General features: G+C 46.8%; 1 protein-coding gene across 7 annotated transcripts; it reads right to left on the bottom strand.

Moving 5' to 3' along the window:
- Positions 1-18,018: 18,018 nt before the first annotated feature.
- CDC25A (cell division cycle 25A) lies at positions 18,019-45,051 on the bottom strand. 7 transcript variants are annotated; one of them, XM_028124554.2, is made up of 15 exons: positions 44,423-45,042; positions 43,355-43,428; positions 42,018-42,060; positions 41,289-41,325; positions 40,724-40,825; positions 38,819-38,938; positions 35,967-36,101; positions 35,367-35,441; positions 29,943-30,116; positions 24,332-24,430; positions 22,824-22,886; positions 22,631-22,729; positions 21,452-21,582; positions 19,354-19,465; positions 18,019-19,118 (listed from the first exon to the last, which is right to left on the bottom strand). In XM_028124554.2, the coding sequence occupies exons 1-15, from the start codon at positions 44,590-44,592 to the stop codon at positions 18,978-18,980; spliced, it is 1,575 nt and encodes a 524-aa protein (XP_027980355.1). In that variant the 5' UTR covers positions 44,593-45,042; the 3' UTR covers positions 18,019-18,977. The 7 variants fall into 7 exon arrangements, with proteins under 7 accessions (XP_027980355.1, XP_027980358.1, XP_027980359.1 ...); XM_028124552.1 differs by having other exon boundaries at positions 19,026-19,465; positions 44,423-44,858; positions 44,970-45,051; XM_028124557.2 differs by lacking the exon at positions 38,819-38,938.
- Between the last annotated feature and the right edge of the window lie 26,116 nt (positions 45,052-71,167).

Genomic DNA, 71,167 nt, shown 5'->3' with positions numbered 1-71,167 from the left:
CCTGAGCATCCCTAGGTCTGTGATGTCCCCAGGGATGAGGCACGCTCTGGTCCAAAAGTAGCGTCCTGTGTGCACAGTGGTCAGAACAAACTGAGGCCCCAAACACTGGTCTTCTACCCCAGAGCCCCCCGATTCTTTGTGGCTATCCAGCTCCCCTGACTCGGCAGACTTCATGTCTACAGCACTTAGACTCTGTTCCTTGTCTCAGGGACATCAGCCGCTGAACAGGAAAGCATTTCTCCTGCTCCACTTCCAAGCTCCTTCATCTACCCCTCAGTGCCACACAGCACCAAAGCTATTACCTGCGCACATACACTGTCCCTCGCGAGGGCCCCAGGAGGGATCAATAGAGCAAAGGCTGTTGAGCAGCCTTTGCCCTGAGCCATTTCCAGTAAACCTCTCCTGTGTCCAGACAGTTTTTGGGCTCAAATCCTAGGCCAAGCCATTCGGTAGAGAGGGCTCTGAACACTGAGTCCAAAGATCTGGGTTTGCGTTCCTATGCAGACTTGTGACAGCAGTGACTTCGGGCCCTTTACCGACGGCGGGGGTGATGCTTTGCATCCTGCCTGTCTCTAGGGACAGCTGAGGTAACAGGAAGAGATTGGTGGGTGGTACCTGCTGGGAAACTCATAGGGGCTAGAGACCCCTGGTCTGAGGGATTCAGAGAGCAGGAAAGACTTCGCTCCCAGCACCAGTGAGGGTGGAAACAAGGACCCTTCCGGGGAGATAGCCTTTCAGAAATTGCCATCCTTGACTGGCTCCCCAGGTCCGCCAACTCAAACAGCAGCCCTGCGCCAGGAGTTAAAGAGATGCATCGAAGCAATGGACAAAGTTATGTTTTTATGTAGTAGTGAAAGGTTGAGGTACTTAGGCCAAACTGTTGGGAAGTGCCTGGGCATTTCCTATATTGTGGAAAAGATTATAGCAAGTGGGATAAGAATAAAGGCCCAGAGTGTGAATCCCAGCCTTGCCACCTACTAGCTGTGTGACCTTAGGCAAGTTACTTAACATCTCTGGGCCTCAGTTTCTTTTTTTTTTTTTTTAAAGATTTTTATTTATTGAGAGAGAGAGAGAGAGAGAGAGCATGAGAGGGAAGAAGGTCAGAGGGAGAAGCAGACTCCCCGCCGAGCAGGGAGCCCGATGCGGGACTCGATCCCGGGACTCCAGGATCATGACCTGAGCCGAAGGCAGTCGCTTAACCAACTGAGCCACCCAGGCGCCCTGGGCCTCAGTTTCTTCATCTATAAAATGGAAGTAGTCATCTCCCAAGGTTACTGTGAAAAATTTTTTTTAAAGATTTTATTTATTTATTTATTCATGAGAGACAGGGGGGGCGGGCAGAGGGAGAAGCAGGCTCCCAAGGCGCAGGGAGCCCAATGCGGGACCTGATCCCAGGACTCTGGGATCATGACCTGAGCCGAAGGCAGACACTTAACCATCTGAGCCACCCAGGCGCCCCAAGTTACTGTGAAAATTAAGTGAAAGAATGTATGTGAAGTTCTCAGCTCATTCGCTGATAATATCTGTGCCAAAAGTGGCATTTTTCTTCAAGTTTTATTTATTTTTATTTTTTTAAGATTTTATTTATTTATTTGGGAGAGAGAGAATGTGCACAAGAGAGGGCATGAGCAGAGAGGGGAAGGGCAGAGGCAGAGGGAGAAGCAGACTTCCCACTGAGCATGGAGCCTGACACAAGACTCGATCCCAGGACCCTGAGATCACGACCTGAACTGAAGGCAGATACTTAACCGACTGAGCCACCCAGACACCCCACGTTTTATTTATTATTATTATTATTTTAAAGATTTTATTTATTTATTTGACAGAGAGAGAGACAGCGAGAGAGGGAACACAAGCAAGGGGAGTGGGAGAGGGAGAAGCAGACTCCCTGCTGAGCAGAGAGCCCGATGTGGGGCTCGATCCCGGGACTCCAGCATCATGACCTGAGCCGAAGGCAGACGCTTAACGACTGAGCAACCCAGGCGCCCCCTCCATGTTATTTTTTAAATTTTTTAAGATTTTATTTATTTATTTGAGAGAGAGAATGAGAGAGAGAGAGAGAGAGCATGAGAGGGGGGAGGGTCAGAAGGAGAAGCAGACTCCCTGCTGAGCAGGGAGCCCGATGTGGGACTCGATCCCGGGACTCCAGGATCATGACCTGAGCCAAAGGCAGTAGTTCAACCAACTGAGCCACCCGGGCGCCCCCCATGTGTTTTTGTTTTTGTTTTTTAAAGATTTTATCCATTTATTTGACAGAGAGAGACACAGTGAGAGGGAACACAAGCAGGGGGAGTGGGAGAGGGAGAAGCAGGCTCCCCATGGAGCAGGGACCTGATGCGGGGCTCATGACCTGAGCTAAAGACAGATGCTTAACCGACTGAGCTACCCAGGCACCTCCCATGTTTTATTTTTAATAAAGCATTTCCTGAGTGCCTACTATCCATTTGATCATCTATTTGTTTGTTCATTTGTCCCTTCAGTAGAAACTTTCAAGTGCCAACAGTGTGCCAAAATCTATGAAAAAAGAAAGTGGGGCGCCTGGGTGGCTCAGTCAGTTAAGCATCTGCCTTCGGCTCAGATCATGATCCCAGGGTCCTGGGATAGAGCCCCACATTGGGCTCCCTGCTCAGCAGGGAGTCTGCTTCTCCCTCTCCTTCTGCCCCTCCCCCTGCTCGCTCTCTGTCTTTCTCTCTCTCTCTCTCAAATAAATAAATAAAAAATTTAAAAAATATATTATAAAAAAGAAAGAAAGAAAGTGAAGGGGCACCTGGGTGGCTCAGTCGGTTGAGCATCCAGCTCTTGGTTTCGGCTCAGGTCGTTCTGAGATAGAGCCCTGTGACGGACTCCATGCTGAGTGTGGAGCTGGCTTAAGAGTCCCTCTCTGCCCCTCCCCCTCCCTCTCTCAAAAAAAAAAAAGAGCTTGAAAAGGACGAAGTGACAATTAAAAAAATAAGTGAAGATTTATACAGCACTAGACCACTTCCAGAGCTCTTTTACACACATTGCCTGGTTTTACCTTCCCACATCTTTCAAGGTGAGGATAAGAAAACAGAGGCTCTGTGGATGTGGCAATTTGTCCAAGATACCAACTAAAACGTGCCACAACAGACTTAAACTCAGGTCTTCAGATATTAAATCCAGTTGACTTTACAGGACACCTCACTGCCAGAAAGACAGGGCAATTAATATATGAGTAAGATGGGACCCCTCCCTGCAAGTCTCCACCACTGATGCTCCCAGAACCCTGGACACCTCCCCTCATTGTAGTCTTTTCTGGGGTGCCCTATTATATTTACCTGCTGTGACTCATCTCCATATTCTAGGAGCCTCCCCAGAACGAGGTATTTCATCCAGTGGACAACGCCTGTGTCCGTCGCGGTTCTTAGTTGCCAACAAGGGATCAGGGCCCAGGTCGTGGCGGTGCCCCAGCTGCCAAGAGGCTGAGAAAGTGAAGGCCTAGCTTCTGTCTGGAAAGGTGGGATTCAGAGCAGGAGAGTGTTCGACTCTGGAAGCCAAACAGAATGCCAGATATTCTGTGTCCTGGCCTGAATCTGAATCTGGGTGGGTGAGGAGACTATATATATTTAGCCCTAATTAAAGAGCAGAGAATCCTTCCAGCAGAACCTCAGAGTGCCCTATGGGGGCTCAGAGCCAGGATCCCAGCCTTCTGATGACCAAAGGGGTTCAGGTGGATTCCCGGCCAAGGAGGCCTCACTCTGCACAGGCAGAGACGCAAGCCTCTGGCCTTGCCCTGTCCAGGTGCATCGGCAGGATTCACTGGGATTCAGTCACCCACAGAGCAGTGGGAGCCTCAGTACTTAGAGGCAGGGTATGGTTCCTGCCGGGACACCAGCTTTGCAGGGAGTCCTCAGGTCTGACCTTGAGCATTCCAACCAACAGGGCCCCACCCAAGCTGTGGGTTCCAGGGAACAATCCAGATTCCCACGGTCTGATACCCTAAAAAGTACACAAGCCCTCGGGTGCCTGGGTGGCTCAGTTGGTTAAGCAACTGCCTTCAGCTCAGGTCATGATCCTAGAGTCCCGGGATCGAGTCCCGCATCGGGCTCCCTGCTCAGCAGGGAGCCTGCTTCTCCCTCTGACCTTCTTCCCTCTCATGCTCTCTCTACCATTCTCTCTCTCTCTCTCAATAAATAAATAAAAATCTAAAAAAAAAAAAAATACACAAGCCCTCTCCCCACCTCGGTTTCTCTAAGGTAAACTACTGAGACTAGGGAAGAGCCAGAGAAACAGGAAAAGAATGAGAGAAATGGCAATTAGGATAAATGCAAAATAATCGCATGCACAAGCCCCTGAGAGAGAGAGAGAGAGAGAGCAGAGGAGAGGTAATTGATGTTGCCCAGCAGAGTCCGAGAAAACTCGGGGAGGAGAGCTGAACCCGGTGAAGAGAACCGGCAGGAGTTTGCCGTGCAAAGCAGGGGAAGGAAAGGTGTTTCCCACGAGGGAACAGCATGTTCAAGGACAAAAAGCTTCGAGCAGGCAAGCTGCTGAGGAACGCTGACAAGTTGGCTGGCTGGACAGGAGGCAGGAAGCAGGCAAGAAAGGCCAGCGGGGCGAAATGGAACAGGGGACCCGGCTCTGACCTTCAGACAGAGACCAAACTCCTTGGGACGCTGAGCAGTTTTGCATTTGAAAGGGAATTGGCATTCGTGCTGAGAAATAAAGCTGCATACGTGGAGGCCCAGCTCTGTGCCCAGTGGCTTCACGAGAGCATTTTTTCCCTATCACACTATGTGCTCATTTTATGGGGACAGGACACAGCGCGGCTTTTTCTACAGTAGTCGCCCCGTGTGAGCAGAGAACAGGACAGAAAGGGACCTTGGCAGAGCCAAACCACCCCCTTGAGGGTGAGGACCCCCTCACATGGAGGGAAGCAAGTTGGAGTTTATTAAAGACTTCTCTTTGGGGGCACCTGGCTGACTCAGAGGAGCATGCAACTCTTGATCTCAGGGTTGTGAGTTTGAGCCCCACGTTGAGTGTAGAGATTATATAAAAATAAGATCTTAAAGGGCGCCCGGGTGGCTCAGTTGGTTAAGCGACTGCCTTCGGCTTGGGTCATGATCCTGGAGTCCCGGGATCGAGTCCCGCATCGGGCTCCCTGCTCAGCGGGGAGTCTGCTTCTCCCTCTGACCCTACCCCCTCTTATGTGCTCTCTCTCTCTCATTCTCTCTCTCAAATAAATAAATAAAATCTTTAAAAAAAATAAGATCTTAAAAAAAAATTCTCTCTTTTGATCTTAAGATCTGAAATCTAGGTGCTCTCTCTGGGTCACCGGAGAGGTCAGCCCAGGTCACTACACTCAACATAGCACCAGCCCAGGTCACTACACTCAACCCCTTACATAAGCCTCCTGGTAAGGAACCCCCAGACTGAGGCTCTTTGGTGGTGGGGCCCACGTGCCTGATGCTTGGCAGATGCTTGGTGATAGCTGTTGGATGAAGCATTCTGTAAATAATGTTTTTGGTGGTCTCCTAGCTTTGGCCAACACCTTCAGGAAGTAACTTCCAGTCTCTCTGGTTCACCAAAGTCATGCAGAAAGGAAAGGGACACCATGCGCTTCCATAACGCTGCCCAGGGCCAGAGTGCTCCCTCCCCAGTCAGGAGAGTCAGGGAGGGAAGGCTTCCTGGAGTAAGAGAGGCCCAGGTGACCTCCGGGGAGAACGGGGCATGGGCTCGGGAGTGAGGACAGAGGCTGGTGGAGGCCACGTGGGGAAAGAATGTCAGCTTCTCACCTGCGGGGCCGTGTTTCCCCATCTGTGAAAGGCAAATTCTCAAACCTGCCTCAGCAAGCTTCTCCGAGGTGGTGGATGTCTGGAGAGGGTGGAGGGAGGAAAGAAAGCAGCCCTGCCTGAGCCAGCATATGGATTGGGTCCTCTGCTGGGCGGCCACTCCATACCTCCTCGCTATGTGTCAGCCTCAGCTCGTTATTCGTGGTGAGTCACTGACCCTCCACGTCTGTTTCCCCATCGACCAAGTGGGCTTGATAATGACACTGACCTCATAGGGTTTCTTTCTTTTTTTTTTTTAAGATTTATTTATTTATTTATTTGAGAGAGAGAATGAGATAGAGAGAGAGCACAGGAGAGGGGGGAGGGTCAGAGGGAGAAGCAGACTCCCTGCTGAGCAGGGAGCCCGATGTGGGACTCGATCCCGGGACTCCAGGATCATGACCTGAGCTGAAGGCAGTCGCTTAACCAACTGAGCCACCCAGGTGCCCCTGACCTCATAGGGTTTCATGAAATCTCGGCGTGAGGTGTTTTTTGTTGCTATCTTGATCTCGTCTGTTGTTTTTGTAGCTACGTGGCGGATAAGAGATGAACCAGACACCGAACCTGCTATAACCTACGTGTTGGGCTCCTAATACTTACACCTGGAATTTTGGAGCACTTACTGGAACTGTTCTAAGTTCCTTGTATGTATCAAGTCATTTGAGTTCCCAGACCGCCCTGCTATCATCCACATCTTGCAGGCCATGAATCTAAGGCTTCTGTCCCCCGTTCCCTTATTTGCTCAGTTGCCCACCGAATACATGCTCACCGGTAGCTCAGTAGCCTGGCTTTGGGTCAGCCCACACTTGTCAACACACCCAGCTCTCCTGGGCCAGCCAGATGTCTGGGCAGGCCTTGGAGCTCCCAGGCCTGTCACCGCACCCTGTCTCAGCCCCACCTGGCCACCTTCCCTGCCCCGCTGGGTAGCTCGGCAGCTGCCAAGGCTTGTCATTCTTCCCCTGTGCGCCCAGTTGTTTGGGTGCCGGCAAACGCCAGGCAGGTGGGGAATCACAGCTCCTCTGCCGGCCCAGCTGCCCTCACCCTCAAGGTACAGGGTAGGCGTGGGGCACGGAGCAGGGGAGAGACAGGGTGTCTCCCAGGCTCAGGAGTGCTGAGACTGGACGGCAGCTGAATCACGGTGTTAACTCATCTAGAACTGGAACCCAGGAGAACAAATGCCTGTGTGTGTCCACCTGGATCCAGGGAGAGACACGGATGGCATCCTTGAAACTGAGGACAGAGGTTTCCTCCGCCCAGGTGTGGGGACAATTGATCTCGCCCTTCAGACTTGAGTTCAGCTGGTCCCAACTTCTCCCCGGATTCTGAACCATTCAGGGCCCATCATGAACCCAGGAAAGAGGGGGACAGCAAAGCTTCCCAACATAAATTAGGAAATTAAGTCTCATGGGAATTCAGCAACATTGCAGTTGCCCAGAGGGGGCTCCTGAGCTCAAGAAGCTGAAGCCCAAACACAGAACTGAAAGGTCCAAGAAGGGTGTCCCGTCCCAGGCCTCAGCGAGCCAGCCAACCCCAGCCTCTGCCCTTCCCACCACCCTGTGCTCCCTCATGTTGGAGGAAGGAAATGTCCTATGTGAAAGTACTTCTAACAGAAAAAGAAGACAAAAGTAGGTAAAGAATGCTATGAAGGACCTTGAAAATAATCTCCCACCCATTCAAGGAGCCCTGTCCCATGAGACGACTCTCCATGGAGAAAAGGCTGCAGGGGCAAATAGGTTTGGAAACAACCGTATCTTCTCCTAGAATGTACGCTGGCAGATCAAGGATTCTGAGAAGACCTGCCATCAAGAATCCAGGTGGAAATTATTTAAATCAGGGTTTCCCAGACTTGCCCCAGAAATCCTTTTTTTTTAAAGAAGAATTCCACGGGGTGGTGTTCTGAGTGTCCTTTTGGCAAATGTTAGATGGCTGGGGGGTTTGGAGAGTGGCAACGAGTCCACTCTTGTGAGAGGAGAGCGTTCACCTTGGGAGGAGGGGGGCGGCCGCCTGGAACTCCAGTAGGCCTTCCACGTGCTCCTGCCCTGTGGGCGGAGCGGATCTGACATTGACATGATGAAGGGCACTCGGACTGCACCGAGTCAAGTGGTGAAGGCTGGCGCCGGGCTGGCTCAGTCGGGAGAGCATGCACTTCTTGACCTCAGGGTCATGAGTTCGAGCCCCGCGTTGGGTGTAGAGATTACAAAAAATAAAAATAAACTTAAAAAAAAAAGAAATTTAAAAAATGTTAACGCGTGCTTGGCGATTTCACTTCTAGGAACTCATCCTATGTAAGTACTAATATACGTACATACATACAAGAACTTCGACTGAAGCATCACTTTTATTTTATTTTATTTTTTTAAAAAGATTTTATTTATTCATTGGACAGAGAGAGACAGCAAGAGCAGGAACACAAGCAGGGGGAGTGGGAGAGGGAGAAGCAGGCTTCCTGCTGAGCAGGGAGCCCGATGTGGGACTCGATCCCAGGACCCTGGGATCATGACCTGAGCCGAAGGCAGACGCTTAACAACTGAGCCACCCAGGCGCCCTGAAGCATCACTTTTAGAGAGAAAGAGAGCAAGAGAAAGAAAGAAGAAGGCAGGGCGCCTGGGTGGCTCAGTTGGTTAAGCGACTGCCTTCGGCTCAGGTCATGATCCTGGAGTCCCGGGATCGAGTCCCGCATCGGGCTCCCTGCTTGGCAGGGAGTCTGCTTCTCCCTCTGACCCTCTTCCCTCTCGTGCTCTCTGTCTCTCATTCTCTCTCTCTCAAATAAATAAATAAAATCTTTAAAAAAAAAAAAAAGAAAAAAGAAAGAAGAAGGCATCCACCTCCAGGGGGCATTAGGGTACTGATCGTCCGAAACTGTGTGCTTCAGTGAAGATGCAAGTCCCACTTATGTAAAAAAGAACTTTTTCCTCTCGTTCGCTCTGTGTATATACACAAATACACAATGTAATGCATACGCCTTGTTTTGATGTTTATGAATAATGCTTCAGTGAACATTCTTGTATATAGATCTCATGTAGGTATTTTTTTTTAAAGATTTTTATTCATTTATTGAGAGAGAGAGAGAATGGTAGAGAGAGAGCATGAAAGGGAGGAAGGTCAGAGGGAGAAGCAGCCTCCCTGCTGAGCAGGGAGCCCAATGTGGGACTCGATCCCGGGACTCCAGGATCATGACCTGAGCCGAAGGCAGTCGCTCAACCAACTGAGCCACCCAGGCACCCTCATGTAGGTATTTTTATAGGATAAATTTCTAGAAGTGAAATTGTGTGAAAAAAACATTTTAAGGTGAATATACACAAACACAGAAAAATATATGTAGATATATGCCTACATATATTTCCTTATGTATACATACTTGTACATATATGTGTGTATGGCTACATGTGTCTAAATATAGATGACACACATCCTATCCATATTACCATGTGTATTTATATTATATATATATTTATGAATGTATAGGAAAATGTCTAGAAAGTTACGCTGCAAAGTTCACAGGGGCAATCTTGTCAGAGGGATGGGGGTCAGGAAGAAGGGTGGGGGGAGGACAATGAGACTCAGGTGCATTTCCATATTGTTTTTATTTTTTACAGTGAACATGCATGACTTTTGAAATTTTGAAAACTTTGGTTTTAAATTGGGAGGAAAACCCACGGAAAGTAGGCTGAAGAGGATGGCTTTTGTTATGTAACCAAATTGAAGCCTTTGGTTTCCTGCAAACCCAAAGGCTTGGGTGTTTGTTAATACTGTAAGCACTGCATGACTCTTGGATCCTCAGATTCACTGGCCTGTGGTTTCAAATAAAATCGCTTTATTTTTGCGTGTTTATATTTTTTAAAAATACCGGAGATCACAATAATGTATAATGTACCACTTAAAAAATATCTTTTTTTAAAAAAGATTTTATTTATTTATTTGAGAGAGAGAGAATGAGAGATAGAGAGCACGAGAGGGAAGAGGGTCAGAGGGAGAAGCAGACTCCCTGCTGAGCAGGGAGCCCGATGTGGGACTCGATCCCGGGACTCCAGGATCATGACCTGAGCCGAAGGCAGTCACTCAACCAACTGAGCCACCCAGGCGCCCTTACGAAATATCTTAAAAGAAAGATGTCAGAGCTATGTTCCTTAGCCTGCCGGGTCCTCTCTCTGGAAACAACCCTTGTAATAACTGCCAATGGATAGGTTGGTGCAGATTCTTGGGAGGATTTTATTGTTGTTGTTGTTATTTCTTAAAAATAAAATATATATATATATTTTTAAAGATTTTATTTATTTATCTGAGAGAGAGAGAATGAGAGAGAGAGAGCACGAGAGGGAAGAGGGTCAGAGGGAGAAGCAGACTCCCTGCTGAGCAGGGAGCCCGATGTGGGACTCGATCCCGGGACTCAGGATCATGACCTGAGCTGAAGGCAAGCACCCAACCAACTGAGCCACCCAGGCGCCCTCTAAGTAATTTCTTAACATACTTCTCCAGTGAATTCTCTTCAGTTGGGTCTAATCTGTAGTTTAACCCATCAATTGAGCTTTAGATTTCAATAATTATTCAGTTTTATAAAAATAATGAGTCTGGATGTTAATTCAGAAAACTAGTTACACAGTCTTCTTCCCAGACAGGTGGATTTAGCTCATGTATTTGTTTCCAGAGTAAGTTTGTAACTTTTTTAGCATCATTTGAATCTGCTTCAAGGACAGTTCTTGTCTCCAACAATGATAGTACAGTGATTGTGAAGACAAGCTAACAACAAAAACAAAAACCCGTGTGACCACTTATAATTCTTATTTGGTTTAAATTTTATTTATGTGTTTATGTATTTATTGGTTTTAATTTTAAAACGTGAAATAGAGTACAAACTGCAAGGGTTTGTTTTTTGTTTGTTTGTTTTTAAGTAGACTCTACACCCAGCGTGGAGCCCAATGCAGGGCTTGAACTCCTGACCCTGATATCAAGCCCTGAGTTGAGATCAAGAGTCAGAGGCTTAACTGACTGAGCCACCCAGGTACCCAAGGGGTAATGTTTTTGATAGTGCAAGTCTTACCTTATACTTGAAATATTTTACTGAACCTGCACATTAGCCAAAATGGAAATCTATTTTTTCATTGTTATTCTTTTTATTTATTATTTAATGGTTGGTATACTCTAACATTATTCGTTATTGCAACAGGCCAATATGTAAATGTAAGTTTAAAAAAATACATTAATGTAATTAAAAATTATCAACCCACCATCTTTCCCTTCTTTGGAAGTAATATTTATTTATTTATTTATTTTAGATTTTATTTATTTATTTGTGAGAGAGAGAGAGCACATGAGAGAAGGGAGGGTCAGAGGGAGAAGCAGACTCCCTGCTGAGCAGGGAGCCCGATGCCGGACACAATCCCGGGACTCCAGGATCATGACCTGAGCCAAAGGCAGCCGCTTAACCAACTGAGCCACCCAGGCGCCCTTGCTTTATTTTTTATTAAAAACTTTTTTGCTGTCTTTCTTAAAGTTCAGTAAAACAGTAAAAAAAAAAAAGAAGAAGAAGAAGAAGAAGAAGAAGAAGAAGAAGAAGAAGAAGAAGAAGAAGAAGATTGAGTTCTGTGTAAAAAGAAGGGCATTCCTGGGCGCCTGGGTGGCTCAGTTGGTTAAGCGACTGCCTTCGGCTCAGGTCACGATCCTGGAGTCCCGGGATCGAATCCCGCATCGGGCTCCTGCTCAGCAGTGAGTCTGCTTCTCCCTCTGACCCTCCCCCTCTCATGCTGTTTCTCTCTCTCTCTCATATAAATAAATAAAATCTTAAAAAAAAAAAAAAAGAAGGGCATTCCTTGGAGGTGTCAGCAAAGGTGAGGACATGTGTGCAGGGATGGCACAGGATTCCTGGGTTGGAGGGATGGGGGTGTTGCCCAGGCTCATCCTATATGGATGAGACCTGTAAAACCCACATAAGGTAAGTGTTTTGCTCAGGGTCACACATCTAGTTAGTAGTGAAGCCAGAATTGGAATGTAAGCTTTCTTTATTTGATTAGAACCTAGCAATTGCTCAGGACCATCCAAGGGGAAAGGGTTTAGGCACTGAAAAGATTGAGATGATTCCCACCCTGTGTTATTCAAAATAAACCATAAATGAGGGGCGCCTGGGTGGCTCAGTCGTTAAGCGTCTGCCTTCCGCTCAGGTCATGATCCCAGGGTCCTGGGATCGAGCCCCGCATTGGGCTCCCTGCTCCGCGGGAAGCCTGCTTCTCCCTCTCCCACTCTCCCTGCTTGTGTTCCCTCTCTCACTGTGTCTCTCTCTGTCAAATAAATAAATAAAATCTTAAAAAAAACCCAAAAAACAAAATAAACCATAAATGAAATATGGTTTCATTTCATTCATTTCAAAAGGGTTGGATGGTTCGGTCGACGAAGTGTGTAGAAACGTGTCCGGTGGGTGTAGAAATTAAAAACAAAACAAAACAAAACCAGCCAACCAACCAAACAACCAAACAAAAATCACACTGATGGGGGCACCTGGCTGGCTCAGTTGTAGAGCACGTGACTCAATGTCAGGGTTTTGAGTTCAAGCCCCACATTGGGCGTGGAGCCCACTTGAAAGAAAGAAAAACAAATAAATAAATAATTTTATAAAATATATATACACTGAGAACCCACCCGCATCCTTCCTTTTTGTTTCCTCTTTTGGTGCTCCTGCTTTGTGGTACGTGAAGCACACGCTTGAGCTACGCCTTCAGGAACTGCAGCCTGAACAAGGAAGAACTGCAGCTTTGCCTGCACTCGGGGCAGCAAAATGTCCTTAAACGCAGCCGGAAGCCAGGATGGGGTGGCGTGGGGAGCTCCTGCAGAGACCCCAGCTCCTCCCTGTTGCCCGTTCAGGGGAAGAGAAGCTGGAACGCAGAGACTGGGAGGCTAAGCTGGGGCACTATCGCCATCTGGTGGCACACCCCGGCCATGGTAGTGGTCGCGGCTGCAAGCCCAGCGGGGCGAAATGAAAACAAAGGACGCCCTTGGGTGGAGGCGTCAGGCTGGGCGATCTGCCTACCCCCGAAGAGCTGACCCACTCTGGCCATTAAGGCTGCCTCCTGGAAAGGGTGAGCTCCCTGACCTGGGAGTGTGCAAGCAGGGAGCCCTAGACTGAACTTTACACGACTCGCAGGCATCATCACTTGCAAATCTGAGTGGCCAAGGTTTTTTTATTTTTATTTTTATTTATTTTTGACAGAGAGATCAGAAGCAGAGGAAGCAGCAGGCAGGGGCAGAGGGAGAAGCAGGCTCTCCGCTGAGCGGGGAGCCCGATGCGGGGCTCGATCCCAGGACCCTGAGATCATGACCTGAGCCGAAGGCAGACGCTTAACCGTCTGAGCCACCCAGGTGCCCCGTGAGTGGCCAAGGTTTTAAGATCTTGACTCATCAAGGTCATCCCCACTTCCCACCCTCCCACCAGGTCACAGTCACCTGGGGGCTGAGAACAGCCCGGGATCACCCCGTTTACCCCTGAGGCTGTTTCTACCTCCCTCCTTGTCTCTCCTCCGCCTCCACCCCAGGGTGGGCAGCCTTTGTTTAATCAAGGTCGTTGGGCGCGTTCCCGCCCCAGCCAGCAGAGCTTTCCCTTATTTCTCAGGCCTTCCTGCCACACGGCCCCTGGCTCTACTTCCCTTCCCTGGGCTGTCCCTGTCCCTGCCATCCTGCCATCCTGCCCTCCCGCCTCTCATTGCTTCCCTGGGGCCCTCGCGCCCCTCCCCCCCACCTCTCTCCTACACCAATGCCATTTGGGCGCTTGGAACAAGTTGCTGTCACCACCCTGGATATTTCTGCAGGGCAGTTCCCTCACGTTCATCCCCGCCCACCCAGGCATCTGGACGGTCCACTGCCCACACCTGCCCAGTCCACACAGGAGCCGAGGTTGGAAGTTCTCTTAAACTTCTTTCTTTTGAAATAATTTCATATTTACAGAAAGTTGCAAAAATAGTACAAAGAACTCCCTTAGACCCTTTATCAAGTCATTGATTTTGGGGGGCGCCTGGCTGGGTCAGTTGGTAGAGCATGCAACTCGTCATCTCTGAGTTGTCAGCTCCATGTTGGGCCTAGAGTTTACTTAAAAAAAGAAAAATCAGGGATGCCTGGGTGGCTCAGTTGCAGGCTCAGTCGTTAAGTGTCTGCCTTCGGCTCAGGTCATGGTCCCAGGGTCCTGGGATCGAGCCCCGCATCGGGCTCCCTGCTCAGCGGAGAACCTGCTTCTCCCTCTCCCACTCCCCCTGCTGTGTTCCCTCTCTCGCTGTGTCTCTCCCTGTCAAATAAATAAATAAAACCTTTATAAAAAAAAAGTCTGGCGCTTAACGTACTGAGCCACCCAGATGCACCCCCCCCCCTTTTTTTAAGTAGGCTCCACACCCAGGGCACCTGGGTGGCTCAGTCATTAAGCGTCTGCCTTCGGCTCAGGTCATGATCTCAGGGTCCTGGGATCGAGCCCCACATCCAGCTCCCTGCTCGGCGGGAAGCCTGCTTCTCCCTCCCCTACTCCCCCTGCTTGTGTTTCCTCTCTCGCTGTGTCTTTTTCTGTCAAATAAAAAAATAAAATAAGTAGGCTCCATACCCAAGGTGAGGTTTGAACTCACGACCTTGAGTTCAAGAGTCTCACGCTCTACTGACCTCGTCAGCCAGGCACTCTCCTATGTCATAGTCCTTAACCTTAACTGCAGTGTTATTTCCTGAGAATAAGGATATCCTTAGATAATTATTGAATTCAGGGAACTTTAAACACTGAGGCAGTCTTTTAACCTTAATTAACAGTCCATATTGCAATTTTGTAAATTGTCCCCAAAATGTCCTTTACAGCACTTTCTGTTTTGGTCCAGGACCCCATATTTCATTTAGTTGTCAGGTCTCTCGAGTCTCCTTTAATCTGGAACGGTTCCTCAGCCCCTCTGCCCTGCGTGGTGCTGACATTTATGGAGAATATAGGCCAGCAGCGTTATAAAGTTCCTCAAGGCAGACAATTCCTTTCCTATACTTTTTGCTCTAAGTGCCAACAGTCTACCCAGTTCCTTAGGTTAGGAGCCAGGACGCCACCGTGGCCTCTCCCTCCCCCTGCTACCATCCACCCACCACCAGGTCCTAGTGCCCAGCGTCGTGGTTTCCCAGGCCCACAGCTTCCCCTGTGGCTGTGCGCCCCTCGGCAGCCAGACCCCTCAGCCACTGCTGCCTCGCACGGGCTGGCTTCACCAAGTGTGGACCAAGGCCCGTGGCATCAGGAGCTTGTTAGTAAGGCAGAGTCGCTTGGCACCTAACTGGCTCAGTCAGAAGAGCCTGCAACTCTTGATCTCCAGGTCATGAGTTCGAGAAAATGCAGAATCCCAGGCCTATGGAGCCAGAATCTGCGTTTTAACAAGTTCCCCCGGTGTGACTTCTGCTCTGTTAAACTTGAGAAGTCCTGCTCTCCAGACTCCTCAGCTCCTCATCCAGTTTTTGGTCCCTCTCCACCACCCTTGCCCTCCCAAGCTTGTCCCCTACCTCATCTACATTCATCAATGTGTGCTGTTTCACCCTTCTATTCCTTCTTCCAGGAATACCCTGTCTCCTGAGAGTCCTGCTCAAGATCAGGCTTACCCATCACCTCCTGGGTGGTATGCTTCCTTCCGTCCCTCTTGAGCACTATTTGCTCTATACCTGTCTTGATCCTCGCTTCTCTTCCACGGAAGTGTCACTCCCACGTGCTCCTGGTCTTGAAGGGACTATTTTCTTCCACTAGTTGGTGAGCTCCTTGAGGAGAGCCTGCCTGTTACACATCTCCTCATCCTCAGTGCCTACCTAGCACAACTGAAATGTTTTGTTGAATGAGCACGTGAAAGCAACAGCTCTTCTCCCACGGATGCCCTTCTTCCCAGTAGATCTTAAGTGGGTATGGGGGCATCCAAATACCTGAGTCACAGAATGTTGGGGCAGGGGTAGCGGCAGTGGAATATCTACTTCAAGGGCCCTTTGTTATCTCTGAGGAAAGGCACCAGGCAGCGAGAAGTGACTTACTGCAGATTCCTTGGTTGGAGAGGTGTGACCTGTGAGTCATCACTGACTCATGCTTTGCCCTTCCTGGAGCCAAGTGCCCTTATGCCGCTTGGTGTAAGAAACAGAGTCTAAAAACCGAAGTGAGGGGTGCCTGGGTGGCTCAGCCAGTTGGGCGTCCACCTCTTGGTTTGGGCTTGGGTCGTGATCTCAAGCCTTGCATCGGGCTCAGCACTCAGCTCGGAATTCTACCTTCCCCTCCACCCCTCCCCACGTGCACGCACTCTCTCTCAAATACATAAAATCTTAAAAAACCCACAAAAAACCCAAAGTGAGATGCAGAAGAATGTACACAAAATGGAGATATTTGCGCAGTTTTAAAACATGAAAAGCAATTCTGTATCTGCTTGCTTAGGCAACAATCACAATGCCAGGGGTAGCAGTTACCTTGGGGGAATGGGTGAGACTGGACGATTTACTATTAAGCTCGAATTCACAAACCCCAAGCTCAAGTCACATGCTCCACCGACTGAGCCAGCCAGGTGCCCCCGAACTTAAAACATTTTTTATTGGAACCAACGGATGATGGCTTGCATACAACACAGCTGCCCCTAATTTTTTTTGAGTTGTCTTACCCAAGATTCTCAGCTCTCAACCAAACTTCCAAGCAAGGTTCAGAGGGCAGGGTACATTCTAGAAATAGAGCTCTGCCTGTTATTGGAGCGTAAGATGAACGTAGGGTAAGGCTGGGGTTATATCTTTGCACATGGGCTAGAGTTCAAGTTTAATTTTATAGGCAACAAGGAGCCATTAAACTTTTCAGTAAGAATGGGCTGACCTAATTAGACATTTAGCAAGTTGATTGTGGCAACAACAGGCTAAGCCAAAGGCCAGCTGGCTTTGGCAATAATCCAGAGAAGTGTTACCTGCTTAAATTTAAAGAACAAAGTTAGGGAGAGTGAGGAAGAGAAGACCGGCTCTGAATAGATGTTGAAGCTTTTACTTATTTGAAAGAGAGCGAGTGAGAGAGAAGCAGACTCCCTGCTGAGTAGGGAGCCCAACGTGGGGCTCGATCCCACGACCCTGGGATCATGACCTGAGCCGCAGACAGACACCTAACCGACTGAGCCATCCAGGAGCTGGGTTTGGGTAACCTTTGATGTCCCTATTTCATCTTGCCAATCAATCTGAATGACAAGTTTTTGGAGTCAGGGTTGTAACTAGAGGTCATTCTGGCCATCCCTGAAGCCCTGCTACACAGGAGCCCTTTGGCCTCTTGAGGAAATTTGGCCACCCCTCCACCCCCCACTGGTTTTAGTCAAGTATGGTCCCAGAATTTTAAAGGGAAACACAATTCTCTTAAATCCATCAAGAACTAGGCAGAGAGCATGGGTTCAGGATTGTTTTTATTTTCAGAGCCTGCAACAGCTGGTCAGTAATGTGAGCTAAGCTGGTACCATCTGAAGGCCATCCCACCTCCCTTTCCAGGCATCCAACCAACAGAATCCCTACAAACAAGATTAGAGACCAACTGAGATGTGTCTCAATGTGTGGTGAGAGGGGGAAGAGGCCTTCCTCTTTCTTCCTGTTCCCCTCCTCCCCACTGATTTTTTCTAACAAGATTGTTTTACAGCCAAATGCAACTGGAACCCATAACAACACAACAAACCATCTCTGGTACCACTGCTTCCTTCCCTACCTTGGGAGGAGGAAAGGAATTAAGAGGGGAGACTGGCTCTTGTGTTTAAGAAAAAGTTGGCTACACCCCAGTGGAGCAAAGATGGTGTGGGGGCTGGTGCCTATGGGTAGGGATGAGCAGGAACCAAATAGGCCTGTCCAGAATCAACCAAGTCAGCCCAGCTCCTTGGATAGGAGCTGTTCCTTTGAGACCCCCATTTCCATGGGGTTAGATGAGGGGGCAACTAGGGATGATCCATCACTCCCTGTCCCTCAAATTCAAACATGATAAACTCGGAAAGTTTTACCTTCAAAACCCACCACGCTGCCTCCTGAGAAACACATTCGGTATAGTCATCTGTATGCCAGCACCCACACCCCTCTCCTAATGCCCAGGGCTTCCAGCCCCTCTTCACCCTTGGGTGGCCCACGAACACTGATTTGATCCTCCTTGACTTGGACAATGACTATTTTTAGAAAATTAAAAGCTATTCAAGAGTATCAGAGTAATCCAAGACACTCAGTGTACACTCCCCTCCCCCATCCCGAAGAGCCCCCCCCCGCCCTGCCCCCCCCCTACTCTAGGACACCTACACTACCACATTCCAACAATGACCTGGGGGCGGCCCAATGGAAGCTGCCTGAAGTGCTTTGCTGACTGGGACTCCTATACCAGCCAGCGTCACAGGGAACTGGGGTGAGGAAGAGCAGGGCCACCCCCCCCATAGATCTCAGTGGCCTTCGAGGTAGGTCTGGGAGGTTTAGCTTATGTCCTGTAGCCAAGTCTGAGTCCAGTGCCTGTTCCTACCAGTACCTCAGTCCTTGGCTTTAAATAGCAGCGGGCCCAGTACCACAGTGCCTCCTGGGGGTGACAGAGCTCCTAGTTCTGTCCCTCAACACAAGTTTGCCGCTTCTCCCCCAACTTTTTTTTTTTTTTAAAAGCAGAGGTAGTCCCTGGGATGATAAAACCCTACCCAGAATGGCAGTATTATGACTTAAAGAAGCAGTTAAATAAAAGTCTCCAGGAGTTAAAAAAAAAAAAAAAAATAAAGTGATTGATGAAGTTGAATAAATTAACGATACGGGTTATCCCACCAAGACCATTCCCTTCCCAGGCTGTCTCTGGCATCTGACCACGGCATTTCGGCTTCCGTTACTTCTCTCACACTCTCCTACCCGCCCCCAGGAGAGGACAGTGCCCAGTAAGGCCCCAGGTGGTCTGTCCGACGGCGGGCAGTGAGAAGTCAGAACTTCTTGACTCTGTGCTCGGACTGGTGCTGCAGCCAGTGACAGCAGTGACAGCCTTGGCAGCCAGTCCCGAGGCAGAAGGAGAATGTCTTACAGGGACGGAAGGGGTGCGGCTGGCGGGACGCTCCAACCCCGGGAGCGCAGAGCCGGGGGAAGGCCCACCGGCTCCGGGTCCTCTCTCCACACGTCGTGCACGCGGCTGGCCCCTTCGCTCAAGTTTCTCTGCAGCAAAGAGGGAAGGGGGGAGGCATGGAGGGAGCCTCAGGCTGCTGCTGTCTGGCACGGCCGCCCTCACAGCTTCTTCAGGCGGCTGTACATCTCCCTTTTGCTCTTTTCCCCTGCCCAGGTCCGGCTCTTGGTGCGGAACTTCTTCAGGTCTTCTTTGAAGTCCTCATGGTGCATGGGCCGGTAGCTGGGGGGCTCACAGTGAGACTGCAGACAGGAGAGGACGAGATGAGGGGTCCCTGGCTCACGCGTGGAAGCCGGCTCCCCCCATCTGGGCTTGCAAGGTGCGGAGCAGCGCCAAAAGCACAGCACGTTCCAGGGCCTTTCTTTGTGCAGGGCAGAGCCCCAGAGCCAGGACGAGACACAGCCATGACCACCAGACAGATCGGACTGTCCGAGCTGGGTGAGGGGGGCACCGTGCCCTCCAGACACTTCCCCTTACCTGGCATTTCAGGAAGAACTCCTTGTACCCGCCCTTCAGGACATACAGCTCAGGGTAGTGGAGTTTGGGATACTCGTTACCAAGCCGATCTCTCTCTCTCACGTACCGGCACCTGTCAAGAAGGCAGGCCAAGGCAAGGTGAGGTCTTCTGATACAGAGCAACACGAGACAACACAGTGAGGGCGGTGGGGCGGTGCAAGCACTCCTTACACAGCTTCCCAGTTTCCCGGTCATTCTTGCAAACAGTCAGTGTTGAGCCGTGCGTTCCTGGCCACACGTGATCTTTAGGAAGAGCTCACAGGGGTGGGAGGGAGACGGTCTCTCTCCAATGATCCTGCCTCTGAGTTGAACAGCCCTACTGCCCAGCCCCTGCCCGGCATCCTCCCTGCCCCCACCGGCACCCCATGTGGAGCGACAGCTTCCGAGCCAGCTTTCCAATGCAGTCTCCACCCTTGGCACCCCACCCCCCGCCTCCTCCACGGCCGGGGTCCCTCCCTTACTTCCTATGTAGGCTGGCTGCTTTCTTCCTGTGCCTTTTAAATAGGCCGACCTAGCTCCTGCCTCAGGGCGCCTACTTGCACCCTCCACTTGGACTGAATTCTGAATACTCTTACTAATACCCTCACCTCGCTGTGGCTCCTGACCTCCCAAGCCCTGGTACAAAAGCCAAAGTCCTGACAGTGGCCCATAATGTGGTACCCCGCCCCTGCAGCCCTCCCCCTCTCTCTACTCCAGCCACTCTGGCCCCTTTGCTTTTCCTACAACCTGCCTGGGAGCACCCACCTCTCATCTTATTTGTCTCCGAAGCACCTTCTAACACACAGAGTAGCTGACCTATTTTTTATCTTATCTGTCTGCTCCCGCCCACTTGGAAATGCAAGCTCCCTGAAGGCAGGGCTGTTGGTTCTCCTACGTTTTGCCATTCTCCACACTACCCAGAACACTATCTAGCCTGTGAGGGGCAACAGTAAGTACTTGTACCTGAATGAATAATCCCATTTGTGAAGGAACAGGAGCCTCGCTCAAATCCTACCTCTTCCTGTAATTATGGTTTTGTGCCAAATGCAGGGCCAGTCCCTATCCTTGGGAGGAAGGCGGGGAGACAAGTTCCTGCTGTAGTTGTATGTGTGCTAATGCGGCAAAACAGTAGCTGCTGCTGAAGTCAGGTGAAGCACACGCAGGCAAATGGCCCCCCCCCCTTTTTTTTTTTTAAGATTTACTTATTTAGGGGCATCTGGGCGGCTCGGTCCGTTAAGTGTCTGCCTTTGGCTCAGGTCATGATCTCAGGGTCCTGGGATTGAGCCCTGCATGGGGCTCCCTGCTCAGTGGGGAGTTTGCTTCTCCCTCTCTCTCTTCCCCACTCCTGTGCACGCTCTCTCTCAAATTAAAAAAAAAAAAAAAGATTTATTTATTTGAGTGAGTGTGTGTGGGGTGTGTGGGGGTGTGGCAGAGGGAGGGAGATAATCTCAAGCAGACTCCCCGCTCAGCGTGGATCCCAACTCAGGTCTTGAACTCATGACCCTGAGAACATGACTCGAGCCAAAATGAAGAGTTGGACTTTTAACCAACTGCGCCCCCAGGCGCCCCCACGTGTCCTGACTTTTGAACTGGTTCAAAATGAAAAGGCTGCACAAGAATCCAGGCCTGTGGGCCTATGAAAAGTCTACCTTGGCCCACCCTTGTCAGAGCTGCAGCCCACCCTGGCCCGGCCCCCACCCCCCTCTCCAGCTGTCCCTCAGTTCTCCCAGCGCGGACCACACTAGCATCAGGGACAGGGCCGGGCTGGAGAAGGCCCAAAGCCTTGGCAACAGACACTGCTAGGTCAAGCCTATAAAAAGCCACACTCAAGGAAGCTGTTCATCAAATCAAATGACTGCTTAATAGATTAAGAATTTGGGAAAACATCTGCTACACATGAATTTGAACTTTCAAAGAAGCAAAGAGTTACATGTATGCAGGCTAAAGTACAGAAATGACTTGGGAGGTGCAAGAGGGTGCTCCGTGTGCTGAGGTATGCCCCGAGTGTGAGCCTCCCCCGCCTCATGCCCCCCGTTACCGCAGACCCTTGGCCCAGAGCCCGGCTGCACACAGCACTCACATGCGAGGGCCTCGCTCAGAAGAGAACTCGCAGTGGAACACGACAATGACACGCTTGCCATCAGTAGGCACGATGGGCTTCTTGAGTAAGAAATCCTCAACCTCCTCCTCCATGTGCAAGTTCACCGCACCCTGTGGAGGTACCAGAGACTCTTTTGGCACCTGTGTGCATTATCCTTGCCAATAAGGATTCTGTGAGTCATCTTTAATCGAGCACCTCATATTGTTATGACTGTGATGGGCATGACGGGTATTTATGAATTCGGGACTTTCAAAAAGCCACCGAGACAGTGGCAAACGCTGTTATATTTAGTGTACCCCTTTACTGTATTTCAACACTATTTTATTGGTTAAAAGATTTAAGTTGGCACAACCAGTTACTTTCTTCCTGGGAAACCGTGTCCCCACACCTGCCCTCCACCCTGCAGCTTAATTCAACTATAGACTTAGAGGCATCATTAAGTCTGGCATAGACTGGGGCATGTCACCAGAGACTGGCTTCTAGGCAGAAGCCTTGGGGTGCCCAGGCCTGGCTTAGAAATCAGTGGGTACCACCTAGAAATGCCCTTGATGGTGATGGTGTGAGGCACAGGACAGGGAACATTTGCTGTACAATGTGGTGGAGTAGTGTAGGCCAGGGAATATTCTTCAGTGCACCAGGATTCAAGGCCCCTTTTAAAAATTCTCATAACCAGCATATGAGCTAGTAAGCAGCCAGGTGTCACCACCCACCTTTATTTTACTTTTTACTCTTATTTATTTTTTAAAGTAGGCTCCATGCCCAGTGTGGAGCCCAATGCAGGGCTTGAACTCACAACCCTGAGTTCAAGACCTGAGCTGAGATCAAGAGTTGGACGCTTAACCAACTATGCTACCCAGGCACCCTGACCACCCCTCCACCTTTTAAAATCATACATCCATGGGGTGCCTGGGTGGCTCAGTCTGTAAAGCATCTGCCTTCGACTCAGGTCATGATCCCAGGGTCCTGGGATGGGAGTCCTGCATCGGGCTCCCTGCTCAGCAGGGAGTCTGCTGAGTCTCCCTCTCCCTTTGCCCCTCTCCCTCTCTCTCTCAAATAAATATCTTAAAAAAAGTTATAAAATAAAATCACAGATCCTGTCAGGGCTCCTTCTACACCTCCCACAACAGTAGAACTCACAAGCAAACCTCAAGAACATACCTTGATGTGGCCTCCCTCATATTCATACGGGTACCGGCAGTCAATGATAACAAATTCTTTAATAAGGTTGGCAAACTTGCCGTTTAAAACAGATGCCATCTGTGGAGAGAAAGCCCAGGAAAATCAACTTTGGCTGCCTGAAACAACAGGTTCAAATACCCCACAGGTTGCAGGATCCAAAAAGATGACTTACAATTTCTGGAGAGATGTATTTTAAATCCTGATGTTTCCCAGCAACTGTACGAAAGAGATAACCCTTAAAAAAAAAAAAAAAAAAAAAAGATACTTAGCAAATCTCAAGGCCTATAAATGCAACATTTATACTGCTAGCCTGCCTGGTAAGAGGCAGCTTTATACACAAACCTTAATAGTACAGGCAGGTTACTCATCTAGGCACTTCATTAAAATCCTGACATGTCATTTTCGCACACACCAACATGGCACATTGTTCTCATTCTCAAATGTAAAGCTGGGTAACTCTATCCAAGGATAGCTAGCTAGTAAGCCCGATGTAAATACAGAAACCTCAGGTAATTTCCTTCCCCCTACTTGTCAGGAACCTTCATCTCAGTAGCCAGATTGTCAGGAACATGGTGTTGGGCATTGGAGATGGGAAAAATGAGACCTGGCCTGGCCTTGAGGGGAAAGACAGGCACATCAGCAATTACTCATTAGGGCAACTGGCTGAATCAAAAGCTCACCATCCCTATGGCCATGTGCAAGGTCATTATGACAAGTGGAAGGTTCCACCAATGAGGACACACCCAGTCTTTGCTCGCTCTTCCCTTCAGATAGAATTGTCTCCTGTTTTTAACCTCCTTACGTGTCCCCATTCCTTCAAAACTCAGCTGGCTGAAATATGACATATGGCCCAGACCCATACCTTCCTCACTCTTCTGAGACAGCCCCCCTTTTTTCTCCCAGCCTGCTTACACTGCACTGACCTTCACTTCCATCTACCGTGCGGCCCACGACATGGCAGGTCTTACCACGAAAAGTGTTTTGAGGGAAGGACTGGGTCTCATACTGGAATCTCTCCCTAACACGTAACAGTAGTACTTCAATAAATGTTAGCTAAACTAATGACTAAGAAATTGATCTAGTAGCCTTCACGTCCTGTGTGGCTACATGAGCTGCTACCGACACGTTCTCTGTCCCACCCTTGTATTTCACCACAGCCCAAAGGCAGCCAAGTCCTCCACTCAGCAAATTATACTATCAGGCCATCAGCAGGCCTTCCTCTGCACTTCCCTGAGGGCCTTCTCCCTCAAAGGCTGTGCTTCTCTGGACAACAGAGAGATCCGTCAGCTTCGGTTCTTCTAAGATAACCTTTCCATACACAGTTGTGTAGTGAGGCTATAGGTTTATTCTTGCTTCTTTGTACTTTACTGCACTACTATTTTTATAATCAGAAACACAGTTCCCAAAGGGCCTGGCCTTTGGGTGGGAGTTGAGGTGGCTGGTTGGTGGCTTCCTACTTTGTCTGATCAGTACCAGTAAGGTCGACAGTCCCAGAGAGACCAAGATACATCAGATCATGAGTCTGTTTCCTTATCTTTAAGAACTTCAAACTGTGTCCCCTTGGGGGCATTGCAAGAGCCACCCCAGGGAGGGAGAAAGGCTGAGGGGAGGGGGGTTCTAGGAAACACACTAAAACCCAAATCACATAGAGCAGCTCTCCTTGTGTCTGTTTAGAATTACCTTGGAGAAGTCTCCTATAAGGTCCCTTGGGTCATTATCCAAAATGTTCTCAATGGTCCCCTTTGGGGAAGATGCCAGGGATAAAGACTGATGTAGAATCTGTAACAAATCAAAGGTAGAAAATGAGGCCACGATTCTCAATAGGACTTTTGAAAACATTCACCTAGCACGTCTCAGGAGGAGAGTGACATGTAAAGGTCTACATTTAGCAAATACTTTTTCTTACTTGATTGAATCTAGAATGAAAAAGAGAAAGTAGGTCACTGACTAGGTCTACTATTATTTTAGTGTCTAACTGAAATGTTCTGAAACTAAGTTTTTCTTCTTCCCTTTCTAAATTTTTCAAAAAGATTTTATTTATTTGAGAGACAGTGCGCGTGCGCACAAGTAGGGAAAACGGCAGGCAGAGGAAGAGGGAGAAGCAGGCTCTCCGCTGATCAGGGAGCCTGATGTGGGGCTTGATTCCAGAGCCCTGGGACCGTGATCTGAGCCGAAGGCAGACACTTAACTGACTGAGCCACCCAGGCACTCCTCCCTACCTTTTTAAAAAAGGGGAATTAAAATTAAGCTAAGTTTATGGAGCACCTGGGTGGCTCAGTCGTTAAGTGTCTGCCTTCAGCTCAGGTCATGGTTCCAGGGTCCTGGGATCGAGCCCCAGGCTCGATCGGGCTCCCTGCTAGGAGGGAAGCCTGCGTCTCCCTACTTCTCCCTCTCTCACTCCCCCTGCTCGTGTTCACTCTCTCACTGTGTCTCTCTCTATCAAACAGATAAATAAAATCCTTAAAAAAAAAATTAAGGCTAAGTCTAAAATAAATATTTTTTAACTGTTCACTGAGAAGCTCTAGAGGTACAATGAGCATTCCTAAAGGATACTGTGGTCTCTGAAAATTATTTTCCACTAAAAGAAACCAGGGCTTGAGGATGCCTGGCTGGCTCAATCAGTGGAGCGTGAGACTCTTGATCTTGGGGTTGTGAGTTCGAGCCCCATATAGAGTGTAGAAATGACTTAAAATCTTTTTTTAAAGATTTTATTTGACAGAGAGAGACACAGCGAGAGAGGGAACACAAGCGGAGGGAGTGGGAGAGGGAGAAGCAGGCTTCCCGCGGAGCAGGGAGCCCGATGCGGGGCTCGATCCCAGGACCCTGGGATCATGACCTGAGCCGAAGGCAGACACTTAACGACTGAGCCACCCAGGCGCCTCATTAAAAATAAAATCTTAAAAAAAAAAAAGAAAAGAAAAGAAAAGAAAAGAAACCAAGGCTTTTTGAAGATATAATTGACTCCATGTTGAGACAAGAAATATACAAGATAAACCTGGAATGCCTTCTGATAGTAGCAAGGAAGCTACCAGACTAGTAGGACCATGTCAAAAGGGCTAGTCATGGGGTGGTAAGGATTTCTTAAGCAGGACACAAAAAGCACTAAACAGAAATAAGATTGATTAACTGAAATACATTTAAAAAAAATCAAGAAATTTTGTTCATCAAAAGAACAGTATTAGGAGAAAAGGCAAGCCAGAGTAGGAAGATACACAATCTCTCAATAAAAGATTCATCTCTGAATACATAGAATACTCCCATAAATAAGAGATAATCCAGTAGAAAAATGGGCAATAACTTGGACTAGCAATACAGAGAGGAAAATCCAGGACCAAGAAAAATGACTATTAGGGAAATACAAACTAAAACCGCAGACACCATACACTCACCAGAATGGCTAAAACTAAAGGGATGAACAACACTAAGGATACTGGAAGGATGTAGAGTGCAACACTCATACACTGTTGTGAGAAGAACCCTGCTGGACAATGATTTGGCTGAGTGTCTACCAAAGCCAAACACGTGACTAGCCTAGGACCAGAATTTCATGAGAAATCAAAGTATATGTTTACAAAACAAAACTGTACAAGAATGTTTATAGCAGCTTTATTCATAGTTGTCAAAACCTGTGAACAGTACCCAAACATCAACTATGGGACAGATAACCTGTACTCTGTGGGATGAAATACTACACAGCAATGACAAAAAAGGGGGGGCGTCACTCAACCATGGATAAATACAACACATGATTCTTACAAAAATAATGCTGAACAAGAGAATCCAGACATAAAAGAAATATATACAGTAGGACTCCAAGGATAGAAGGTTCAAATACAGGCAAAACTCAGCCACATCAGCAGAGTTCAGGTCAGTGTTACTGACGGGGGAAGCATATGAGGGGCTCTGGGCTGCTGCTAAGTGCTCTTTGCTGGTCATAGCTGGTATTTATGGGGGTATGTTCCCTTCATTTTTTTTTTAAAGATTTTATTTATTTATTTGACAGAGAGAGACACAGCGAGAGAGGGAACACAAGCAGGGGGAGTGGGAGAGGGAGAAGCAGGCTCCCCGCCGAGGAGGGAGACCGAAGTGGGGCTCGATCCCAGAATCCTGGGATCATGACCCGAGCCGAAGGCAGACGCTTAACGACTGAGCCACCCAGGTGCCCCGGGGTATGTTCCCTTTAAAGAGATCCAGCATTCATTTGCCTTTCCCAAGGGTGACCAAAGAGTTTGATGCGCAGAAGTTTCTCTTTGTAGGAACATTCTGCCAGTAAGTGAAGAATGATGGAACAGCAGGATCACTTTTTGAAACCTTGGTTAAATGAAATCTAGGCAATAATCATCAATGGCTGCTCGGTGGTGTGCCGCCTGATCAAAGTAAACAAATCATCCAGGAAATAGTCGTGCCAAAGAAATGGAACTCCAATCTGATCAAGCCTTCCTAGAGTCTAGGTTTATGGGTAATATAGAGGATAGAAGACAATGTTAGAAGATCCCATAGGACTGGGAACTTCTTTCTACAGGACAACTGGCCTGAGTTCTTCAACCAAAAACTTCAAGAAGGAAACAAAAAGATGGAGCACTGGACCCAAATAATAAGAGACCTCGTGACCAACTGCAATGCACAGAACTTATTTCAACCCAGATTTGAACAAATAAACTAGAGACAATTAGAAATGATATTGGGGCGCCTGGGTGGCTTAGTTGGTTAAGCATCTGACTTGATTTCAGCTCAGATCATAATCTCAGGGTCGTGAGATCCAGGCCCACATCAGGCTCGTGAGATCCAGGCCCACATCAGGCTCTGCACTGGGTGTGGAGCCTGCTTAAGATTCTCTTTCCTGGGGCACCTGGGTGGCTCAGTCATTGAGCGTCTGCCTTTGGCTCAGGTCATGATCCCAGGGTCCTGGGATCGAGCCCCGCATCAGACTCCCTGCTCAGTGGGAAGCCTGCTTCTCCCTCCCCCACTCCCCCTGCTTGTGTTCCCTGTGTCTCTCTCTGTCAAATAAGTAAACAAAATCTTTAAAAAAAAAAAAAAATTCTTTCCCTCTCCTTCTGTCCCCTACCCTTTTCTCTATTTAAAAAAAAAAATTTAGAAACGATATTAAGAAAATAAAAAGGTAATTTCCTAGTATGGCAAGAGTACAAGGAAATGAATATTCCTGGATATTTAAGAAGCTTTATGGAAGGCAATTTGTTGGCATGTATAAAATGCGAAGTTTCATAAATGTTCCTGCCCTTTAGTTTAGAATTCCTTTTTTTTTTGAGGGGGTGGTACAGAGGGAGAGGGAGAGAGAATCTTAAGCAGGCACCACGCCCAGCACAGAGCACGATGTGGGGCTCCATCTCACAACCCTGAGATCACGACCTGAGCTGAAATCAAGGCTTGGACACTTAACCAACTGAGCCACCAGGCGCCCCTAGAATTCCACTTTTAATTAGAAAAAGTAAAATGCTCATCAAGTATTAGATAACTAAAACAGATTATAAAACGTAAAACACCAGGCCTAGGTATTTTCATGGTTGTTGTCTAGCTAACTTTTTTTTATTCCCCACTGAGCAGGGAGCCCGATGCGGGGCTCAATCCTAGGACCATGGGGATCATGACCTGAGCCGAAGGCAGACACTTAACTGACTGAGCCACCCAGGCACCCCTCTAGCTAACCTTTTAAGACAACTAGTGGTTACTCAAACCTTTTCATGCTACAGAAAACATGGGCAGTTCTCCAGTTTATTTTACAATGCTTAATACCAAACCTTAATACCAAAATCTGATATAAGGACAGTATAATGAAGGAAAAACGTGTTTAATAAAAGCAATTCTAAATAAGCCAAACATGACATTTCATTAAGCAAGAATAGTTTTTTTTTTTTAAGATTTTTTTTATTTATTTGACAGAGAGAGACACAGTGAGAGGGAACACAAGCAGGGGGAGTGGGAGAGGGAGAAGCAGGCCTCCCGCGGAGCAGGGAGCCAGACGCGGGGCTCGATCCCAGGACCCTGGGATCACGACCTGAGCCGAAGGCAGACACCCAACGACTGAGCCACCCAGGTGCCCCAGCAAGAATAGTTTTAAAATCAGGAAATCTATGGGGCGCCTGGGTGGTTCAGTCGTTAAGCATCTAACTTCGGCTCAGGTCATGGTCCCAGGGTCCTGGGATCCAGCCCTGCGTCGGGCTCCCTGCTCAGCGGGAAGCCTGCTTCTCCCTCTCCCACTCCCCCTGCTTGTGTTCCCTCTCTTGCTATGTCTCTGTCAAATAAATAAATAAAATCTTAAAAAAAAAGTTCCTGATATATTATCAGTAGAGAAAGTTCCAAAATAACAGGAAAACAAACCATAACTATGAGCAATTGATTTGATAGAATTGGATATGCTGAACTTGACACCAGAGGATACATATTTTTTTGAGTAAGGTGAAAGTTTTTACAAAAATCAAACTTTTATTAGGCCACAATAGGTCTGAATTAAAAGAAAACAAAGCAATCAAAACACTTAGAATACAATGAAAAACACTACACAGTTGTGAGACAAACTTAAAGTAATGGGAAATTTATAGATCCAAGCAGACCAGGAGACAGTGATGCAGCAAACCCAAAGAAACAAACCCTAAGGGAAGTCTGTCCTCCCCAGCCAAAGGACTAGGAAAAGGGCCACCTATAAAGACAGAAAACTTTTAGACAATACCACCACTGTAGCCAAACACCAAGGGAAAAATGATGGCCCTACACCGTACCTGGTCAGCAAGTGGGGAACCTACTCATCCAGGCCTTGCCTATCTGTAATGAAGTGCCTGGTCTCCATCCCACCAGGATGGTGTCAGCAGAGGCCTAGTGGGGACCTTGAACTCCCACTCCTGCCCAGCCATAATGAGACTTGCCCCCACCCAGTGTGTCAAGGGAGGCCATGTTGGGGAACCTGACCTTCCACCCTTATCATCCCCGCAGTAGCAGAGGCCTAAACAGAAAATTTATATAGACCAGAGTCTTATAATACCCAAAATACACAAGATACAACTGAAAGATCACTTGTCATACCAAGAACCAGGAAGATCTCAACTTGAATAGGAAAAGACAATCAATAGAAGCCAACACCACAACATAGATGCTGGAATTATCTGGTAAGGATTTTAAAAGCAGCCATCCTAAAAATGCTTCAATAGCCAATTAGGAACATGCTTGAAACAAATGGAAAATAGTTAAGTTTTGGAAAGAAAAAGAACCAGATGGAAATTTCAGAATTAAAAAATACAGTATCATTCTCCTTGAGCAAAAAGGCACCTGCAAAACTAACCTCCTGGGGCTTCTCTGGACTGGCTGCCTCTTCGGCACTGGCCCCAGCCATGCTCTTTCTCCGCTTCGTATTTACGGGCAGGTGCTCCTCCTGAGATCGGTCTGGTCTTTTTAACACTGTCCGGGTGATGGAGCTACATGTGGAAGAAGAGTCAAACAGCTTGCATCGATTGCCCTACGGGGGAAAAAAAAGAGACCCATCTTCCATTAAAACCTGCTCACTTGAGGGGCACCTGGGTGGCTCAGTCGGTTAGGCAGTCGACTCTGGATTTCAGATCAAGTCATGGTCTCAGGGTCCTGGGATTGAACCCCTTCCCTTGTCAGGCTCTGTACTCAGCAGGGAGTCTGCTTCAGGATTCCCTCCGCCTCTGCCCCTCTCTCCCCAGTTGCTGGAGCTCTAAAATAAATAAATCTTAAAACCAAAACCAAACAAAAACACTCCGCTCACTTGGACGGTAAAAAGGATGGGTCAAGGGCTTCCTGGGATGGTTTAAAATTCACCCTAAGTCAGGAAACAGACACCGTCCCTTCCTCTAGTCCCAGCGACTCTTGGAGGGCCTGGCACATAGTAGCCACCGACTACCTGGTGCCCAGTGAAAAGTACACAGCTGGGCACCTGGGTGGCTCAGTCATTAAGCATCTGCCTTCGGCTCAGGTCATGATCCCAGGGTTCTGGGGTTGAGTCCCACATCGGGCTCCCTGCTCGGCGGGGAGCCTGCTTCTCCCTCTGACCCTCTCCCCTGCTTGTGTTCTGTCTGTCAAATAAATAAGTAAAATCTTAAAAAAAAAAAAGAAAAAAGAAAAGTACACAGCTGACATGATATGGAGATGAAGACGACAATCCACTCTCAAAAGCTCACTATCTACACAGGGTCCTAAGAGTCAAATAACTGTTACCCTCTAGATGGGAAAACATTTTTGGTTTGCCTCCTCCTCTCGTTTTGATAACTTGTACCTTGCTTGAGTAGCTCAACAGATTTTAATACCCCACCTAAGTCCAGAAAAGGTGGGAGGTAGCTAGAATATGCTAGGAAACAGGGCTAATAAGGTGTTAAAATAGTGCTAAGGGTGTAAGTCTGCAAGGAGCGGGGGTGCACAGAGAACCAAGTGCCTTCAGAATTGTGTTCAAAAGTTGGTCTTTCTAGGACGAATTTCCCAGAGTCCTAGGGCAGCCACTCCGACCAGTGGTAGGGACAGTCTAAATTCGTGTGTCTGTTTATGACTCAGTGTGTCTTGGCCTAGCTTTTCCTTCCATGCAGAAATCTCCTTTCATACCCTGGTAAACCGCTCCTTTTAAAGCTGATACTACAATTTCGATGATGTGTCCTTGAAACATTCAGGTTAATCCCCAGCAAGAGTGTGCCACTCCCAGGTCAGCTGTCCCAGAGACCACGGATTTTCTCCTAACTTTTCTGAAATTTCTTTTAATGGAATGTTTTCTGAAAAGCAGGACCAGAGGTTTTTTTTCAGATTTTATTTATTTGACAGAGAGAGAGACAGCAAGAGGGAACACAAGCAGGGGGAGGAGAGGGAGAAGCAGGCTTCCTGCCGAGCAGGGAGCCCGATGCGGGGCTCGATCCCAGAATCCTGGGATCATGACCTGAGCCGAAGGCAGACGCTTAACGACTGAGCCACCCAGGCGCCCCCAGATTTTTTTTAACCTGGAAAAGCTGGAAGCATTTTTGGGAAAAGAATTCACTGCTTTCAACAGTCTCAGAGGGAATTGTGAACTCCTCCAGGGCAGAAATCATATTTCCAATACAGCTCAGCAATTGTGAGTCTGTAGTAAGCGTCCGTGCAAGGCAAGTCCTCGCTGTGAAGGGTCCCAGAACTCGACTGGTAATTTAAAAAATCCAATTAAAGGGGCACCTGGGTGGCTCAGTCATTAAGCATCTGCCTTCAGCTCAGGTCACGATTTCAGGGTCCTGGGATCGAGCCCCTTATCAGGTTCCCTGCAGGAAGCCTGCTTCTCCCTCTCCCACTCATGTTCCCTCTCTCACGGTCTCTGTCAAATAAATAAATAAAATTTTAAATTAAATTAAAAAAACACAATAAAAAAAAAACTGATAGCCATTTCCCAAGCTTCCTCATTCTGTATATAATTTATGTTTTTCAAAGTAGTGAATTTAGTCAAAGCATTTGTACTGGAATAGCCCATTTCCTCATAGCTATGCATGTTAATCTACTTTAATTCGTAAGTGGTCTCAAAAGTATAGTTCATTTGTCCCATATTTATATATAGTTCAAGGGCTGTGCTAGTTTAAAAATGTAAGGATATCAATTTATATGTATACCTAAGGGTGTGGGGCTCTGATTTTGTACTGTGACAGTATCTAATTTTCACCAGGCATTTGCACACTTGGTGAAGATGTGTCCCTGTGCAGGTATAGTCTCGCTTCTAGCTTTGATTGAAAGTATCCCTGATGGAAACAGAAGTCTATAGGCTATATACTGATAGAAAGTCTGTCAGTTACTGTTGTTTGGCAAGTGTTGTGCTAGATGATATGGAATATAAATACATGAGAAAGATAAAAAAAAAAAGGCAAATAGTCTTCAGACTTGATACTTGGAAAAAAGAAAGATTTAATACTTGAAAAGTCTTTTTCCAACTACCTGGATATTAGAGCCTGCAACAAATGTGGTCCTTCCCCTAATCAAGGCTCCTTGTTTTACAAACTGGGAAACATGCAGACAGATGAAATGCATCTCTCAAGGTCTCCATTTGTGGGTAGCTCAGGCGGGGTCTAAACCCAGATCCCTAGGTCCTATCATTCCACTTCACCTTTGGTTGTACTCACCTAAGGTGGCATAACTGAGGGCACATCTCTACCATCCCAAACACTATGGAGAAGATGGGAGACCGCAGGTTCTCTACCCACCAGGTACTTAAACACACACAAAGACACCCAACAAAATTGAGGATGTATTTTAAGAGTGTCTCTCCATGGGCACCTGGGTGGCTCAATTGGTTAAGCAACTGCCTTTGGCTCAGGTCATGATCCTGGAGTCCCTGGATCGAGTCCCGCATCAGGCTCCCTGCTCAGCAGGGAGTCTGCTTCTCCCTCTGACCCCCGCCCCTTTCCTGTGCACTCTCTCTCTCTCATTCTCTCTCAAATAAAATCTTAAAAAAAAAAAAAGTGTCTCTCCCACTGACAACTTTGGTGTCACTGTCATGACTTTTTCTTTACTATTACCCCTAAATACCACCTGTTCCTAATTTATGATTCCTTCAATCTGTTCCCTCCTCTCTCCGTAATTCAGAAAATTAGCACTTTAGCACTTTGCCATAGTCACAACTGGCTCCTAAGTACCCTGTTTCTAACTGACCCCTCCTCCCTTCCAGTTAAGTCACACTCAACGAATCCTAGCGTCCCTGGGGAAATCCATCTAAACCCCTTAGACTGGCAGACCAGTGACATCCGTCACAACCTCTACCCTGCCCACCACACGTCCCCGTTCTCCAGCTTCACAGGGCTATGCAGATGAACTGTTCTTTCATGAATTGACACATCCTGCCCCCCAAGTTCCCACACACCGTGAGACCCTTGGCAAACATGCCCTCTCTGCGGGATCAGCCCCTGAGTTGCTCACAGCACTCAGGTGATTGCTCACAGTATATGGCTCTTTCCAGGGTGATGCACATTCCTGCCCTTGAAGTGTCCATAAGGCCCACCCATTCGATGGGGTACATGTGGCAATACGTGTGTGTTTAACAAGGCCACACACACAGGGTAAGCTGTGGTCTGCTTCACCATCGAGGGCTCCAGAACTCTGCTGCTACCCCATGACGGAGACGTGGAAAAATAACCCACTCCTTGCTGTCTTACTCCTTAAAGTGTCAGGTTTTAATACGGGGACTGAGTTAAAGGTGTAGCTGAGGGACACCTGGGTGGCTCAGTTGGTTAGGCATCTGCCTTCAGCTCAGGTCATGATCCCAGGGTCCTGGAATCGAGCCCCACATCAGGCTCCTTGCTCAGCGGGGAGCTTGCTTCTCCCTCTACCTGCAGCTTCCCCTGCTTGTGCTCTCTCTCTCTCTCTGACAAATAAATCTTAAAAAAAAACCCCACAAAGGTGTAGCTGAGGATGACAGTGGGGACAAACCCTATTTGGGACAAGACAATGTTACACAGGCTATAAAGATGGCTAATTAAGGACACCGGCTAGAAGGGAAGCCTCAATGTGAAAGCAGACTGAGTTCATCTACTGACGCCTCAGATTCCTGGCTGAAGGCAATGTTGGTGGCCACAGCAAGCCACCTGCCCCTTCTCAAACTGTCACCACCTCTCAGAGCAAGTTAAGCTGAGGGCCAGAGATGGCTCTGCTCTGCAGAGGTGCAAAACAGAGCTTCACGGGCCACTTTCGGACCCCATTCCAATGACGTAGTCATCCAAGGATGTGCTTCTAGCAGTAACAATTGTAACGAAATGCCTGGCTGGGTCAAAGGCAATTCTAACTTAACCTAGGCAAAAGAAACACAAATATCTGTCCTAAATATGAGCTGTGGGTGAGTCTATACAGGAGAAATGGAAAAACATAAAAATGATATAAAACTTCAATTATCTATGGGTAATACTCTCAGCACCCTTAAGCTCTGAAATAATCCTAAACCCCATGTGGAAAATACCTGAAGTAAAGCAGAATCTTTGAGCAGAAAACAGAGATAAAGCAGTGTTCCAAATGTTTGGCAGACTTCGTGCAAATGCTGGAAAGTGTGGACAAAACAACCAAACAAGCTGAAGAAAGAGGAGAGCCAGAGACCCAGGGACAGAGGACAGCCAGCTCCCCACCTTGCAAACAGGAGCTCTAAAGAGCTCAGAGTGCCCACGTAGGTGTACTCCTCAATAGCTCCTAGGGGAGATGCTGTGTTTTGAGGCCGAACAAGGCCCCAGCCTGTGAACTCAGCCTCATGCAGGGCCAATCCCCAGACTATCCATACTTGCACCCACAGCTTAGAACACAAAGGTGCCATCAATCACTGTCACTTGTGAGGAATTCAATTTAGCAGATATTTTCCTGAGATCTTCAACTAGAAAGTAAGAGAGGTCAGAGTTGAACAGAAAGGACATTAACACACACACACACACACACACACACACACGACATTAACTTGACCAAGAATGGCTGGGATAAACTAAAAATTATAAAAATAAGAACTACATGTGTTATTTATCAGCCAGACTTCCTCACACACCAATGAGGACAAAAGAAAACTTAAAGAAACAGTGTAAACAGTTCTCTTTACACCAGAGAACACTAGTGACCAGTCAGGGGAAAGGCCCATAGACTCAAAGACAGAATCAAATGAAACTATTTTTGATCCCTGTGGTGATGTGGGCAGAAAGATTAGTTTTCCATTTAGTCTAGTCCACTCTGTCCCAGAGGCCTAATTACTCGAGGCTCTCTCCAGACAATGGAAACAACTTACAAGGTTTGTCATTCTTCTCATGACAAGGGGAGCTGTCCAGAGGCTTGCCATGCACGACGGGGTCTCTTCATCATTCTAAAATAGAAAAACTATTATAAAGATCCAGCAGAGACTAACAGTTTGAAGGCATTAGGTGTGATTCTGCCTGAGGAGTATCAGACAGGCTTGGATAGGAAGCCGCTAATGTTTGCTCCTCTTTCCCACTGCCCAATATGTTAAGGTCAGAAGAGCATCATGTTTCACAATTCAGACATCTGAACGTGTAGCTAAAAGCACCTTCCAACCCAAGGGTACGTGAAGAGGTGCCTCTGGCTTTCCAGTTTCATGCCAGCTCATCTTAAACTCTTCTTGTTCCAGGTCTCTTGTACAAAATAGACTGTCAGCTCCTTCAGGGTATGAAGGATCCTCTGGGTGTCTTCTTTTGAAGAACTGCCCCACTTCCACCTCAGATTTAATTAGACTAGGAGCAGAGTTTCAATAAATTCTCACCAAAAGAACAAAAATAGCAGCCACCCCAAAGCCCTGGGGAATTGCTGTTCTTTCTCACAGGACTTCCCCAGGGTACTTAGGGGAATGGGCAGGAACACACACACACAGCACCTTCAGATTCTCTCCATCAAGAAGGTCCATGAAGCCATCGTCCTCATCAGACAAAGTGGCCGTCACAGGGGACTGGGGCATAAAAAGAGGAACGAAATTCCCCGGTTCACTGCCATCTCTTTCATTGGAGGAAAGCTGGAAGACAGAATTCATGGCTTGTTAATAACTGATCAGACTGGATTTCCTTGGATGGGTCACTAGATTTTATGAGGGAAACATACTGTATTTATTAGAAGTAAAATTTTAACAGATACTCATCAAAGGAAAATGCAGCCTAAGATGATAAAGGATTTGATGTCTACACATAGTCCTGAGTAGAATCAGGCCTGGAAACCTTCACAAAAACCTTTTCTGAGAAGCAATTCACCTTACAGTGGGATATGGGTAATGAAGGGCAAGGTTTGCTTTATCAGAGGACTGGAATCAGCGAACAGGGAGATCGACATGCGGGCTGTGACACAGGAGGACAACAGGCCGCAATGAGGAACGGTGGGAAGATGCAATCTCTGCCCACAGAATGGCCTAGAGAATGCTCATGTAACTCCAGCTCCGAAGGGGCGTGGTAAAGGGTGGCCTGGTTCTACAGTCTCTCCTAGTCCGTTAGACTTGGAGTTTAAATGGCAAGTGCTGCTTTTAACTGAGGAGTTACTGTGTACTGGACACTACGATACGGTCTGAGGTGTTCAGTTCCATTTAAACCTCACAACACATTAAGGGGAGTAACTCCTTTTCTACTTATTTATCAAGTCAGGAAACCAATGCTTAAGAGAGGTTACCACAAGACCACATGGCTCACCCGTTTGACTCCAAAGCCCAAGCTTCTCTCACCACATTTTCTCCTAGGAGAGAGAACCGCTCCTGGAGTAAAAATAGGGTATCTCACTAGGTGACACTGTGTTGTTGTTTGGGGGGGAACCCCCATCGTGAAACTAATATATATTTAATATAGGAAATTTACAAAGATGGTTCCTAAGTCTACCATCTAGAGATAAACATTGCTGGGGTACCCGGGTGGCTCAGTCAGTTAAGGGTCAGCCTTCAGCTCAGGTCATGATCTCAGGGTCCTGGGATTGAGCCCCAAGTGGCTCCCTGCTCAGAGGGGAGTCTGCTTCTCCCTTTCCCTCTGCCCTTCCCCCTTGCTGGTACTCTCTCTCTGTCAAATAAGTAAAATCTTTAAAAAAAAAACAAAAACAAAAACCACACCTAGAGATAAACATTACTAATACAAACATTGCTGATAGTGAATTATATCTTTTCCAGGTGCTTCCCAAAGCCAGGAAAAATGTTCAGAGATATACCTCCCACAGTAAGGAGGCAGTCTCAACCTAAGTCCTACAGATAATCCTTAAGACATAAATCCCTTTTTAACAGAACTGCATTAATCCTTAAGTTGCCCTCTTGTTTTCAGAGTCAATTGCCTACCTAGGAAAGAATCCTCTCTGCAGCTAGCCTCCTCTGCTTCAGGCACCAGCTTGCTTCACAGAAATTCTAGGTTGCCTCTGATCCTCCACAAGTGCTCCTGAGCATGCTCTGGGCACACCGGCAAGTTTCCAGCTAGCAGAACCAAGGGGCAGGTAACTTTATCACGGGGCGGCACCCTCTGAAGGTTCACACTAGAATACCAGTATTTGTGGGAAGCCTGGGTGGCTCAGTCAGTTAAGTGTCTGCCTTCAGCTCAGGTTGTGATCCCAGGCGCAGGGATCGAGTCCCCCATCAGGCTCCTTGCTCAGCCAGGAGCCTGCTTCTCCCTCCCCCTCCTGCTCCCCCTGCTTGTGCGCCCTCTCTCTCTGACAAATAAATAAATGAATTCTTAAAAAAATTTTCTTATAATACCAGTATTTGTGACCTAGGTTCTGGGATCCCTAGTGCACATGTGATACAGCAAATGATAGACATGTCACCTATAATTAGGGAAGGCTAGGTGACCACAATAAACCCCACTGTGGTGGTCTTCAAGGGCACACTAAAGATATTTAGTTTTGGATACCCAGTACTTAAAGAATTACTGTGTAGTTGGGAATCAGTAGATTTTGTTAAATCCTGGTCTCATCTGTGTCCTTTGGCAAATCAGCCAACCTCCCTCACCAGACTTTCCCTATCTGTAAAATGGGTTAACTCCAGCTACTTCACAGGCTTATGAGAACATATATAGAAGTGCTTTGTGCAAACGCGAGATGGAGCAATGATACTGGCTGAACCCGAACCTCAGACCACAAGCCAGACTGGAAAGCTGTATTTTCACATGCAAATTCCCAGGAAAGACTGGAAACAAAATGTGGTCATTTCTTTGGGCCTCTCTAGCCTTAGCTGTCAGATCACCAGTAGGCAACTTTGGAAGCAGTGATGCCTCTTTCTGGCAAAGAAATAACCCTGGGGTAGATGGCCCCCAATACTGTCAAGTAGCCCACAGGTAGTAGGTTCACTGGAATTCCCAAAAGTTCTTAATAAACCACCTTTGGAAGAAGCCAAGTGCTGTCTCTGAACAAAACCACTCTGGGAAGTACCTCTTAGCAGTCAGGAGGCACTATGAAAGAGCAAGTTTTAAGACCTATAATCCCACCATACACACATTTAGAAGAATGACCCAGGATGCCCACAGATTATTTGCCCAGAATTGATAAGGTCAAATATTCCTTGCTCAAGTTCAATATTCCAAACAGACCATCTCTCACTCTGCTTCTGCCTGTCTGCTCTCCAGACAGCAAAAACACCAAAAAATGTGACAGTCTAGTTTCAAATGACAAAGTCAAGGTAAAGACAAGAGCTACTGTAGTGTCTTCGACTCCGGGTTCAAGAAGGTGCTTTAATTCTGTTCCCATCAGGAACTCCCCTGTGAAAGCCAGGGCACATACCATCCGAGCTGGGGCAGAGTTCTGCCTCTGTGTGAAGAGATCTTTACTCTCCTCAAGTCCATGAGAATGCAGGCAGCCACGAGATGCCGGTCTTATTGGCTTCTTAAACTCAAAGGCTTCCTGCAAGACAGTAGAGTCAAGACATATTCCACTGTCCATGAAAACCAGGGCCTCAGCTGTAGCTCGGGTGAGACAGCCAAGGGAGCAGGCACTGCTCACCTTTGTAATTGCCTCCAAACTAAGTACCCATTTCTGAGCTTAACTCCAACACTGGATCTGTGTCACGAAGAATTGCACAGACTTTGTCAACAGCTGACTTCTAAGGCAGCATTTTTTCTCTCACCACAAAGACTATTTCCTGACACAAACATAAATATCGGCCAAGTATACAAAACACTGAGTTAATAAGCTAAATCCAATCAACAACTTCCTAAAATCTAAAGGGTTTCAGTACAATTGCCTGTGCATGGGAGCCAAAACTTTTCACTCCAGATTTGTTTGAAGATTTTGTATTTTCCACCTTCTTCCTACCAACAGGAGGTAATTATTTTCTACTTACTGTACTCCATACTCAAAGCAATGGAAAATTAAGAAAACTACTGTTTTTACTCAACAGCATGAATGAATTGCACATGTTGAGTGAAAGCCAGAAGTGACAGAATACATTCTGTATGATTCCATTTACTTCAAGTTTGAAAGCACTTATAATCCGCCTACCTAAAACAGCCACTTCACTTGTGATGAAGTGCTCAGAGCAGTAACAGCTAATATCAGAGTATGCACAAGCCAACACAGGACTAAGTACTTTCTATGCATTAACTCATATAACCATCACCGATCACCCCCATTTTACAGATGAGGAAGAAACTAGGCCATACAGGTTAAGTGATGTGCCTAAGATCACAAGAGCTCTTTCTTAGCCACCATCTATGCTCCTTCTCCTCCACAACAAAATTCCAAGCGGGCAATCCTGGGAATAGCCAAGTTCAGGGGAAAACCAGGCATCAGTACAGCTTGTGTGTCCAGTAGAAGGCACTACACACACACACACACACGCACGCACGCACGCGCGCCAAGGCAGTGCTCCAAGCACTGAAGGCAGGAACTCACTTATGTATTGTCCCTCAGAACCACTCACAAAGTTGCTAAAGGAATCACTGGGAGAATTTATGGAGGCAGTAGGTTTTACACAAAGTCTGAGAGATGATAAGGATTATAAACTGTGGCATTTTAGCAGGGAATGGAAAGGGGAGGAAATCAACATGGGGACATAGTGAGAATGAAGGCTGGAAAAACTGAGCCAAGTCACTGAACTGTTTTGGGTGATTACCCTGTGCAATGCACCTGGCAGGTATGAGAGAAAAGCCAGGCCAGGGTGTTCCTGGACTTTTGGATGGATCACCACAAGTTCACCCTCTAAGCTACCAGTTCAGTTACTCTGTGATTCCCTGAGACTTGTTGGCCCTGTTCTTTCAAATACTGCCAAGAAGCCTTTTCCTAAGCTTACCACTCATCCCACGGTGAGCACAAAGAGGCAGGGCCTGGGCAGACCCTTCTGGATAAAGTATTCATGGATACAATTACTCCTAAGGGCTACCATCTGAGCAACTCCTCCCTGCCAGGAACGATTTTAAATGCTTTATATACATTATCTTATTTAATTCCATAATGCCCTATAAGTTACTGCTACTCATATTTTATAAACAAAGAAATGAAGAAGCCTAAAAAGAAGTAATGGGTCAAGGTCACACAAGCAGGATTCAAATCCAGGTTTCTCTGACTGCAAAGACCATGCATGACTTTGGTGAAGGTCTAGTTTCCCAGAAAGCAGCCCAGCCACTTCTCTAAGCCACTGACACCTGTGGTTTTACCTCTATCCTAGATTAGTACATTGAGACCACTCACGTTTTCCTTGTTCTCATCCTGGTCCATCAGCTGAAAGACATCATGGTCAAGAGAATCAGAATGGCTCCTCTTCAGAGCTGGGCTACATCCCAAGAGCTTCTGCTGACAAAATGAAAAAAAGACGTTAGGGTACATAAATGACAATTCAATGAAACTCAGGTTCAAAAGAAAAACAAAAATGGCAGTGGGGGGTGGGGTTCATCTCCTCACACACTGCAGGTGGTAACCAAGAAATGTGGCCAGTGTTCCACCTTGCCACAACATGGGGTAGGAGATCCCGCTACATGGCTTCCCACCTAACCTCACAAGGTAGGTCTACAGCTCTCTCAGCAGAGATTTAGGGTGCCAAACCAATCCAAAAATACATTTGCAAAAAAAAGAATACTTCCTGTATCTAACTCGTAGTTAGAACTGAAGGTGAGGTTGTTTAGGTGTTTTGAGTGCTTACAAGACTAAGGAAAAGCAGTCTTTGCTGCCTAAATTAAGGTCTCCCATCAAGGTCACACTGATAGCTAAAGAGACAGATAATATGAATTAGCTCAAAATAAAAAGGGAACTAACTTACAGGCAGGAAACTTATTCTCCTCATGGGATTTTCAAGGCTGCAATGAGATCAGAAGGTAAACAATGAGAATAAAACAAGAGAGAGGTATTCATATTAGTAGATGCAGTGGTCTAGTCTATAGTTTGGGGAGGGGGCAGTCAAACATCCCCATTTTAGGCAAGATCGAAGAACAGATTTCTGAGGCTGTCCTGTTCTCACAAGCACCCCCAACATTACTGGACTTCTAGGTAAAAAGAGCAAGCCCAGGTCTTTTAAAATACACATTTCTCGGGGTGCCTGGGTGGCTCAGTCGGTTAAGCGGCTGCCTTTGGCTCGGGTCATGATCTCAGGGTCCTGGGATCGAGCCCCACATCGGGCTTTCTGCTCAGCAGGGAGTTTGCTTCTCCTTCTCTCTCTCTCGGATAAAGAGAGAAAATCTTAAAAAAAAAGAAATACACATTTCTCTTAAGTCTATGATGCCAGAGCACCCTCTGGCATAAGGGTTTGGGCAAGACTCGGAAGAGAACACCACAAATTACAGCTAAAATAAAGGATGGGGAGTCCTAAAAACTGCTGGCACAAACAACTCATTCTCTAAAGGCACCAGACTTATTTATAGGATCCACATTTATAGGACCCTTACTCAGGTCAGCTAAATCCAGGGCTCCCATCCAGAGCACAAAGAATTTCAATAAAAAATTAAGAAAAGTCTTTCCTAAGCACTAATTTTTAAAACCAGTGAATACATACTTTTCTTTACTGTCCAAGGGCCCAGGAGAATCCAGACAGAAGCCTGTGGGAAATAATAAAACCTCAGGAAAATAATACATGAGATATCATTCTGTCATTAAAATAAAACTACTACTAGTACTGTTTCCTTAAGCCATCAATCAAGACTCATGGCTTGGACTTTTGCCAGAATTAAAGTGGAATCATCTGATTGTCAAAAACTTCGTATCTGCACAAGTCTTAACATTTTCATGGTATATCTACCAATCCCCTTTTCCTACTTACAAATACCATCAAGGGAATACGATGTGACAATTAAACATAATCTTTTGATGACTAGTTGGTTATTCAGAGATTACTCAGGTAACTTTCTGTGAGTGCTGACCATGGAAAGAACAGGTACCGGTTTTCTGGAATAGTTCTGACTTCAAAATATTTTATCTTGTCAGATCATATGTGTAATTTGGGGGTTTGGAAAAATACATTTATTAGTCCTATGACAAGCCAAGTATTCACTGCCTTTAAATAACACCAAGTAAGGTGCTCATCTCACCAAAGGGAGCAAGGTGTAGGAGACACCTCTCAGTATGGCCCAGACCCACCAGCGTCTGCCTAGTGCATACCTCTCCACATAACTTTGCAGGAAGTCAAGTATTAGCTCTGATACTCTCATCTGCCACACTGCCACAAGTAAGCATCCTATCCCTAGTTCTTAAGAAGTCTACAGTTTAAGAGGTGCCTGGGTGGCTTAGTCCGTTAAGCGTCTGCCTTCAGCTCAGGTCATGGTCTCAGGGTCCTGGGATCGAGCCCCGCATTGGGCTCCCTGCTAGGCGGGAGGCCTGCTTCTCCCTCTCACTGTCTCTCTCTCTCTGTCAAATAAATACCTGGAATCTTAAAAAAAAAAAAAAAAAAAAAAGTCTACATTTTAAGATCTTTGCTCTTATTTCCTAACTTAAAGCATCTGTGCAAATATAACCATGAATTTATGAATTAGAGTAAAATGCACTGGTCCATTTCCTCCACAGCAGGCTCAGTGAAACAATAATTTGACTCCGTGTTTCAACCAATATGCTTTTCTGGGCTTGATGTTATAGTTCATTTTACCCAACTACTCATCCTCAAGATCAAGCACCCACCACCTCCATGCAGACACTGGACACTTGTTTCCTCCATAAACTACCAGAGGGCCTTCTTTGTCTTGTTTTAAGGGTATTTGTCATGGAATGCCATGACTCTTGTTTATTGTCTCAACTAGTCACCAGACTAAGTTCCTAGGTGAAGCGCACATTACAACAAATTCCCAAGTTTTGATCCCCATGTAGTAAACACATAATAAATGTTACAGACTACAGGAATACCTGAATCGGTTGACTCAGAGGAGCCCATTCTCTGCAGACTGCTGTTTCTCACCTCCAGCGGCTGTTCATATTCACTGAAAGCAAGAGAAAGAATTCTATGTATTTCTAAAACATAATTACAAGGTTACATACAGGAGACAGGCCATGAGGTTAGCAAGTATCGAGGCTGCTCTTAACCATCTACTTCTAAGGCCACACCACAGACCCCATTTTGCCACCCAAAACACCCAGTTAGCACTTGAATATAAAAGATGAGAATGGAGTGGGTAGGCATGGCCTGGGTCAGGCTGTAGAAAAGAGGACTATGATGGAGTATTTCCTGGAACGAGAGCATGTGTTCTAGGTACCTGCTAGGACGAAAGATGAATCAGACAAGTTCCTGCTTTTCAGAGGGTGGAAAACGTACAAGACATGTGCTTACAGAGAAAATGGGACGTCCAAAACTGAAGGGTAATCAGCTCCACCAAAACACCCTGGGATGCATGTTTTGCCATAAGGAAAAGTCCAGGGAGCTTTTGAGGATGGGAAGTTGAATAAAAAGGCCTGGCCTTAGGAAAGCAGGGGTGGACATCAGGAATGTGCACAGGCTAAGGAACTGAGATGATTTTGCACATACTCCAGGAAAGAAAATGCCATGTCTCTCTGTAGAGAAGGAACAAAGCTCGCAGGAAGCTAAGATCCTTCGAGATGGTTCAGCAAAGGGTGGAAGTGAGCGCCTGAAAAGGTCCGCTTTGCCCCGTGGGGTAGATTACAAAGAGCTTCCTGGGACTGGGACAGAAGAGTACAAAGCAATCTGAAAGGGGTGGCCAAGGTGGGGAACCCGGGCCGACCCCACACCCTACCGGGCCCGGCTCGGGGCTGAGGGCGGCCCTGGAGGGTCGGAACGGCCTCTCCCGCCCAACATTCCGCCTGGGGGGAGGGTGCACATGGCGGGCCCCAAATCAGGGGGGCGGCCCACGAGGGCAGACAGGTCTCGCCCCGCTCCGGGCCCGTTTCCCAGCCGGATTCCCCCCGAGAGCCGTGTGGGAGCCCAGCGGCCTGCGGCACCGCTCGCCAATCCCTCCTCACCTGCCCAGCCCCTGCAGCCGGTCCATGGTGACCGTCAGGTTGGTGACAGGCGACAGGCCCCCGGAGGCTGGTGCGCCGAACAGCGCTTTCACGACGGGCTGCGGCGCGGGAGGGGGACTGCAGGCGAAGAGCAGGCGGCGGCGGTGCGGGGGCTCCGGGCCCAGTTCCATGGCGGCGCCCGGCCTCCCAGGGCTCCCGCTCTCTCTTCCTCCGCCTCCGCCGCGCCCGCCCCGCCCCGCCGGCACCGGCCTCGGCCGCGCGCCCTGCTGCGGGCGCCCGCGGGTCAAACACAAACACGACCCCGCGGTTCAGGGACGCGGCTGCCGCGGGCAAGCGGCGCGGACGGGCGGGTGTGTAGACCCGGCAGGCGCCAGCCACATGCACGGGTGATTCCCCCGCACCCCGCGAGGCCAGCGGGCGGGCGGGTGCCGGCAACCTGAAGATTAAATCCAAACAAACGCGTCGGGTCAAGAAGAGAAAGCGGCCAGGGCCGCGAAGCAACGGCCAGGGCTCACACTCTCTTCGCTTTTCTCTTTTTTGCCCGAACCTGGGGTCGCAGAGCACCAAGCGGACCTTCACCTCCCTTCCGGGCTGTCGCTGCCGAGGTGGCCTTTCGCGGTAATAGCTGCTCACTAGGGACCGCCGCTGCCCCGCCCCCTTCCCTAGTTGGCGCCAAACGGAATCCACCAATCAGTAAGCAACTTCTTCTCCTCGCTCCCGAATGGCAGCTACGCTGGGCCAATGAGAGGGGAAGAAGGAAGCAGCTCGCGGGGCTCGGCGAGGTCACCCGCTCTCCGAAAGGGGCGGGGCCTAGAGGAGGCCCGAGCAGATCCGAACGAGAGGGGGCGCTCAGAGGTCAATGAAAACTCCCAGCAGAACCTGCGAGGCGCGGGTAGAGACGGAGAGCCCTCTCTTGCCCCGTTGCGTGCTGGGAAGCGTAGTTCCCACCCCGCACTGCGGTCCAGGAACCTCTTACCCGCTGTGGGCCACCGCTGCGTAGCCTTTACCCGGAGGTCCATGCACAGAGGGGACGTGCAGCCTGGAGAGAGCCGTCCTGGCCACTGGGGGCCGGGCCGGGCCCAGCCTTGGCTCGACCTGTAACCGTGCGGTACTGTAGGCCCCTCTCTTCCGACCCGGGTCTGCAGGCCCCAATTTTGTAACGAGGGTAGGAACTGGATGTCCCAAGGACTGGACTCTACGTCTCGAACTCCAGGCCCCAACAGCGAAACGCTTAACATTCCTGCGGTGCTGGCCACGAACTGACCAACAGACTTGAACCCTGTGATACAGGCTGCCAGACTCTGCATTCATTGCTCACCTCCATTTTAAGCTCTTACTATATTTTTCAGAATCATTTCCTTCGTTTCTACCCTTTCTTACCCTATTGGGTGGCTCCAAATAGCAGTGCCATAAATATAATAATAGTTAACACTTATATAGTGTTTATGTGCCAGACACTGTTCCAAGTGCTTTATCTGTACTAATTTATTTAATCCTTACAACTCTATGAGGGAAGAATTGTTCCCATTTTATAGGTGACCATATTTATTTTTATTTTATTTTTTTAAAGATTTTGTTTATTTATTTGAGAGAGAGAATGAGAGAGAGGGTGAGAGGGGGTTGGGTCACAGGGAGAAGCAGACTCTGCTGAGCAGGGAGCCCGATGCGGGACTCGATCCCGGGACTCCAGGATCATGACCTGAGCCGAAGGCAGTCGCTTAACCAACTGAGCCACCCAGGCACCCACACCATATTTATTTTTATATCTCCTGCATCAATGGCAGGTCCTAGATCCAATGATTTTATAAAATGATCGGTGATCAGGCTACAAGTGGATTTGTCTGTAGACAGCATGCTTAGAGCAGACATTCTGCTTCTTTAGACTGTATATTTATTTTAGGTGTCTGGTGGAGATTATGACCATTACCTTGGCTTAGGGCCAGCCATCGAATTCACTCAATTCAGTGTTTCTTTGAAAATCTTTTGCTTTCAAGGATTTGCATTACACAAATAATACAAAATGATTATAGCCTTAGAAAATACAGATAAACACAATTTAAAACATCTGTAATTTTACCATCATCAAGGACACAACTGTCAATATTTTAAACTTTTTTAAAAACATTTTAAGCTTTGCATGTGTGTGCGTCGTAAACATACAATCAGTATTCGTATCAGAGTCAAATAAAGGAATTGAAAGCTCACCCTTCTAGGGATGCCTGGGTGGCTCAGTTGGCTAAGCGTCTGCCTTTGGCTCAGGCCCTGATCCCGGGGTCCTGGAATTGAGTCCTGTATGGGGCTCCCTTCTCAGCCGAAGGCAGTCGCTTAACCAACTGAGCCACCCAGGTGCCCCTTGGGGCTCCCTTCTCAATGGGGAGCTTGCTTCTCCCTCTGCCTGCCGCTCCCTCTGCTTGTGTGCTCTGTCTCTCTCTGACAAATAAATAAATAAAATCTTTTATAAAAAAAGAAAGTCTCCCGGGCGCCTGGGTGGCTCAGTTGGTTAAGCGACTGCCTTCGGCTCAGGTCATGATCCTGGAGTCCCGGGATCGAGTCCCGCATCAGGCTCCCTGCTCGGCGAGGAGCCTGCTTCTCCCTCCCTCTGACCCTCCCCCCCCATGTACTCTCTCTCTCTCTCTCATTCTCGCTCTCTCAAATAAATAAATCTTTAAAAAAAAAGAAAGAAAGTCTCCCTCCTTGCCTGAATAGACATTCCCTGAGTGGGATCAGCCCAAGAGGACTAACATACGGAAGCATTTCCATCAGCAAGTCCAAGTACCGGAATAAAAACTTGATGTCTGAAATGTGAAATGGAAGCAAAAGGAGAAGCATAGTTTCACCAAACCATTTCCCCCATTCACTTAGGCATGCTCTCTGGAATCCTGGAGGAGCACTAGGGTACGGGAGTAACGCTGCACTGAACTGGGAGGTCTGAGTTCTAATATGATTCTGCTTTGGGGCAAGTCAATTTTTGCTCATTCTTTCAGTCTCTACTAAAAGCCTACCAGTTTGCTAGGTCAAACAGTCAGGGTTTTCCTGGACACTAGCCTGAAAGGCCCTTCTTACCTCCGTTGTCACTTCACTCAGCAAATACCTACCCTTTCCCGGAAAGCTCTACCCTCAGACATCCCAACTGATGTTGGTAACTATTCCCGTTACCATCCACCTTCCAGGCACCATACATTTACATTTGATTCTGTAATTATTGGATCAGGGTGAGTCCCCTCCCAAAATGACTATACACTTGAAAGGGTAGGGACCCTGCCTTTTTCTCCCCTTTGTTTAGTACCAACCAGGCCCTGGTACTCCTCAGAACATACAGACCGAATACATGCTACAAAGAAAAAGTGTAACCCCTTTGGGGGTAGGGGGGAAGAAGAAGAAAAAAAAAGTATGAATGCTTTGAGTGTTTAAGAAGGGAATCTGATCTGATCTGGTACGTCCCTGAGGAAATGTCCAGAAGGATAAATCCTTAGGAGGTGGAAGAGAGTGTTCTGGGCAGAGGGACAGGCCCTAAGCAAAGGCTCTGAGGCTGGACGGAGTGTCTGGTGCAGAGCAGACAACAGTGGGAGAAGAGGAGGCTGGGGAGGGCCCAGACTGCAGGGGCTTGGAGACCACATTCTGGAACTTGGACTTTATCTCAAATGCTATGGGAAATGAAGCAAGATTTACATTTACATTTTAAGCAGATAACCCTGGCTGCAAAATGGGGAATTGATTTCAGAGCAGCAAGGGGAGAGCTGGGGAGACCAGTCTGGAGAGGATCACAAGGTCCTGCTGTGAGAAGGTGGTGACTTGAACGAGGCAGGAGGTGATGTAGAGGGGGGAAGTAGGTCTCCGTTGGACCTGTGAGTGGTGACGGAGGTGGATCACAACTGTGTCTCCCGGATAGTGAGGTGCCCAAGCAGGGTTCCTGCCTCCTCCCTGCCACTCCTTGGCAACCACAGAAACTTGGCTTTTTTTTTTTTTAAGATTTTATTTATTTATTTGAGAGAGAGAATGAGATAGAGAGAGAGAGAGAGCACGAGAGGGAAGAGGGTCAGAGGGAGAAGCAGACTCCCTGCTGAGCAGGGAGCCCGATGCGGGACTCGATCCTGGGACTCCAGGATCATGACCTGAGCCGAAGGCAGTCACTTAACCAATTGAGCCACCCAGGCACCCACCACAGAAACTTGGCTTTTAAATCTGCATTAGGTATTGCAGTGCCTTGTCCATTTTGCTTGGAGAAAGGAGTCCCTCGTTAAACAAAAAATCCGAATAGCTTTCCATCAGTGTATCAGACTTAATTTCTGGGCCAAAAGAAACATTCCTTTTCTAATTTCATGTTTTATGTGTGCTCATTCTCCTTTCACCCACCTGTGCTGGTAGCAGGTTTAGGTTGATTCTGCCTGGTTATGGGAGGCAGCATGAGCCACCCCCACCCCCCAGGCTCTCAGGTTTCTGTTTACAATAAAAAGGAGGGTCAGAGCTTTCAAAGATCAATGAGCTGTCCAGGAGGCTGTATAACTAGTGTGTTAGATGCTGTCAAGGTGAGGAGGAGTCCCTACCATCAGAGGTTCCCAAATTCTGGTTCTACATCACAATCATATGGGGATTTATTTATTGAGTAGATAATCCATTTGTTCGGTACAAATTCAAATGATACCAAAAAGTCCTACAGTAAATCTCCTCCTCACTCCTGTGCCAGCTACCCTGTTTTCTTCCCTGTTGGTCACCACTGTGGCCAGCTATTTTGTGTCCCTAGAGTCTGTGTCTATGCTTACAGTACATTCTCTCCCACATATACTTTTGATTTTTCCCTGACAGCAACATATTATAAACACTGTCCTGAACATTTCTTTTTTCACTTGATGTACTTGGAGATGGTTCAATATCACAGAATTCCTCAGTTTCTTCTTCTTCTTCTTCTTTTAAGATTTTATTTATTCACTTGAGAGAGAGAGTGCATGAGAGGTAGGGGGAAGGGGTAAGGGGGAAGAGCAGAGGGAGAGGAAATAGATTCCCCACTGAGCAGGGAGCCTGATATGGGCCTCAATCCCAGGACCCTGAGATCATGACCTGAGCCTAAGGCAGGTGCTTAACCGACTGAGCCACCCAGGTGCCCCCCTCACTTTCTTTTTTGATGACTACCAATTTGGGGAGCTTTTTTGAAAATACAGACGCCTGGTCTCCCTTGGATTTTTTGATGTCACAGTTTTAGCATGGGGCTCTGCTTGGTATCTGTGCGATCAGAAAGTTCTCTGAATTGTTCTGATACACAGCCAGGTTGGGGAACGACTGAACTGTTTGGATTTTAAGGACATCGAGGACCAGAGATCACACACATTATTTATTTATTTATTTAAAAAAAAAGATTTTATTTATTTCTTTGAGAGAGAGAGAACGAGAGATAGAGAGCATGAGAGGGAAGAGGGTCAGAGGGAGAAGCAGACTCCCCGCTGAGCAGGGAGCCCGATGCGGGACTCGATCCCAGGACTCTGGGATCATGACCTGAGCCGAAGGCGGTCGCCCAACCAACTGAGCCACCCAGGCGCCCTACACACATTATTTGATATGTAATTTGAACAAGTCTTGTAGGATGGTATTCTGAGCACAGGCTACGTCTTGTCTCATGGCTAAATGTTTGCTCTCGAATGACAGTCTTTTCTAGCAGGAGCCCCTCCATTTTTTTCATGGGTGCTCCTGAACAGTTTCACCCACCCCCGCTACTTCTTCAGCCTTATCCCCACAGAACTCCCAAGTTCCTGCCTCCAGTCCGAATCTCCCTCCGGAATTCCAGCCCCTCATCTGAATCCACCTAGAAATGGCCCACTGGCAACACAACTCTACTTGCCTCAAGTTCGCATCTCTTTCCTCCCCAGGGCTCTTGGCGGGAAATGGCACCATCATCTGTCTGTTCCTTCTCCTCGCTGCTGCCCTGGTCCAGTTGGACTCCCAAGCCCTGGCCCCAAGTGATCTTTCTAAATGCAAATCTGATTTCTTCTTCCTTCTTTCTCTGCTCAAAGGCCTGCCTGTACCCACCACATTGCTTAAAGCAGGGGCTCTCATACATTTTGGACCTGTGACCCAGAACACACATTTCAGAAAGTTTCCAATACATCATTTATTCATACTTCAAGCAACACACTCTTTTCTATTTTATTTTATGTCACTTAAAAAATCCTGGTAATTGGGGCGCCTGGGTGGCTCAGTCGTTAAGCGTCTGCCTTCGGTTCAGGTCATGATCCTGGGGTCCTAGGATCTAGCCCCGCATCGGGCTCCCTGCTCAGCGGGAAGCCTGCTTCTCCCTCTCCCATTCCCCCTGCTTGTGTTCCCTCTCTCGCTGTGTCTCTTTCTGTCAAATAAATGGAATCTTTAAAAAAAAAAATCCTCGTAATGAGGGGTGCCTGGGTGGCTCAGTCGATTAAGCATGCATCCGACTCTTTGGCTCAAGTCATGATCTCAGGGTTGGGAGATCTAGCTTGGTGCTGGGCGTGGAGGCTGCTTAAGATTCTCTCTCTCCCTCCCCACCCCTCTCTCTTTCTCTAAAAAACCAAAAACCAAAACCGAAAACCAAACCAAACAAAATTAATACTATGATGGCTTTTGACCTATAGTTTGAAAAGCAATGGGTGACAGGATGAAGCCCAAAACCTTTGGCCCAGGACACCAGATCCTTTACGGTGAGGAACCCTCCTCTCCCGCTCCATCTCGATTCCCTCACAAGCACCCCAGCACCAGCCATGACCCTCCTGGCCCTCCAGAAACCTGACACTACTTAGGCCTCTCTGCTGTCACAGTCCCCACGGGTCCAGGGTGCCCTCCCCTGCCCAGTTCACTATTTCAAATATTTTCCTCCCTTAAATCTGAAAAATTTCTTCCCTCTGCTCCTGTCTGGGGAGATTCATACTTGCTTCAACATCCCTATTCTTGCATTCATTCATCCAACAAATATTTATTGGTTACTGGGACAAACAGGGAGGGTTGGAAATAAAATGCCACAATCCCTACCCTCAGGGGGTTTACATCTGCCAAATGCAATCTCACAGAATGATCCTTCTAATAATGGAGTCATCACCATGATAATGGTTGCCTTTGAGCTTGGTGGGACCTGGAGGAGGGGAGGAGACAGAGATGGGGAAGTCTGGAGGAGGTGGGGTGCTTCCCAAAGGAGATTAAAGCTGTTGGAGCTTGAAGGCTGGCACAGTTCTTGGCATAGGTCCCTGGGAAAGGGGAATATGGGGTCAGCTGAGGTGGGGTGCTTCCTAAGAAGAGCCCCCTGAAGCTAGGAGGTGAGGACAGCACTTTTTGGGAATTACTTATGAGTTGTCCCAGCCAAGTCTTAGGATAGGGGTGGTTGTGAGGCACCCAAGTGGGAGGAAGGAGTCAGATCTTTTTTTTTAAATATTTTTTATTGTTATGTTAATCACCATACATTACATCATTAGTTTTTGATGTAGTGTTCCATGATTCATTGTTTGTACATAACACCCAGTGCTCCACGCAGAATATGCCCTCTTTAATACCCATCACCAGGCTAACCCATCCCCCCACCCCCCTCCCCTCTAGAACCCTCAGTTTGTTTTTCAGAGTCCATCGTCTCTAATCGTTCGTCTCCCCCTCCGACTTACTCCCCTTCATTCTTCCCCTCCTGCTATCTTCTTCTTCTTTTTTTTCTCAACATATATTGCATTATTTGTTTCAGAAGTACAGATCTGTGATTCAACAGTCTTGTACAATTCACAGCGCTCACCATAGCACATACCCTCCCCAATGTCTATCACCCAGCCACCCAATCCCTCCAACCCCCCACCACTCCAGCAACCCTCAGTTTGTTTCCTGAGATTAAGAATTCCTCATATCAGTGAGGTCATATGATACATGTCTTTCTCTGATTGATTTATTTCACTCAGCATAACACCAGGAGTCAGATCTTGAACGACTTAGAGCTTGCTGAAAGGTTGGGCCTGTGGACAGTGGAGGGCGTGGAGGGTGGGTGATAATGGGCTCAGAATTGCTACAAGGTGGGTCAGGGCAGGGAGAATGGGAAGGTCTGCAAGGTGGAGGCTGTCCAAATAGTCCCAAGTGAGGAAAGGTGATATCCTGAACCAAGGCAGGGGCCTTAGCAATAGGAAGAAGGGAGTGACCTTGGGAAGGAGGTAGGGATCATTGAATTTTGGTAACAGTTGAGGAGCTTAGGGAGAGGAAGCAGTCTAGAATGAATCCTCAGTAATGACTTAAGCAACTGGCTGGATGGTAACATTATTTCAACAATAGGCAGCACAGTTCTTGGAGGAATTTGATAAGTTCCATTTTGTTCTTGTGTACTATAAGGGCTTGGCACTCAGGAGAGAGATTTGGGGTTCATTGGCACGAGGATGGTAAGTCCATTGAGGATGTGCAAAAAGTGTTTTTGGAAACTGGGTGTTGGGAGCATCAGTGTTGAAGACTGGGTGTAGTCCAAGAGGTCTGTGGAAGTGGGGTTGGGGAAGGAACCACAGGGAAGGAGTGGCCAGTCCATGGTTGAGACGTACCTTGAAGGGAGTCAGGGAGGGTGGCCAGATGGAGGTCTTGGTCACGTTGAGTGGGTGAGAGAGGCGGGAGGTGAGGAAGTAGCCACAGGAAGGCTCTGGAAAGGTAAGAGATGGCACAGAAGGTACAGTATGGTTCATAAGTGCACCAAAAAGCACTTAAACAAATGTTCATAGCTTCATTATTCATTTCAGCCCCAAGCAGAGAACAACCCAAATACCTATCAACAATAGAATGGGTAAATGGAGGTTCTTTCATACAGCAACAAAAAGAAGAGAACTACCCATAGTATGGATGAATCTCATCCATGCTGTTTGATTCTGCTGACATAAAGTTTTTATAAAATGAAGTCCTGCTTTTTAATCTTTGGTAATAGAAGTGAGGGTACTGGTCCTCTATGGGGGTGGGTAGTGACCGGAAGGGGCTGTAAGGAGAACTTTTGGGAACGGGTCACATAGTTTCTTGATCTGGGTGCTGGTGGCATGAATGTGTTCACCCTGTGGAAACTCATTGAGCCGCACACTCATGGTTTGTTCACTTTTCTGCGTGAATGGTATATTTCTTGATTTATTTTTAATTTGTTTTATTTTTTAAAAGATTTTATTTATTTGAGAGAGAGAGCACATGAGCAGGGGAGAGGGGCAGAGGGAAAGGGAGAAGCAGCCTCCCAGGGAGCCCGAAGGGGCTCCATCCCAGGACCCCGGGACCCCGGGATCATGACCTGAGCCGAAGGCAGACGCTTAACTGACTGAGCCACCCAGGTGCCCCTTGTTTTGTTTTTAAAGATTTTATTTTTGAGTAATTTCTACACCCAACATGGGGCTGAGACCGACAACCCAGAGATCAAGAGTCACATGCTCCATGGACTGAACCAGCCAGGTGCCCCTGAAGTGTTTATTGTTAATAATAAATTATTATTAAATTTTATGTATATATATATAAAATTATTAAATTATATATATGTGAAATAAAACCTGCCCTTGATGCCACTTTCCCCTCCAGCTATAGTCTTTACCTTCACCATTAAATTAAAAAAAGTTGTCTCTAATTTCCCTCCTCCCATTTTGTCTTAAACCCACTCCAATCAGACATTCACCCTCCCTACTCTGTGGAAATGGCATTTAGCAAGTTCTCCAGGGAACCGTCATTTTGCTGAATCTGATGACCAATTCATACACCTTGTCTTACTCTCTAGAAGCTGTCCATTACAGCACTGGATACAATTGACTACTCCCTTCTAGAAACATTTGTTTCCCTTGACTTTTAGGACACCATTCTCCAAATTTTCCTCCTACCTCAAATGGCTCCTATAAAAAGATGCTATAGAGAGGTCATGATAGAGGGAGCCATTTGGTCCCTCAAGGGTGGGAACCAGACATAGGGAGAGAGCCTTGGGCCCAAGTCAGAAGCTTCTCTGGGGCATCAAGGCTTCTTGTTCCCAGAAGCATGAGGAGAAATGTGTGGAGTGGAAGAAGACTAAGAATTTGAGTGTTATCCTGAAGGTGGTGGGTTTAGAAAGGGCCTTTGAGAAGCCGTCATTCCTCTCCTCTCCCCCTCCATGGAAGATGGACTGGACTTAGGGAGATGGCAGTTCCCTAGGGTCCCCTTTCTCTCCAGAAAAGGTTGAGGACTATTTCTGCCACTCTTCTCCCTGGGGGACATGGGTGTAGCACCTGAGGAGGCCGCCAGAGGGCACTTGTTTCCCAGGAGAATATTCTCTGGGAAAGAATTGAGCGTCGCCGGCGGAAGAGGCCGCTGTAGTTAAGAGCGGCTTGGGATGGAGGCGAAGCGTGTGTGGAAAAATCGAAAGCGCCCTAATTGCTGGGGTTTGTTTCCAGAGCCTTTTGCAAGGTGGGACATGCTCAAGGCCGGGAGCCCCAAACCTGTGTTGTTGGTCTCAGGCGGTCCTTTATCTTCTGTGTCAGCCTCTTGACCACTCTTGGTCTCAGTTTTACACTCAAGGAAATGGGAGAAATGACCCCTGACCAGTCTACCCCATAGAGGCATTAGCAAGAGAGAACAAAGTAAATACTTTAAATACTCTTCAGAAATCTGAAATGAAGTGTACTGGGATTGCTGACCCTCGCTGTCCGCCATGCTGCCCTTGTGCTAATGTAACCTAATGAGGGTGTGACACTACACTTGAAATTGCATAAAAGCATAGAGTTGAACAAAAATCAAAATGGCTGCGCTAACGCTTCAGCAAAGCTTGATTTTTTTTTTTTAAACATTTTATTTATTTGAGAGAGAGAATGAGAGAGAGAGAGAGCATGAGAGAGGGGAGGGTCAGAGGGAGAAGCAGACTCCCCGCCGAGCAGGGAGCCCGATGTGGGACTCCATCCTGGGACTCCAGGATCATGACCTGAGCTGAAGGCAGTCACTTAGCCAACTGAGCCACCCAGGCACCCGCAAAGCTTGATTTTAAAATGATCTTTAATAATTTTTTTGTTATGTTAATCACCATACATTACATCATTAGTTTTTGATGTAAAATGATCTTTTCCCGGGGCGCCTGGGTGGCTCAGTAGTTAAGCGTCTGCCTTTGGCTCAGGTCATGATCCCAGGGTCTTGGGATCGAGCCCCGCGTCTCCCACTCCCCCTGCATGTGTTCCCTCTCTCGCTGTGTCTCTCTCTGTCAAAAAATAAAGAAAATCTTTAAAAAATAATCTTTTCGGGGCGCCTGGGTGGCTGAGTTGGTGAAGCAACTGCCTTCGGCTCAGGTCATGATCCCAGGGTCCTGGGATTAAGCCCCGCATCGGGCTCCCTGCTCGGCGGGAAGCCTGCTTCTCCCTCTCCCACTCCCCCCTGCTTGTGTTCCCTCTCTCGCTATGTGTCTCTCTGTCAAATAAATAAAATATTAAAAAAAATAATAATCTTTTCCCTCTCTTCTGCAGACCTCCCCTCCTCCCTTCTTGGCCTTTTTTTCTTTTTTAAGTTTTCTTTTTTAATTTTTTTAGTAATCTCTATACCCCCTTGTAGGGCTTGAACTCCTGACCCTGAGATCAAGGGTCACATGCTTTTCTGACTGAGCCAGCCGGTCATCCCCCTTCTTGGCCTTTTGTTTCAGGAACCCGGTACCACCCTGAAGACATGACAAGCGAGGTTGGCAGCACATACGCAATTCCTGTCTAAACCAGCTAGATCCCGTATTTCCCTATAACCACCCCCCCCAGTCCCTTCCTCCTGGCAGGCATGCTGTTTCAAAGGCCTTAAGCCTGCTGCAGCCTCCTTTGCCCGGCAAAGCAATAAAGCTATTGTTCCTCCTTATACCCAAACTTTGTCTTCATGTTACATATTTCAGCTCCAGAGCACATTGGTTTTCAGCAACACACTCATGTACACTACTGTGAGTAAGTATGGAGCGCTGCACATTATGAGACAGGTGATTCCCCAGCAGGTAGAGGTGGTGAGGCCTGAATTAGGTCAGAGGCAGCAGGCAGGGAATGGAGGACACTGGGGCAATAGGGAGTCATGGTAGGTTCTAGAGCAGTGGGAGGGCTTCATTCTAAAGGGCCAAGTTTTCTTGTGAGTTTTCCTGGGGTCATCCCTCTGGAAGTCAGAGGTCCTGGGGAGGAGCTGAGCTCTTCCTACAGCTTGCCTGGGTGCTGTCCCTCCCTCCCCCCACCAGAATATATGGGCAGCTGTAGGGGGCTGGAGACCAACAAGCTGGATTTGTGGTATCATTGCTCTGTCCTGGTCTTACTCAATCCCTGGGCCTCTGAGAAGTGAAATTGTTGCTGAGGCTCCCTCCCATCCTGGTTGAGTTAGAGCATCTTGCACCATCCTGCTGTTAGCTGGTTGACAAATGGCCACATTAGGCAAGGTGTTGTGGGAGGGGATTGCAGGTGGGAGGGTGGGGTTTGGTTTCCAGGACCTATCCCTTTCCCTAGCCCTGAGCAATGCCTGCCCTAGAAGGAATTGAGGCTGGACCTAGTCTGATCTTTTACATCTAAAATCCAGACTCTAAGGCCCGCTCCAGGCCTTCTGGGATATTTGTGAGTTCTGTGGAAAAAGGGGCAAATTCGAGGAAATTGGGGTTAATCAGAATGAAACAGGTTCCTTTTCTTCAGGACTCTTCAGAGGCTTTAATAAGCTAACGTGTATTGTGAGTCTCCAAGAACCAGCAAGGGTGGTTTTACATAATTACTTGAATAAGGGATGCTTTTCATAGAGAGTCTTGCGTGACCACTATTCCATGGAACACACTCTGAGGAGTACCTACTTAGTTCAGTGTGGCCTCCACATTCATTTCACACGTGTGGAAATAGAAATGCAGAGGAGGGAGTTGTTGCCCTCAGTCCCAGGTTGGTGGGCTCCACTCCTGAATACAACCTGGGTCCCCCTTCCCTGGGCACACTCAGAACCTTTCCAAGTGGGCAGGGAGGGGGCACTACAGGTCTACGCCTCTTCCTCACTGCCCACCCTTTCTCCCATCTGGGCTCAAGGGCCAGGTCATGTAAGCCTGGGCTTCGTGTTCACAGAGAGCTGAGGAGAGAGAACAACACTCCTTCCTGGAAGGATATGCCCACACCTTGCCAGCACTTATCTGTCCACTCTACAGCTTTTTTATTAAAAAATTTTTTTTAAAGTAATCTCTACACCCAACATGGGGTTTGAACTCACAACCCAGAGATCCAAGAGTCGTGTTGTCTACCAACTGAGCCAGCCAGGCAGCACCGCTCCCCGCCAGCCTGCAACTTTTAAAATTGAGCTATACATTATCTACCGTAAAATTCACAATTTTAAGAGTAATTATATGAGTTTTGACAAATACACGCAATTGTGTAACCACCAGCACAATCGAGTTGTGGACCATTCTCATCACCCTAAAACATTCCCTCAAGTTCCTTTGTAGTCACTCTCTTCTTCCCAGCCCCAGCTTCTGGCAGCCACTGATCGAGTTTCTACTGCTATAGTTTTGCCTCTTCTGGAAACTTCACAGGACTAGCATCATACAATAGGTGATCTTCTATATCTGGCTTCCTTCACTGAGCATAATGTCTGCGAAGTTTATTCGTGATGTGTACACGGGCATTTCTTTCCTTTTTACTTGTCAGTAGCATTCCATTGCAGGGATGTTCCACAGTTTCATGGGCCTGCTGATGGACATTTGGGGTGTTCCTGGGTTTATTCTGAATAAAGTTGCTGAGCACCGGGGCACCTGGGTGGCTCAGTTGGTTAAGCGACTGCCTTCGGCTCAGGTCATGATCCTGGAGTCCCGGGATCGAGTCCCACATCGGGCTCCCTGCTCAGCAGGGAGTCTGCTTCTCCCTCTGACCCTCTTCCCTCTCATGCTCTCTATCTCTCGTTCTCTCTCTCTCAAATAGATAAATAAAATCTTTAAAAAAAAAAAAAAAAAAAAAGTTGCTGAGCACCTTCTCATACAAGTTTTTGTGTGGAGGTATGTTTTCATTTTTTTTCTTTAGGTAAGCTCTGTGCCCAATGTGGGGCTTGAACTCACAACCCTGAGATCAAGAGTTGTGTGCTCGGGCGCCTGGGTGGCTCAGTTGGTTAAGTGACTGCCTTCGGCTCAGGTCATGATCCTGGAGTCCCGGGATCGAGTCCCGCATCGGGATCCCTGCTCAGCAGTGAGTCTGCTTCTCCCTCGGAACCCTCCCCCCCTCATGCTCTCTCTCTCTCTCATTCTCTCTCTCAAATAAATAAATAAAATCTTAAAAAAAAAAGTTTAAAAAAAAAAAAAGAGTTGTGTGCTCTATCGACTAAGCCAGACAGGCGCCCCACATTTCCTGACGGTAATCACCCAGGAGTGGAATTTCTGGGTTGTATGATAAGCTGTATAATAATATGATAATATGTATAATATGTATATTAAATATGTATATATATATAATAAATGAAATTTATTTCATTTATTTATTTGTCAGAGAGAGAGCACAAGCAGGGGGAGCGGCAGGCAGAAGGAGAAGCAGGCTCCCTGGTGCGCAAGGAGCCCGACGCAGGACTCAATCCCAGGATCCCGGGATCATGACCTGGGCCAAACAACCAACTGAGCCACCCAGGCATCCCAAGCTTAACCTTTTCAGAATGATTCCTGGTTGTCCTTCTCCCATCATTTGCAGCGGGGAATGGGGGGGTGAGAGGGTGGGCTGAGGCCAGGAGAGGCTAGGGAATAACCTAGGCCTCAGCCTTACTTCCATCTGTTGTCTGAGTAGCTTGGTGTCTTCGGCGAGTTGCTCTGTGCTGCCCCGGGCTGGCCTTACTTCACGCAGCTGTGAAATGATAATAGCACCACCACCCTCCCTGTCTGTCTCAGAGGCTGTTGTGGGGATGAAAGGAGATGGTAGGGGTTATTTCTGGAAGCTGCGAGGGGCCTGCACTCTGAGGGGTGGAATGAAGGTTGGTGGTGCTTGGGAGACAGAACACGGACCTGGGAGAGGGCCTCCCTTTGAGAGCTCTTGTCTCTCTCAAGTCCATGCGGACGTGACAATAACCGGTTTCTGCGAATCTTGAGAGGTTCCTTTTGGCCCTGAACTGAGTCGGCTAGGGCTAATATTCTCTGTGGCCACGCATTTGCCATAAACACCTTGGAATATGGAGCTATAAAGGAGGAAGAACATTTTGCAAGGGGACCAAGGAAAAAAGTATCTCCACCACTGTCCTATACACATGTGGCTACTTAAATTTAAATTAATGAAAAATAAATGAAGAAATCATTTTATGCAGGACACCTGGGTAGCTCAGTCAGTTAAGAATTCAAGTCTTGATTTCAGCCCGGGTCTATTTTTTTTTTTTTAAAGATTTTATTTATTTGACAGAGAGAGCACAAGCAGAGGGAGAGAGACAGAGAAGCAGGCTCCCCGCTGAGCAAGGAGCCCGATGCGAGACTCGATCCCAGGACCCTGGGATCATGACCCAGGCCGAAGGCAGCCGCTTAACCGACTGAGCCACCCAGGCGTCCCTTTTTTTTCTTTTTTAAAGATTTCTTTATCTTTATTTATTTATTTTTTTAAGATTTTATTTATTTATTTGACGGAGAGAGACACAGAGAGGGAACACAGCAGGTTTCCCGCTGAGCAGGGAGCCCGATGCGGGGCTTGATCCCAGGACCTGGGGACCATGACCTGAGCAGAAGGCAGACACCTAATGGACTGAGTCACCCACGTGCCCTGAGGGGAGAAAGAATGTTCAGCAGATTCTGGGCAGAGCCCTATGGGGGGCTTGGTGTGGGGCTCAATCCCATGACCCTGAGATGATGACTTGAGCCAAAACCAAGAGTTGGAAGCTTAACCAACAGTGCTATCCAGGCGCCCCTCAGCTTGGGTCTTGATTTCAGGGTGGTGAGTTCAAGCTCCCTGTTCAAGCTCCATGACTGGCATGGAACCCACTTAAAAAAAAAAATCAGTTTATGCTACGCTAGCCACATTTCTTTTTTTTCTCTCTTTTTTTTAAAAAGATTTTTTATTTATTTATTTGAGAGAGAGAGAATGAGAGAGAGAGAGCACGAGAGGGAAGAGGGTCAGAGGGAGAAGCAGACCCCCCGCTGAACAGGGAGCCCGATGTGGGACTCGATCCCGGGACTCCAGGATCATGACCTGAGCCGAAGGCAGTCTTTTAACCAACTGAGCCACCCAGGCGCCCCCTCTCCTTTTTTTTAAAATTAACATATAATGTATTATTTATTTCCGGGGTACAGGTCTGTGATTCATCAATCTTACACAATTCACAGCACTCCCCATAGCACATACCCTCCCCAATGTCCATCACCCAGCCACCCCATCCCTCCCACCCCCCCACACCACTCCAGCAACCCTCAGTTTGTTTCCTGGGATTCAGAGTCTCTTATGATTTGTCTTGTTTCATTTTTCCCTTCCTTCCCCTATGAGCGTGTCTTGTTTCTCAAATTCCTCATATCAGTGAGATCATATGATAATTGTCTTTCTCTGATTGACTTACTTCGCTTAGCATAATACACTCTAGTTCCATCCACTTGGTTGCAAATGGCAAGATTTCTGTTTGTTTTTTTTAGTGTTTTTTTTTTTGGATGGCTACATAATATTCCATTGTATATATATACCACATCTTCTTTATCCATTCATCTGTTGATGGATATCTTGGCTCTTTCCATAGTTTGGCTATTGTGGACATTGCTGTACACTAACCACATTTCAAGTGCTTAATAGCTTAATAGCCATGTGTGGTTAATGGCTATATTGGATAGCACAGACATAGAATATTTCCTTCATCACAGAAAGTTCTATTGGACAGCCTGATTGAGACCCCAAACCCTTTCCTTTGGGAGGGTCAGTATGTTAGAACATATCTAGTGGACTGAGGTAGGCTCCATGGAGGTCAGCAGGCTTATAGAAAAGGATCCCATAGTTCCAGTGGGCAGAGCTCATCGTAGAGAGTTGACTTCGCAGGGACCCTATGGTTGGCTGGTGGGGGAGATGGCCCCTGAGAGGGACAGGAGCACATGGTGAGGACCTTGCAGAGGCAGAGGGGTAGGATTGGGTCAGGGTGGAAAAGGAGGTGGCTGGGTGGAGCAGATGTTGGCGGGGATGGTTTGCTAGTGGGAAGATGTGGTAGCTCCATTTGAGGAGTAGGCAGTGGGCCTTCTGCAGAGTGCAAGGTGGTGGGAGTATCAGACACTTCAGGAGAAATGATCCCGGCCTCCTGAGACCATCTCCTTGGCTAGAGCCCCACAAGGGGAAATTGTGGCTACCTCCTGCTCTGAGTCCAGCTGCCTTCAGGATGGTAGCACTCTGTTGGTGATCTCAGCAGGACTCTCAAGGGTCACTGTTGTGTGCAGGTCTCAGCCTATCAATAAACAGTGTTATGGCTGGACCAGCCCTTGTGGTTCTTATCATAATAGCAAGATGCCCTTCAGCAGTAATCATCAGAAAACTTTGGGGGAAAAATGTTTATTACTTACAAGACCTGGAAATTACACAGCACACTTGGGGCCACACAACAAGGTTGTAGGTAGAGAGAGAGAGTGAGTGAGGTAGCAAGGGCCTGGGGTTCTGCTTTTATTGGGGTTGAGGGTGGGGGCCTAGAGTTTCTGAGGCTCATTCTTTATTGCTGAATTTAAAAATATAAGAGCAGGAATTTGAAGGATGGAAAGAGAAAAAACACGTGGCCCAAATGGTCATTTATCAAAATCCACCAAGATCTCTAAGACAAAGAAGCCTGGGGATGGGGGCAGGGAACCTGGCTTTTTATCTTGTGGTGTGGCTGGCCCCTGTGTTTATCCAAGGTAGCTATCTGGAGAGAGGATGCCTCTTTGAAGTGGATTCCTCGGTAACTGGTAATTGAGGTAATCGATAATGGTAATCGAAGCTTAAGTCAGGTACTTGCATTACCAAAAAAAAAAAAAACAAAAAAAACAAAAAACCACACCACTAACTATCTGGGTTAACACTGCAACCCACCCTATGATGTCAAGGCATCAGAGCCAATGGTGAGGACATTAGCTGCCCAGGTGGTTGATAAGGTCACAGGGCTTGTAACCCAGAAAGTACACATCTAAATAGGATTATAGTAGCAAATTTTATTTTGTTTTTTAAAAGATTTTATTTATCTATTTGAAAGAGAGAGAGAGTGAGTGAGTCCATGTGCAGGGGCAGGGGAGGGACAGAGGAAGAGGGAGAAGCAGACTCCCCACTGAGCACGGAGCATGATGTGGGGCTCAATCCCAGGTCCCTGAGATCATGACCTGAGCCAAAGACAGACGCTTAACCGACTGAGCCACCCAGGCGCCCCGTAGCAAGTTTTATAATAATTCTGCAGGCAGTAGTGTGAAATCCAGTCTGTAGCCATGTCCCAAACTTGAAGGGTCCTGCCATGAAAACAAGTTAATGATCTCGAGGGCCCTGGGAATCTGCCTAAGGATTTGGGCAATATTGTGGAAAGTGTTAATATTTTGGGCCAACCTGTCGTGAGTAGGTAGGTTGGTCCATGTCACCTCAGACCAGTCTCTTGGTCCTGAGAATAGGTCCGTTTAGTTAGAGGGCTGTGTCTCCTTTCAGGAGGAGATGGTGATGCAGGTGGGTTCCCCAAGGTAGGTCTATTGTGAACAAGCCATCAGGTATTTGACAAGAAGCGTTTCTATGGAAACAATGGCAACAGCACCGTATGGTTAATGCTTGGAGCAGATTAGAATCCCAGGTTCTGGGTTCTGAAGGCAGCTAGTTGAGATGCTTCTAGATGTTGGGCTTGAAGCATTTTCAGATGGAGTGAGGGCAGGCTGTGGCTCTCTGATGGATTTTCCTGGTCTGCAGCTTGAATGTCTCTGGTGATTTTTGTGAGTGGCCCACAGAGCATCAGGCACAAAGATTGTACATATATGAGTTGTTATAGTGATTTCTCTGAAGTTTATACTGTGTTGTCCCATGTTTGCTTGCATGCCTTCAGGAAAAGGACAGTTTTAGTTCTCAGCGATTCCAAGTCGGAAGGATGGGAGAAAAATTGGAAGCGTTGGTCTGGAGACTTATAGCCGGATATTGTAAGAAATGAGAAGAATTCACTATCCAGTCCAGTTTACAGGTAGAAAAACCAAGCCTCAAAGACCCTTAACAGAACTAGAATCTAATATCCACAAGTGTGTATTATAGTTTCTACTGAAATATAATTTTTCTCTACAATCTCCTCCATTTCTATCAAAGATAAGCATAGTAAGACTAATTTATTTGCACATTAAGTCTAGTGTCAATAAAATTAGCCTGATTATTTATGTAAGTGTAGCAAGAATAGTAGTTGACCATATAGGCTCTTTTAAGTCTGCTTTACTGAAACTTTTTTTTTAAGTTTTTTAATTTTCTTACTGTTATTTTTATTATTTTAAAAGATTTTATTTATTTATTTTAAGATTTTACTTATTTATTTGACAGAGAGAGCACAAGCAGGGGGAGTGGCAGGAAGAGGCAGAGGGAGAAGCAGGCTCCCCGCAGAGCAGGGAGAATCAACCGAGTCACCCAAGCGCCCTAAAGATTTTATTTTTAAGTAATCTCTACACCCGATATGAGGCTCAAACTTACCACCCCGAGATCAAGAATCTCACACTCCACCAACTGAGCCAGCCAGGAGCCCCTGGAACTTTTCATAAGGAATCTCAGATTGACCTTTTAAAAGCCTCTCCAGGCTAAGAAGCCAAGCCAAGAGCTCACCATCAGATTTCACCTGGAATACCTATAGATTGGGTGAATTCTTGTCTTCTTGGTGTCCCCAAAATATCCTGAAGTTTTTGGGTGTGCCAGGAAGTGACCTCCCTTACTCACCCAGTAAGACTGCCAGGAACTTTTTTTTTTTTTTAAGATTTTATTTATTTAGGGGCGCCTGGGTGGCTCAGTCGGTTAAGCATCTGCCTTCAGCTCAGGTCATGGATCTCGGGGTCCTGGGATCGAGCCCCGCATCGGGCTCCCTGCTCAGCGGGAAGCCTGTTTCTCCCTCTCCCACTCCCCCTGCTTGTGTTCCCTCTCTCGCTGTATCTCTCTCTGTCAAATAAATAAGAATCTTTAAAAAGAAAGATTTTATTTATTTCTTTGACAGAGAGAGAGAGAGCACAAGCAGGGGGTGCAGCACGCAGAGGGAGAGGGAGAAGCAGGCTCCCCACTGAGCAGAGAGTCTGACGTGGGGCTGGAGCCCAGGACCCTGGGATCATGACCTGAGTGGAAGGCAGACTTAACCGACTGAGCCACCCAGGCGCCCCTGCCAGGAACTTTGTAAGCAAGATACCAGGCCAGTTTTTCCAAGGGGCTTTATCGGCTCCAGAAAGTCAACCTTAGTTCCTTAAAACTGTCTGGTTGTATCTGAGTCTATATACATTTCTCTCAAATATGACGTTGCAGTCAAAGCCTGGTGATATAACTAATGTTTCCAATTGTGTCCTATCACAAGGAGAACAGATTCTTATTGAACTAATGCAAATAATTATATTGCCATGAAAATAAGAATACTCTTTGAGAGTTTTCTAATTTTGGAGTTATTGGGTAGGGAGAAAAAGGACTTGTTTCCTCTTTGTTGACAAGGATACACTTTATCAAATTGCTGTAAGTCATAGATAGCTTATGAGAGGAGGTTTCCTTAAATCTGGAAAAAACAAAACATTAAAGAACCATCATGTTTCTTTTTCTTTTTTTTTTAAGTTTTTTTTTTTAATTTATTTATTTGACATAGAGAGAGAGAGAGCACAAGTAGGCAGAGAGGCAGGCAGAGGGAGAGGGAGAAGCAGGCTTCCCGCTGAGCAGGGAGCCCGATGCGGGATTCAATCCCAGGACCCTGGGATCATGACCTGAGCCGAAGGCAGACGCTTAACCAGCTGAGCCACCCAGGCGCCCCAAGAACCATCATGTTTCAAACAAAAAAAATCATAAAAATTATAATCGTCTTCATCAGTTCATTCAGTTTCCTGTAATTAATTCTTGTTGATCTCGATCTTTTGTTAGCAGTTTTATGAAGCCATCAGTTTCTCCATTAGAGCTCTGTTCATTCTTGTCTGTTTAATGGTATGATCTGAAAGTTATCAGAAACTTGTACTTGTCAGAATCGTTCCCAGGAATCTCACTGAAGATGAAGCACTTTTGCAAAAGCTTCAGAGGAAAGCAATCACTGTAAATAGCAAAAGACTTAAAAGCCATGGTTAAAGATCTTATTAGAGTTCATTACAATGCAATCGACAAAGAAATTTGGTTATTTCAGTGACACACAACATTTCAAGATAATAACTAGAATTATGACTGATAATAAATATCAGGGTATATCAGAATTTTCGGAATTTCATACAATTTCTCAAACACATACTTACACAAATAAAACATAAAGAAGGTTTAGTATTACTTCTTATTTGACAATGTTTCCCATATAATTTAATATATCAAATAAGCCTAGTTAGGGGCACCTGGGTGGCTCAGTCAGTTAAGCATCTGCCTTCAGCTCAGGTCTCCATCCCAGGGTCCTGGGATCTAGCTCTGCCTTGGGTTCCCTGCTCAGCGGGGAGCCTGTTTCTCCCTCTCTCCCTGCTTGTGCTCTCTCTTTCTCTCTCAATTAAATAAATAAAATATTTTTCTAAAAAACCGAATAAGCCTAATTAGTTTAATGTCTCCCTTTTTATAGGGAGAGAGAACAAATATTTTGAGATGGTCCAGGGACCCTCTGGGTAATCTCAAAATTAGTTTGAAGGCTTCAAGTCTTCATCTGGAATTTGATTTTGGGGGGCAATTTGTAAAAAATACCTAAAGTTTTGGACACTTGATTAAATAGGATCACAGGTCACTGTGAAACAATACTTGTAGTTATCCATTTAACCAAAGTGACAATAAAAGATTTCATAGGCAAATATAGAAGATTACATAACTGTAAAAAAAAAAGACTTTAGCTCTTAATAGGGAAGATTCAACTGTCTTAGGTAACCGAAGATGGATAAAGACAACATGAAGCACAGAAAATTATTTTGAGAAAACACAAATTCCTTTCTTTCTAGCCAGATTACTTAAAAGGTAAAGAAACCTTTCACAACCTCTCATCAGGAGCAGACTGATAATCAAAACTTTGTCCTTTTAGCAATGAAAGAAAATTTCATAAGTATACTATTGATATTAAAGTTTATTTTTAAAATTATTTTATTTTATTTTATTTTTTTACTTCTTTTTTTTAAGATTTTATTTATTCATTTGAAACAGAGAGATACAGAGAGAGAGAGAGAGCAGGAGCAGAGGGAGAGGGAGAAGCAGGCTCTCCGCTGAGCAGGGAGCCAGATGTGGGACTCGATCCCAGGACCGTGGGATCATGACCTGAGCCGAAGGCAGATGCCCAACCATCTGAGCCACCCAGGCACCCCTAAATTTTTTATTTTTTTAAAGATCTGAGCCAAAGGCAGATGCTTAATCAACTGAGCCACCCAGGAGCCCCTTAAAGTTTATTTTAAAAATCCTTATAATAGCAAGTCAATTTTAGCCAACTTGACCACATAAGGTAAAATTGTCTTTTTTCTCTCTCTTCCCAAATTTCTTTTTTTTATTTTTTTAAGATTTTATTTATTTATTTAAGAGAGGGCAAGCACATGAGTGGGGGTGGGGCATATAGGGAGAGGGAGAAGCAGACTCCCCACTGAGCAGGGAGCCTGGTGTGGGGCTCCATCCCAGGACCCTGAGATTATGACCTGAGCTGAAGGCAGATGATTAGCTGACTGAGCCACCCAGGGGCCCCTCTCTCTCCCCAAATATCTATACCATTTTGTTCTTTATTCTCCTTCATCCCACTCTGAAATAACTAGCTTTACTTTAGGACAAAATTACTTTCATTTCTCTTAAAAATTCATCTCAATACCTCATACCTTTCTTACCCCAAAACACATCCTACTTTCTTTGTATACAGAAGTTTTAACTGCACATATTAATTGGAATTCTTAACCCTTATAAACCTGAATTTCTAGAGAAAATTAAGAAGTAAGCAGTTGTGAACTAAAAAGTAGGCAATTATGAACTGTTACACCAGTGTTCTTTAGATTGGCAAATTGATGAATACATTTCATAATATCTAGAGACATACATTTCCCCATAGCACAGTTGTTCAATGTGGCACAAGATATGTTTTCTAACAGGTCCAAATATCTTTAGTTCCTCTGTAATAAGAAGTCAAAAGCAGGGAAACGGAGACATATTTAGCAATTAAAGTTTCAGTATTTCATCTTATTTGGAAGTGACTAGATATTCAACGAATTCTCACCATATAATTTAACTTAGCAAAATCCTAAGAGTGGAAGTTACCAAAGATTTGGGAAACTTTGTGTTTTTTTTTTAAGTAATCTCTACACCCAAAGTGTGGCTCAAACTCATGACCCAAAGATCAAGAGTTGCACTCTCCTGACTGAGCCAGCCAGGCGCCCTGGGAAGCTATTTTTAAGCAGACATACCATAACACATAATCATTGCTAAAAGTTCACTTAGAGATGTTATCTCAGTTATATCTATGTAAATCAGCTTCTCCCAGCAATTATGTCTAGACCACCCATGAAAACTTCATTACACACTAGACAAAGTCAGCCATCATCCCGAGCTACTTTTCTTGCTCACAAATTTTGTGATAGAGATAACATAAATTTATTTGACTAGTAAAACCATGTAGAGGAATATAAGTTGTTTATCTGCATTGTATTTAATGCCCATAACTCTGAAGACATATCTATTTTAATTAAGCCACACTTAAAGCCAACTTTAATTAAGCCCAAACTAGCTTTTATTTAGCAAAGATGATCTCACATCATGTGAACTTGAAAATGCTTATTTTAAAGCCAATTAAATAGAACTCTTTTGCAGATTAAATTTTTTTTTGAAGATTTTATTTATTTATTTGACAGAGAGAGACACAGCGAGAGAGGGAACACAAGCAGGGGGCGTGGGAGAGGGAGAAGCAGCTTCCCACGGAGCAGAAAGCCCGATGGGGGCTCGATCAAAGGACCCTGAGATCATGACCTGAGGTGAAGGCAGATGCTTAACTGACTGAGCCACCCAGGCACCCCTACAGATTAAATTTTTTAAAAAAAGATTTTATTTTTAAGTAATCTTTATACTCAACATGGGGCCAGAACTCACAACCCTGAGATCAAGAGTCTCATGCTCTACTGACTGAGCCAGCCAGGCGCCCCACAAATTAATTTTAACAATACCATCTAGAGATAGAAAAATATTATATATCTATAAGATACATGTATACACACACACATGAACATACTGGCATGGTTTGGGTTCTAAAGTTTTAGCCATGAGTCGGGTATAATAATACAAAAGTCATTAATTTATAAAAGAACAGTTGATACAAATTGGGTCTCTGGCAGAGGGACAAGTTATGGTTACCCACTCCAGTGGCTAAAGCTTTTTTTTACTAATATTTGTGGAGAAGACTCTTAAGATTTGTATTTGTCTTTGATAAGTAATGTTAAGGAGGTTGTTGACTAGATTTTTGGGCAATAGAGCTTTTTTTTTTTTAAGATTTTATCCATCTATTTGGTAGAGAGAGAGAGCACAAGCAGGGAGAGCAGAGGCAGAGGGAGAAGCAGGCTCCCCGCTGAGCAGGGAGCCTGATGCGGGATTTGATTCCAGGACCCTGGGATCATGACCTTAGCCGAAGGCAGAGGCTTAACCAACTGAGCCACCCAAGTGCCGCTGGATTTTAGGGTCTTTAGTGACATGGACCAGTTGATGCATTTTGGCAGCAGTGAGTAACAATTTAGAGCCCGTTCCAAACAAAGAAACAAATAACAAACAAAAACCACAATAGCCAATTCATTCGCCTCTCTCCATCCTGCTGCATAGAATCTTGAAGAAAGATTGAATTTGAATTTCAGTTAAGGCATAGTTTTTGATCTCAGTTTGTACTTTTGATTTTTTCCTGTTACCTTAATCTTACACATTGTTACTAGAAAATTTCAGATGATATCCCTTGAGCCCTCTTGGTAGGTGGCTGTTCTCCTTTCCAGGGTGTCCCAAGAGACTGCTCTGGGATTGATGTCAGCCTCCACTAGCACCATACACACATTCTTTGCGTAAAGCCCGTAGGCTTCTGGAGCGTGAGACCAGGGTCTTGGTGTGTTGGTATGCCGTGGCACTGAGCATGCCCAGAAAGCTTCCATGGAGTTCTGCGTTTATTAGGGAGCTGGTGCCTCACCTCAGGGTTCTTAGGAGGCACTGGGACTAGATGTTCAGGATGTTTATATTGGTCCACTAATTTTTTTAGTGACATCACATCAAGGGATTGGACCCAAGGAACCCCATTGGGTCAGAAGACAAAGAGTAGGAGCAGTGAGTGGTGACACAGAGACAAAAGGTCTCTGTTGTATAGTCCCCCTGGTGGTGCCAGTGGTCTCTGGTTGCAAGGCTACTCACTCTTCCGGGGTAGGACACGTAGCAGGAGCACTACTTCCCCCTGACTCTGTAGTTGCAGGCAGAGGTCTCCCATCCTCACCTACGGGTATATTTTCCTGTGTGTCTTTAGCCCAGAGCCTCTTGGGCAGTGACAATGGCTTTATGATCCAGTTCACCCTTCTTAGCTCGTCTTGGCTTTAAAGCAAGAAGGACGTCTACGCACATTAACAGTCAATTATGGCCTTTATAATTAGCAGTCTAATTGTCTCATTAGAACACAGGGCCATAGGGGGCGCCTGGGTGGCTTAGTTGTTAAGTGTCTGCCTTTGGCTCAGGTCATGATCCCAGGGTCCTGGGATGGAGCCCCGCATCGGGCTCCCTGCTCGGCAGGAAGCCAGCTTCTCCCTCTCCCACTCCCCCTGCTTGTGTTCCCTCTCTCGCTGTGTCTCTGTCAAATAAATAAATAAAATCTTAAAAAAAAAAAAAAAGAAAGAAAGAACATAGGGCCATAGGGCCTGGACCACAGACTAGCTATCTTTATAGCCGGACTGAATGAATCCCCATTTTATTTTGTTTTGTTTAAAGATTTATTTATTTATTTGAGAGAGGAGAGAGAGTGAGCATTGGGGGAGAGAGAGGGAGAGAGAGAATCTCAAGCAGACTCCCAGCTGAGCGTGGAGCCAGATGCAGGGCTTGATCCTGTGACCCTGAGATTATGACCTGAGCCAAAATTGAGAGACGCTTAACCAACTGAGCCACCCAGGCGCCCCATGAATCCCATTTTCTACCCTCCTCTGCTAAACACCAGAATACTTCTCAGTAATAGCTCTGAATAAACAGGTAATAATTTTTATTTTCTTGATTGATTCTTTAGGTTTATAACAATGTAAAAAGAAAAAAATAGAAATTTAAAGTCATTTAAATTCAATAAAATATTTCATATATATATAACAAAAAGAACATAGCCTGATCATGCTGCTCGGAGGAGATCGTTAGATTATTATGGCGGCTGTGACCTTTTGGGCTGGACATTACAGGCAACAACACACAACAGAGGCAATATGTGAAAGCACACAGCGGCCCACCGAAACCCCAGCACGTGGTGCTCCTTTCCCACATGGCGCTCACCATCTGAGTTAGGTGGTTAATAAGCAAGTTACAGGTAAAGTGCATTCCCCTTGGTTAATTGCAGAGGCAATTGTGCAATCCCGCCAACTATGCCATTTGCTGTATGTTGGTCTTAGCCTATCAATAGCCAATAGTTGTGGCTGGAGCAGCCCTCGTGGTTTTTTTTTTTTTTTTTTAAAGATTTTATTTATGTATTAGAGAAAGAGAGAATGAGAGATAGAGAGCACGAGAGGGAAGAGGGTCAGAGGGAGAAGCAGACTCCCCGCTGAGCAGGGAGCCTGACGCGGGACTC

The sequence above is a fragment of the Eumetopias jubatus genome, unplaced genomic scaffold (assembly GCF_037043125.1).
Source record: "Eumetopias jubatus isolate StellerSeaLion01/CBP00866 unplaced genomic scaffold, mEumJub1_p1.0 scaffold_1, whole genome shotgun sequence".
Lineage (NCBI taxonomy): Eukaryota > Metazoa > Chordata > Mammalia > Carnivora > Otariidae > Eumetopias > Eumetopias jubatus.
The sequence above is the reverse complement of the archived record's forward strand: the minus strand, read 5'-3'. Positions and strand labels throughout refer to the sequence as shown.

Bases quoted from the DNA above. Each gene is read 5' to 3' on its own strand.
- CDC25A (XM_028124552.1), bottom strand. From the start codon at position 44,592: ATGGAACTGGGCCCGGAGCCCCCGCACCGCCGCCGCCTGCTCTTCGCC. The intron at 40,826-41,288 runs GTAAGTTAGTTC...TCATTTTGTCAG, and splicing joins GGAGAATAAGTTTCCTGCCT to CAGAAGCTCTTGGGATGTAG. The intron at 38,939-40,723 runs GTGAGTGGTCTC...ACTGTCTTGCAG, and splicing joins AGGATGAGAACAAGGAAAAC to GAAGCCTTTGAGTTTAAGAA.